Source organism: Schistocerca americana, chromosome 5 (assembly GCF_021461395.2).
Source record: "Schistocerca americana isolate TAMUIC-IGC-003095 chromosome 5, iqSchAmer2.1, whole genome shotgun sequence".
Lineage (NCBI taxonomy): Eukaryota > Metazoa > Arthropoda > Insecta > Orthoptera > Acrididae > Schistocerca > Schistocerca americana.
Window position 1 is genome coordinate 218,727,547 of NC_060123.1, and position 72,089 is coordinate 218,799,635.

The following is a 72,089-nucleotide window of genomic DNA, read 5'->3' on the forward strand; positions in this document are numbered from 1 at the left end:
CCTGCAGCAGAGTGAGATGGTAAATTCCAATGAATAACATGATGAGTAATATGTTTATACTACACAAATAGAAACTGAAATAACAGTGTTCAAAAATTAGGTAATTTGCCACTTTGCTCGAAATTTGAGAAATTGGTATTTTTTGATGCGCTGTAACGCCTTAGATACTGGGAGTAGAAAAAAATGGTAAGAATCAAATTTGTAGAGAATTTTGTGCTCTTTAAAAAATAAAATAGACGTTAAAGCGATAGGAGCAAATGAAACTGAGATATTTTGAAAAAACTGAAAAAAGTCCGTAATTTTCGAAGTTTTTTGACTGCAGAAAGTTTTCCCAAGAGAAATTTTGTTGGCAAAACTTGGTTTTCTAACCTTTCCAACAACATTAACGAGTTAAAAAAATAAAATCTTCTACCCCACCTTTTGCGAGGTACAGGCTTTTTTTCTGACAGTTTCACTGGACTACATGGGTTTCCTGTAAATAAGATGTGTTGAAGTTCAACTGTCATGGTCACAAAATGATATTCCAGTCTCACGTTAGACTCAGGACAATTCTCAATGAGTTTCGATGTAAAATGTTGTTGATTGGTACTAATTAGAGGAGACAAAATAACTATATCCTAGAGTGAACTTTTAGTTCTGCACTCGCATGTATCAAGTGTGTGCAGCTGTTCTAATTCACGCCTATGCATCTTTTCACGTAATTCGTCAAATGATGGACGTCATCATAACATCATAACGTTCTGGAACCCTGTCCTGTGCGGGATCGATTTATCGTTGTCGCTGATTCTTGAAAACTTTCCTGGGTCGTCATGCAAACGTGTCTGTAGTTCTTCATGACCTGTCCGGCGTCAGCAGCGCAATCAAATCGTAGAGGGAAACTAAGAGATGGATATAGTAAGCAGATTCAGAAGGTTGCAAGGTTGCAGTAGTTACTCGGAGACGAAGAGGCTTGCACAGGATAGAGTATCACGGATAGCGGCACGAAACCAGTCTTCAGACTGAAGAGCACGACAACAGCAACATATGGTATCAGTAACAGAAAAAATGAAAAGTACAGTGTGATATGTCTGTTTGATGGTAATTATTATTATCGTTAAATGACATACACATTTATATACGTCTGCACAGACAGAGGCTGGGAGGAGACCAGATAACGATGTATAGTTCAGCTGTAACACCCGTTTAAACCTACACCAGTGAGGGATCGTATCACTGTTATCTATAAATCTCTTAAGGAAAGAAATTAGACAAAAATGAAGTAATGTGTACGCGTGTATCATGTAATGTGTGTTCGTAGGAATGAAACAGCTAGCAAAACTTTTAGTTGTGGTAGTTTTGTGACTGGCGTTAAGTCTTGAAAATTTAAAAACTTTTTATGTAAGTTGGAAGCCAATTATCGTAAAAACTTTTTGTCTAAGTAAATACGTAGAGTGTGTGGGTTCAACAAAGGACACTGTAAAAACTTTGTTTCCGCCCACAATTGAACATTTGTATGAATCCAATAAGGTCTGAAGGTCCCGCCTCAATTTTTATTCTCGGCGTTTTTCTACTGGTTTCGCGCGGATGGGGGACGGTAACTAATTAAGTCTCCGAGTGAAATATGGTAGAATAAACATTGGTCATGAAGAAAATTTTGCGATCCATCTGCCATACCAAATATCTGTGATCCACAGATACTTTTATTTAGTAAAATGTTTCCACACTTGATTTAACCACGTAAATGTAAACATTCGCCTGCCTCAATCAAGGGAGCAGTTAAGAGACACAACAATTTTTATGCATCATTTTACGTGGGCATTTGTAATGGTTTACTCAAATATCTCATTTTATTTAGTGATAAGGGGGAGACTCACATATGAACTTGAAACACTGAGTACTCTGAGTTGAAAGCTGAGCAGAAATGGTTCAAATGGGTCTGAGCACTATGGGACTTAACTTCTGAGGTCATCACCCCCCAGAACTTAGAACTACTTAAACCTAACTAACCTAAGGACATCACACACATCGCCGGCCGAAGTGGCCGCACGGTTCTGGCGCTGCAGTCTGGAACCGCGAGACCGCTACGGTCGCAGGTTCGAATCCTGCCTCGGGCAGGTTAGTTAGGTTTAACTAGTTCTAAGTTCTAGGGGACTAATGACCTCAGCAGTTGAGTCCCATAGTGCTCAGAGCCATTTTGAACATCACACACATCCATGCCTGAGGCAGGATTCGAACCTGCGACTGTAGCGGTCGCTCGGTTCCAGACTGTAGTGCCTAGAACCGCTCGGCCACTGCGGCCGGCAAAGCTGAGCAGAGGAAATATCTCTGTGAAATACTTTTTTAAAAATATTTTCCTTCTTCCTTCTCTTGTTACATCGTTATCTGGTCTCCTCCCTGCCTCTGTCTGCACAGATTATGTACATATGTATGCCATTTAACGATAATTATAATTAACATCAAACAGACATATCACACTGTACTTTTCAGTTTTTCTGATACTAATACCATATGTTGTTGTTGTAGTGCTCTTCAGTCTGAAGACTAGCTTCGTGCCGCTATCTGTGATACTCTATCCTGTGCAAGCCTCTTCATCTCCGAGCAATTACTGCAACCTTGCCACCTACAACCTTCTGAATCTGCTTATTGTGGTTCCATTTTCAACAGGACAATGCTCGCCTATATAAGTCACGTGTCTCAAAGAATTGCTCGGTATTCAGGTACCTCGGTGGCTAGCAAGGTGCCCTGATCTGATCCGCCAGACCATAAGTGATACCAGCTCGGGTGTCAACTCCGTCCCAATGCAGGTACCCAGGATACCAACGACTAGTTACAAAAGTCGTGAGCTAGCTTATTTCAGAACATAATGCAATAGCTTTGGGAAACCCTTCCCAAGGGAAGCAATGCATACATCCAGGTAAGAGAGGGTGCAGCATTATAGTGATAAGTTGGCAAATGGCGAATTCTTTATATAGCTGACGCAATTTTGTGATAACTGAAATAACAACACATACTTTCTCAATCCATGAACTTTCATTTTATTTTGTCTTTACCTTCCTTTTTTTAGGAACTGTATTTTCACAAACAGTTATTCTAAACTAAGGAACAACCACTGGGAAAACAACAGGCCTAAGTTATTTGCATTTTTAAAATACTGCAATGATGTACCTTTTGTTTACCAGTTTTTTTCCATTGAATGTTTTGTTTCACTGTACTACTTGATATAAATGCTGTAATTCTGACATTAGATCTAGCTTCGGTTTCATCGAATATCAAACAGTGTTTGATGTTATTTTGCGAAGAGTGTATACAGTTTTTATTTCTTCTTGTTCCGCTACGGCGTAGTATGATATGTGTGTGATGGATAATATGTGACGGGATATCCGTTTGCCTAACAACTCCATAATGGAAACCGCACCCTGAGGTGCTAGCTCTGTAACTGCTGTCTCTGTGTGTGGCATTCAGGCTCTGACGTCATCAGAGGCAGTCCGAGGCCCAGGAGAAACAGAGACCACGGTACGTACGTCACAGCACTTGACACTGCACATTTTATGAGTGCCAGCAGCTGTCTCCGGCGGGGAGCCAGTAACTACAAAAATGGTTCAAATGGCTCTGAGCACTATGCGACTTAACATCTCAGGTCATCAGTCCCCTAGACCTTAGAACTACTTAAACCTAACTAACCTAAGGACATCACACACATCCATGCCCGAGGCAGGATTCGAACCTGCGACCGTAGCCGTCGCGCGGTTCCAGACTGAAGCGCCTAGAACCGCTCGGCCACAACGGCCGGCTCAGTAACTACACTACTGGCCATTAAAGTTGCTACACCACGAAGATGACGTGCTACAGACGCGAAATTTAACCGACAGGAAGAAGATGCTGTGATATACAAATGACAATCTTTTCAGAGCATTCACACTAGGTTGGCGCCGTTGGCGACACCTACAAAGTGCTGACATGAAGCAAGTTTCCAACCGATTTCTCATACACAAACAGTAGTTGACCGGCGTTGCCTGGTGAAACGTTGTTGTGATGCCTCGTGTAAGGAGGAGAAATGCGTACCATCACGTTTCCGACTTTGATAAAGATCGGATTGTAGCCTATCGCAATTGCGATTTATCGTATCGTGACATTGCTGCTCGCGTTGGTCGAGATCCAATGAGTGTTAGCAGAATATGGAATCGGTGGGTTCAGGAGGGTAATACGGAACGCCGTGGTGGATCCCAACGGCCTCGTGCCACTAGCAGTCGAGATGACAGGCATCTTATCCGCATGGCTGTAACCGATCGTACAGCCACGTCTCGATACCTGAGTCAACAGATGGGTACATTTGCAAGACAACAACCCTCTGCACGAACTGTTCGACGACGTTTGCAGCAGCATGGACTATCAGCTCGGAGACCATGGCTGCAGTTGCCCTTGACGCTGCATCACAGACATAAGCGCCTGCGATGGTATACTCAACGAGGAACCTTGGTGCACGAATGGCAAAACGTCATTTTTTCGGATGAATCCATGTTCTGTTTACAGCATCATGATGGTCGCATCCGTGTTTGGCGACATCGCGGTGAACGCACATTGGAAGCGTGTATTCGTCATCGCCATACTGGCGTATCACCCGGCGTGATGGTATGGGGTGCCATTGGTTACGCGCCTCGGTCTCCTCTTGTTCGCATTGACGGCACTTTGGACAGTGGACTTTACATTTCAGATGTGTTACGACCCGTAGCTCTACCTTCATTCGATCCCTGCGAAACACATTTCAGCAGGATAATGCACGACCGTATGTTGCAGGTCCTGTACGGGGCTTTCTGGATACAGAAAATGTTCGACTGCTGCTCTGGCCAGCACATTCTCCAGACCTGTCACCAACTGAAAACGTCTGGTCAATGGTGTCCGAGCATCTGGCTCGTCACAATACGCCAGTCACTACTCTTGATAAACTGTGGTATTGCGTTGAAGCTGCTTGGGCAGCTGTACCTGTACACGCCATCCAATCTCTGTTTGACTCAATGCCCAGGCGTATCAAGGCCGTTATTACGGGCAGAGGTGGTTGTTTGGGTACTGATTTCTCAGGATCTATGCACCCAAATTGCGTGAAAATGTAATCATATGTCAGTTCTAGTATAATATATTTGTCCAATGAATACCCGTTTATCATCTGCATTTCTTGTTGGTGTAGCAATTTTAATGGCCAGTAATGTACAATGAAGAAAAAAATCACAATACCAAGAACGTTACACAAAAGAAATTTGGCAGGCGTGCTTCTACATTTGAAATATGACGTCTACTCAAATTTCGCGCCGGTCGCATATGAGTGTAGATCGTAGCGCCACTATGAGGATCCAAATCAGGTTTGCCTTTAATACACGCTGTGATGGGCGTGAGAGTGGGCGTGATGTTAGACAAGAATGCCTTTAAAGCGACAAAGCCGCCATTATCAACATCTCACTCAGTTTTTTGAGCGAGCTCGAGTAACGTACACTCCTGGAAATGGAAAAAAGAACACATTGACACCGGTGTGTCAGACTCACCATACTTGCTCCGGACACTGCGAGAGGGCTGTACAAGCAATGATCACACGCACGGCACAGCGGACACACCAGGAACCGCGGTGTTGGCCGTCGAATGGCGCTAGCTCCGCAGCATTTGTGCACCGCCGCCGTCAGTGTCAGCCAGTTTGGCGTGGCATACGGAGCTCCATCGCAGTCTTTAACACTGGTAGCATGCCGCGACAGCGTGGACGTGAACCGTATGTGCAGTTGACGGACTTTGAGCGAGGGTGTATAGTGGACATGCGGGAGGCTGGGTGGACGTACCGCCGAATTGCTCAACACGTGGGGCGTGAGGTCTCCACATGTTGTCGCCAGTGGTCGGCGGAAGGTGCACGTGCCCGTCGACCTGGGACCGGACCGCAGCGACGCACGGATGCACGCCAAGACCGTAGGATCCTACGCAGTGCCGTAGGGGACCGCACCACCACTTCCCAGCAAATTAGGGACACTGTTGCTCCTAGGGTATCAGCGAGGACCATTCGCAACCGTCTCCATGAAGCTGGGCTGCGGTCCCGCACACCGTTAGGCCGTCTTCCGCTCACGCCCCAACATCGTGCAGCCCGCCTCGAGCGGTGTCGCGACAGGCGTGAATGGAGGGACGAATGGAGACGTGTCGTCTTCGGCGATGAGAGTCGCTTCTGCCTTGGTGCCAATGATGGTCGTATGCGTGTTTGGCGCCGTGCAGGTGAGCGCCACAATCAGGACTGCATACGACCGAGGCACACAGGGCCAACACCCGGCATCATGGTGTGGGGAGCGATCTCCTACACTGGCCGTACGCCACTGGTGATCGTCGAGGGGACACTGAATAGTGCACGGTACATCCAAACCGTCATCGAACCCATCGTTCTACCATTCCTAGACCGGCAAGGGAACTTGCTGTTCCAACAGGACAATGTACGTCCGCATGTATCCCGTGCCACCCAATGTGCTCTAGAAGGTGTAAGTCAACTACCCTGGCCAGCAAGATCTCCGGATCTGTCCCCCATTGAGCGTGTTTGGGACTGGATGAAGCGTCGTCTCACGCAGTCTGCACGTCCAGCACGAACGCTGGTCGAACTGAGGCGCCAGGTGGAAATGGCATGGCAAGCCGTTCCACAGGACTACATCCAGCATCTCTACGATCGTCTCCATGGGAGAATAGCAGCCTGCATTGCTGCGAAAGGTGGATATACACTGTACTAGTGCCGACATTGTGCATGCTCTGTTGCCAGTGTCTACGTGCCTGTGGTTCTGTCAGTGTGATCATGTGATGTATCTGACCCCAGGAATGTGTCAATAAAGTTTCCCCTTCCTGGGACAATGAATTCACGGTGTTCTTATTTCAATTTCCAGGAGTGTATATACGAAAAGCTGGATGTTCCTACTGTGACATTGCAGTAAGACTTGGCAGGAATGTAACCATTGTACATGACTTCTGGCAGCTGTGGTCACGAGAACGTACGGTCGCAAGAAGACCGGGCTCCGGACGGCCACGTGGCATTACCGATAGGGAAGACCATGGAGTTCGGCGTATGGTTCTGGCCTATCGAACTGCAGCTGCAGCAGCAATGTGAGCATCATTTGGCACCACGGTGTCACGACGAACGGTTACAGATCGGTTTCCGCAAGGACAGGCCCGAAACCACCGCCGCTACGGCGGGTAGGATGGAAGCCTATTGTGTTTTCTGATGAAAGATGGTTCTGTCTCGATGCCAGTGATGGTTGTGTACTGTTTAGAAGAAGGCCAGCTGAGGGCCTACAACCAACGTACACTCCTGGAAATTGAAATAAGAACACCGTGAATTCATTGTCCCAGGAAGGGGAAACTTTATTGACACATTCCTGGGGTCAGATACATCACATGATCACACTGACAGAACCACAGGCACATAGACACAGGCAACAGAGCATGCACAATGTCGGCACTAGTACAGTGTATATCCACCTTTCGCAGCAATGCAGGCTGCTATTCTCCCATGGAGACGAATGTAGAGATGCTGGATGTAGTCCTGTGGAACGGCTTGCCATGCCATTTCCACCTGGCGCCTCAGTTGGACCAGCGTTCGTGCTGGACGTGCAGACCGCGTGAGACGACGTTTCATCCAGTCCCAAACATGCTCAATGGGGGACAGATCCGGAGATCTTGCTGGCCAGGGTAGTTGACGTACACCTTCTAGAGCACGTTGGGTGGCACGGGATACATGCGGACGTGCATTGTCCTGTTGGAACAGCAAGTTCCCTTGCCGGTCTAGGAATGGTAGAACGATGGGTTCGATGACGGTTTGGATGTACTGTGCACTATTCAGTGTCCCCTCGACGATCACCAGTGGTGTACGGCCAGTGTAGGAGATCGCTCCCCACACCATGATGCCGGGTGTTGGCCCTGTGTGCCTCGGTCGTATGCAGTCCTGATTGTGGCGCTCACCTGCACGGCGGCAAACACGCATACGACCATCATTGGCACCAAGGCAGAAGCGACTCTCATCGCTGAAGACGACACGTCTCCATTCGTCCCTCCATTCACGCCTGTCGCGACACCACTGGAGGCGGGCTGCACGATGTTGGGGCGCGAGCGGAAGACGGCCTAACGGTGTGCGGGACCGTAGCCCAGCTTCATGGAGACGGTTGCGAATGGTCCTCGCCGATACCCCAGGAGCAACAGTGTTCCTAATTTGCTGGGAAGTGGCGGTGCGGTCCCCTACGGCACTGCGTAGGATCCTACGGTCTTGGCGTGCATCCGTGCGTCGCTGCGGTCCGGTCCCAGGTCGACGGGCACGTGCACCTTCCGCCGACCACTGGCGACAACATCGATGTACTGTGGAGACCTCACGCCCCACGTGTTGAGCAATTCGGCGGTACGTCCACCCGGCCTCCCGCATGCCCACTATACGCCCTCGCTCAAAGTCCGTCAACTGCACATACGGTTCACGTCCACGCTGTCGCGGCATGCTACCAGTGTTAAAGACTGCGATGGAGCTCCGTATGCCACGGCAAACTGGCTGACACTGACGGCGGCGGTGCACAAATGCTGCGCAGCTAGCGCCATTCGACGGCCAACACCGCGGTTCCTGGTGTGTCCGCTGTGCCGTGCGTGTGATCATTGCTTGTACAGCCGTCTCGCAATGTCCGGAGCAAGTATGGTGGGGGTAACACACCGGTGTCAATGTGTTCTTTTTTCCATTTCCAGGAGTGTATTTGTGTGCTGGACACACTGAATCTACACTTGGAGTTATCGTCTGGGGTGAAATTTCCTTAGACAGCAGTAGCGCTCTCGTGGTTATGCAACGTACCCTTGCTGCAAATTTGTACGCCTGGTGAGTCGGGCTGTTTTGGTGCCATGCATGAACAGCATTCCAGGGAGTGTTTTCCAACTGGATAACGCTCTGTCACAGCCCGCTGTTGTAACCCAAAGTACTCTGCAGAGTGTCGACATCTTGCCTTGGCCTGCTCAGTCACCAGATCTGCCACCAACCGAGCACGCATGGGACGTCATAGGACATCCACAGCGTCATCCACAAACAGCATTAACCGTCCCTGTATTGACCGACGAAGTGCAACAGGCCATCCCACATGTACAACACAATGCACCTTTGCATGCTTGCATTCAGCTGTCTGGTGGCTACACCGGTTATTAATGCACCAGCATTTCACATTTGCAGTCGGTTATCTCGCATTAACGTTAACCTGTCGTCTTGTAATGTTATCTAGACAAATGTATTCCTCAAATTTCATTACGCTACATTAATTAGTTTTTGGTGTTGCGATTTTTTTGGCAGAATATTTCAAATCAGTTTAATAATTGTGCAGGTTTAAACTCATGGAAGCTCTCAGTAGCGCATGACTTAGTAAATGCCTTTAGTAGGTACTTTAGATGATCAAAACGACTTGCAAAATGATTTAGAAAAGATATCTGTATGGTGCGAAAAGTGGCAATTGACCCTGAATAAGGAAAAGTGTGAAGTTATTCACATGAGTACTAAAAGAAATCAGCTAAATTTCGATTACGCGACAAGTCACACAAATCTGAAGGCTGTAAATTCAACTAAATACTTAGGGATTACAATTACAAATAACCTAAATTGGAACGATCACACAGATAATATTGTGCGTAGAGCAAACCAAAGACTGCGATTCATTGGCAGAACACTTAGAAGGTGCAACAGGTCTACTAAAGAGACTGCTTACACAACGCTTGTCCGCCCCATTCTGGAGTATTGCTGTGCGGTGTGGGATCCGCATTAGGTGGGACTGACGGATGACATCGAAAAAGTACATAGAAGGGCAGCTCGTTTTGTATTATCGCGAAATAGGGGAGATAGTGTCACAGACATGATACGTGAATTGGAGCGGCAATCTTTAAAACAAAGGCGTTTTTCGTTGCGACGGGGTCTTCTCGTGAAATTTCAATCACCAGTTTTCTCCTCCGATTACGAAAACATTCTGTTGGCACCCACCTACATAGGGAGAAATGATCATCACGATAAAATAAGAGAAATAAGGGCATGTACAGAAAAATTTAAGTGCTCGTTTTTCCCGCGTGCCGTTCGAGAGTGGAACTGTAGAGAGACAGCTTGAAGGTGGTTCATCGAACCCTCTACCAGGCACTTTATTATGAATAGCAGAGTAGTCACGTAGATGTAGATGCAGAGATATCGATTTCCCATGGGCTCTGCATGAAGCCGAGCGTTCACGAAGAATGGCAGATAAGGTGACTAATGTGACGTCACAAGTTCGTTGCAGGATCTATATTTCTCGTGGGCCTACAGGCTGTTGTAGGCCTATCGGATAGGCCTCCGCTGTACAGGCTGAAACCTGCACTGTCCAAAACTAACCAGGAAAGAGAATGTCTGCAATACTGCAAAGTGCTGGCCGTCACACCCAGTACAATGGATTGAGGAGTATGTCTGTTGAGGTAGTCATAAATAAATAGATCAGTTTTTTAATGCGACGAATAAAATAGATGTTTTATTTCAGGCTTTCATGTTGGTAACACTGTCGTCAGCAGTGCGCCTGCCGGCCGGATAAGGGTTTAGTCGAGTGATGTGTTCTTTGCGCTGCCGGGCTGCTTAGCCCAGGATGATCTTGGCGTGAGGCACAGCGGCGGCGACAGCCAGCGGTTGCGGGGCGGCGAGGACGCCACCGATGCCGACGACGCGGGGGGCGAGCACGGGGGCGGCGATGGCGGGGGCGGCGATGGCGGGGGCGATAGCGGGGGCGACGAGGCCGGCACCCAGGTAGCCAGGCTCAGGCAGCGGGGTCGCCGCCGCCGCGGCCAGCACCGCGCAGAGCACCACCTGTGGGCACGCCGCACTCTACATTCTGAGCTTCTTTCTTCCTTATTGTTTACAAGTTTTTTGCCCCCAACTTCGCCTGCGTGGGCATGTATCACATATATTTGACACTTACATACAGGATGAACCACAACTACGCTGAAAAACTTTCAGGGGTGCTTCAGTGGAAGAGATGTGCCTTACAGAATGCCGGCCGGAGTGGCCGTGCGGTTCTAGGCGCTACAGTCTGGAGCCGAGCGACCGCTCCGGTCGCAGGTTCGAATCCTGCCTCGGCCATGGATGTGTGTGATGTCCTTACGTTAGTTAGGTTTAATTAGTTCTAAGTTCTAGGCGACTGATGACCTCAGAAGTTAAGTCGCATAGTGCTCAGGGCCATTTGAGCCTTACAGAAGCGAAGACGAACTACACTCTGATCTCAAAAGTCAGGGGATAGGGATGTGCACATATACAGAGGGCGGTAGTGTCGCGTACACAAGGTATATTATTGTCGCGCGACGGGAATTAATAGGCTTTAAAAGCAGAACAGTAGTTGGACATTGAAGCATGCGACATTCTATTTAGGAATCGATTAGATGCTGACTATTACGAGATCCTCAGTGTCAGGAGTGTGCCGAGAACAACAAATGTCTGACATTAATTTTCGCGTTGGACAACGCAATGGCGGACGGCCTTCAATTAACGACCGAGAGCAGCGGCGTTTGCATTGATTTGTCAGTGCTAACAGACAAGTAACACTGCTTGAAATAACCGCAGAAATCAATGTGGCACGTACGACGAACGTATCCCTTAGGCCAGCGCTGCGAAATTTGGCGTTAATGGGCTATGACTGCAGACGACCGACGCGAGCTAACAGCACATTGTCTCCAGCACCTATCCAGGGCTCTTGACCATATCGGTTGGAACCTAGGGGACTGGATAACCGTGGCCTGGTTAGATGAGTCCCGATTTCAAATGGTAAGAGCTGATGGTAGGGCTCCAGTATGAATGATATGGCCACCCAAATCACCCGACATGAATCCCATCAAACATTTATGGGACATGATTGAGAGGTCATTTCGTGCGCAAAATCCTGCACCGGCAACACTTCCGCAACTATTGACGGCTATTGAGGCAGCATGGCTCAGTATTTATGCAGGGGACTTCCAACGACTTGTTGAGCCAGTGCGGCGCCAAGTTGCTACTCTTCGCCGGACAAGCGGAGGTCCGAAGCGATATTAGGAGGCATCCCATAACTTTTTGCACCTCAGTATGTGTACAAGATGAACCAGAACACTTCCGTACGTTGTTAAGTAGAAGAGATGTGCTCTACAATAGCGAAGATGAGCTACTGCTCATAGTCCTTAAAGTATGCATTTTAGAACTCATGTTTACTGGACTTTTTCTCTTATTCTGGTCCGAAATACCAGTTCTCAGAATATGGAAAGCGAAGAGATTTCAGCAGAAGATATATGCTTCGTGGTAGCGAAGATGAACTAGTGATAATAGCTCTTAAGGTACATATTTTAGAGCCCATGTTTAGCAGGCATTTATTTCATGCTTTGGATCATACTGCCACCTCTGAATGTTTCTCGGTGGATCTCTCTTTCACCCTTTACATTTCATACGTGTTTAATATATTTTGCATATATTTGTACAAATATTTCATCCAAATCCTCAGCGAATTTCGCCCTGAAGTTTCATCTTCATTCTGAGAGAACTTGTAACTTTGCCATTAACTGATGTTGGTGCCGAGAAAAAAGACTGACGCTGGTCGCTGTTTCCCCGCTGTTTTACACCAAGCCACTGTATCTACATCTACATACTGTATACACTCCGCAAACTACCGTGCGGTGCGTGGTGCAGGGTACCCTGTACCACTACTACTCATTTCCTCTCCTGTTCAACTCGCAAATAGAGCGAGGGAAAAAAGACCTTGTAGATACTTCCGTACGAGCCCTAATCTCTCTAATCTTATGTTCACAGTCATTACGCGAAATTTATGTTGGCGGCAGTAGAATCGTTCTACTGTCAGCCTCAGATGACGGCTTTCTTAATTTTCTCAACAGTGTTCCTCGAAAAGAACGTCGCCTTCCCTCCAGATATTCCCGTTTGAGTTCCCGAAGCGTCTCCGTAATACTTGCGTGTTGTCCGAACCTACAGGTAACAAAACTTCCAGCCCGCCTCTGAATCTCTACGATGTTTGCCTTTAATCGACCTAGAGCGAATCCCACACTCTCGAACAGTAGTCAACAATGGGTCGCACTTGAGTCCTATATGCGGTCTCCTTTACAGATGAACCAGACTTTCTCAAAATTCTCCCAATAAACCGAAGTCGACCATTCGCCTTCCCCAATACAGTCCCCTACATGCCCTTTTCATTTCATACTGCTTTGCAACGTTACGGCTGGATATTTAATCGACATGACTCTGTTAGGCAGCACACTATTAATGCTGTACTCGTAGATTATGGGTTTGTTTTTCCTACTCATCTGTATAACTTAGATTTCTCTACAGTTAGATTTATCTGCCATTCATCACACCAACTAAAAATTTGATCTACAACTGTAGAGAGGACTTTAAATTTATCTGTCGTATGATTCCTGTGGCATGATCCTAGTCCCGCTAGCAAAATTATTGGGTAGCTAAAGTGTTCGTTCTCAGGTTGTAGTTGATGCACTGAACAATGCAAATAAGAAACAGATGGAATTTAAAACCTTTAAAGTATTCAGGAAAGAAATACCAACAGGTCACTTACGGACATTTCTTCACGTCCCCCTTCTCATCTTCACCCCATCCCTAGCGATAGTAGGGTTACTTCACTCCCATAGTATTTTGATATAATTATTGAGTCATGTTTCTATGAAATTTTGTTGAAGTTTCTCCAGGTATTCCTGAGTTATTCTTTTACGTCACCCCTTTTCACCCAAAGCCACAGGAATGCTAGGGGTGAATTTCTGTCCTAGCATATTTCTCCACAAGCCAATTATGGCAGAATTTCCTTCAGGCGTTATAGAGCTATGTTGATACGTCACTGTAATTGCACCCCTCTCACGCACCACCAGCTCAAAGGGAAGAATGTCATCGTATCCATCACCAACATGTCTAGCCAACGTGACAACTATGGATTTACTTGGAAGGAGAGAGAGCATTGGTCGTATATTTTTGTTTATTATCGCAAAATCGATTTTCGGTCACTTAGTGACCATCTTCAGTGCTGTAATATATAACTTAAATTAGTAAGCACTGGTGTCAATAAGCTTACGGCGATCACTTAGAGTCTATGTGATCGCCGTAAGCTTATTGACACCAGTGCTTACTAATTTATGTTATATATTACAGCACTGAAGATGGTCACTAAGTGACCGAAAATCGATTTTGCGATAATAAACAAAAATATACGACCAATGCTGTCTCTCCTTCCAAGTATACCCATTATCTGGTCGTAGTGCACAGGACACTATGGAGTCGCCAATCAATAACTATGGATTTGATGCTAATAAACGCAAAATTTGAAACTACTGCAGACGTTTCGAAATTAAGCTTCTATGTCACCCTCTTTTCACCCCAGCCTATGGGTGTAAGTGGTTCTTACACCCACAGAAACCTTCTTGGGCGTGTCCCAACAACTCCCCAAAGTTCCATCGTATTCGGCTGAATGGTGCAGGAACGTATAGAAGAGGAACAAACGAACAAAAAATTCGTTTATATATCAGATAACATTATTCATTTGTCACGGTGGGCTGACAGCCTTCTCTGCACCCAGGCAGGTTTCTGATACAACAAATTCGAAAATAAAAGTGTAGGACGTCGATAAAAAGTGCTGACAAAAAGGGGTGGATATTGCTACTACCAGAATACTGATTTCTAACCAAACACCATTAAATACTTCACAGATAACAAACTTAAATTTGATAATTAGCTAAAATATAAGCTTATGCAAAACTCCTTCTAATCCACAGAACAAACTTCTAGAAACTTGTCGCTTACTAGGTACTTAATATGGTTCGATGGCTCAATGGGTAAATTTCCGAGTACAAGTCCAAATTCCTGGGTATCAGTTCTCAGTCCGTGAAGAATGCACTGTTGGATGTGCGTGACAGACTCACTTGAATTGTTTGAACCAATGTAATGTCCTCAACTTTTTCACCTCTCTGAACCAAAGTCTTCAATGAACTTTGATGCTCTATAATTTCCCAGGATCACATACAATATGAACAAGAAACGAGAGGGACTAATAAACCTGAAAGACCAAGAACAGAGAGCTCGTATTAAAAAGGGTGCAGTCTTTCGCCCCTGCTGTTCAGTCTGTACATCGAAGAAGAAATGACGGAAATAAAACAGAGGTTCGAAAATGTGATTAAAGTTCTGGGTGAAAGGCTATCGATGACAAGAATCGCTGATGACATTGCTATCCTCGGTAAAAGTGAAGAAGATGTACGGGATTTCTCCAATGGGATGAACAGTCTAATGAGTATAGAATACGGACTGAGAGTAAGCCAGAAAATAAAAAAAGGGAATGAGAAGTGACAATAGTAAGAAACTCAATTAAAATTGGTTCAAATGGCTCTGAGCACTATGGGACTTAACATCTATGGTCATCAGTCCCCTAGAACTTAGAACTACTTAAACCTAACTAACCTAATGACATCACACAACACCCAGCCATCACGAGGCAGAGAAAATCCCTGACCCCGCCGGGAATCGAACCCGGGAACCCGGGCGTGGGAAGTGAGAACGCTACCGCACGACCACGAGATGTGGGCTAAAATTGGTGATCACGGAATAGACGAAGCTAGGGAATTCTGCTACCTAGGGAGTAAAATAGCCCATGATGGATGGAGCAAGGAGGACATAAAAAGCAGACCAACACCGGCAAAAAGGGCATTCTTAGACAAGGCAACTCCACTAGTATCGGACATAGGCCATAATTTGAGGAATAAATTTCTGAGGATGCACTTTTGGAGCACGCCATTGTATGGTAGTGAAACATGGTCTGTGGGAAAATCAGAACAGAAGAGAATCGAAGATTCTGAGATGTGGTGTTACAGAAGAATGTTGGAACTTGGGTGGACTGATAATGTAAGGAATTATGAGGTTCTCTGCAGAATAGGCGAGGAAAGGAATATATGGAAAACAATGACAAGAAGAAGGGACAGGACGATAGGACATGTCTTAATACGTCAGAGAATATCTTTCATGTGCTAGAAGGAGCTGTAGGGTGTAAAAACTGTAGATGAATAGAGAGATTGGAATCCACTCAGTAAATAATTGACGACACAGGTTGCAATTGCTACTTTGAGATGGAAAGGTTGGTACTGGAGACGCATGGTGGGCCGCATCAAACCAGTCATAAGAGTGATGACTAAAAAAAAAAATCCTCATCCACCGCTCAGGGAATCGACAAGTTACCTATTCCTGAATGCCTCAGAGTAAATCCCATAGCTATCCATTCTTCAAGGAACGGTTAGCACAGCATTCTTTTCAAGCCCATTTTTTTCGTATAACTCTTCATTTTGTACTTTTAGTGTTCAATTAATAACTATCTGAAAACCCTATCTGGTTGACCAGCAATTCACAGTGGTAGAACCGAGAGTCTATCGTTATGTCCAAACAGGAAGCTAGATCACAAAGTGCAAGAGACTGACGTGGCCTGGACATGGGATACTCACCAGAAACTTCATGTTGGGCAGGTGAGGAGAGAGTCTGTGGTCGCTGTTGGGCGGAGGGTGCCAACTGATGACTCCCAGCAGCCGGCAGGCTCTTATATAGGGCGGCAGTCGGCGTAGCCTTCAGGGCGTGGCGTGTCCACACAGGACCTTGATCCGCGGACGGCGGCATTCCGCTACACGCTGCCACCAGAGGTCGCCGCTGCTCCCACGCATCGGGAAACGCCCTCTGTCCCAGCAGGTGCCCGCTACCGCCGCTGCACTTGCACCTGCTGTACTGCTCAGTCCTTATTGTTGTTGTAATCATCAGTTATCAAGCAGCTCTCCACCTTAAAATATCTTCTACACTTACATGAACGGATACTAAATCACACGGAAGGGGTCGCGAGGTGTATGCTCAGTAGCTAGCTAAGACGCTGACATTAAAAAGACCTACCTAGCGCTCAGAAGACCGCATTATCCATAATGTATTGTGATGGTACTGTTTTTACGAGCAAAAACATGATTGTTTATGGCAGTGAGAGTTTTTATTATATACTGGCGATTGAGTGCAGAGCTATGCCGCAATTATCTGTGCACTGAGGAATTTGTTAGAGTAAGCTTTTAAGTGGAAAAAAATAGTTCGCTGCGCGATAGCCAGTTGTACTAATCACAGCCCACAAATAAGTAAGTTAGGAATTAAGTTTCATACATTTTATAAAAACAATGAGACGAGACGAAAATGGATGAATGCCTGTAGAAGTATAGATCCGTTTTACTGGCGTGTATTCTAGTAACCGTGCCTACATCTAGACTCCGCAAGCCACCTATCCCGTTCCAGTACTGGAAGAACGATGTTGGAAAACCTCCATGTGAGGTCGAATCTAATTTTATCTTCTGTCTTCTCGCTAGATGTACTTTGGAGGAATGAATACGTTGGTCGACTCTTCTAGAAACATACGCTCTCGGAATTTTAACTGCAAAACAACGCACCATCTGCCACTAGTGTTGGCTGAGAATCCTCGTGAGACTTTCGCAAGCTTTCAGTGAAACGCGCTGCTCTTTTTTTTTGCATCTTCCCTGTTTTCTCTATCAATACTATCTCGTATGCGTCCCACATTGACGAACAGTACTAATGTAACGCTCGAACGGGGTTTTGTGTGATGCATTCTTCGTACTGAACGAATTCTTCGAATCTCAGTCTAACATCCGCTTTTCCTACGACTAATTTTACTTGGTCATTCCAGTTTAAATCATTCCGTAGGAATACCACCAGATATTTAAACGAAGTGACTGCTCCCACTGATAAGGAAGCCCAGGGCGAGGTCGCAAGTTCAATCTTTAGTTAGGCTCATTTGAAAGTGTTAACAGTTATGACAGAAAAAATATTAGCTGCTAATGACTCATCTTGTGAATCAGGACAGGCGACAGAAAATGTGTTCGGGAGGTGCAAAAACCAATCTTCTACGGGATGTATGTATGACACTTCACAAAATGGAAATCGTCGACATTCAAGAAATGTCCGACACAAACCATTGACTTGCACCGTGAATACCGAATGAAAAACTGGCGCGCCACAGTGTTACAAAGGCTCGCACCATCGAGATCGAAGGTGAGCTTCTTGGGAGTTACAGACTGCACGACATTCAGCTAGGTATCCACGCTTAAAAAATACGTATAGAATCATATTGGTCTAACGGTTTGATGAGAACCTGATTGAATGTGATGCCTGGCACTCAACTGAAAGCGAAACAGTCTGTCATGGAGCTTATCGGGAAATTGGCTATCCTTTAAGGTGTAGTTGCAGATAGTGCGATAATGTGTTTTATATGCATGAAGCATAGACCTTGCAGTTGGCGGGGTGGCTTGCATGCCTCAGCGATACGAATAGCCATATCGTAGGTGGACTATCTGTTGACAGGCCAGACAAACGTGTGGTTCCTGAAGAGGGGCAGCAGCCTTTTTTTTCAGTAGTTGCAAGGGCAACAATCTGAATGACTGACTGATCTGTTCTTGAAATACCGACTAAAACGGCCTTGCTGTGCTGGAATTGCGAACGGCTCAAAGATTAGGGGAACTACAGCGTTAACTTTTCCCTAGGTCATGCAGCTCTACTGTATGATTAAGTGATGACGGCGTCCTCCTGGGTAAAATATTCCGGAGATAAAATAGTTTCCCATTTGGATCTCCGGGCGGGATCTATTCAGGAGGATGTCGTCACCAAGAAAACAATACTGGCGTCCTACGTACTATAGAACTTCTACGAATAGAAGTTCGTTCTTGTACTGTGTACATTACTTAAAATTAAAATATGTGCCCTTTAAATTAATTATTATTAATAACATTGCACCTTCTACGAATAGAAGTTCGTTCTTGTACTGTGTACATTACTTAAAATTAAAATATGTGCCCTTTAAATTAATTATTATTAATAACATTGCACCTGTCACTACCACAGATCGACTATATTACTGTACTACTGTTTCAGAAGTACAGCTTATTACCTTGACAAATAATAGCATTATGGTACTTTCAGAGTAGCTGATATAACAGGCAAGGTTTGCCCGGAAAACGTCACGGAAAATTCACGTCCAAGATAATCAGACACAGATAAGAATTTAAAGTTTACCTAAATTTGGCTGAAACTATTACTTTAACCTAATTTAATATGTAATGCTCCCTTCAGCATAACTGGTATTACGGGACCAAGTTAGTTTAAATACATAGACTTACGTTCGCTCGTCACTGACCACCTTCTCTTTCATGGCCTTCGATCAACAATGGCGCACTCTCGGATATTGACTATTTTGAAAATTTTACTCGATTCGACGTCCGCTACCCTGCTCTAACGTCATTATCATATCGTTGTTCCCCATCTTGTGTAAGGATACGTTCCAAATAGTTTCATGAAAGACTTCAAAATTTTGTATTCGATTAATATATTTCTATATTCCGGAAACGAACTTCTTGCTATTTGCAGTCTGCATTTTATATTCCCCTTACTTGTGCCGTAGTCATTTGCTTTTCCCACCAAATATTTAATGAGGTCCGTGCTGTACTCACACTCGTTATAGCCCTATGCGTCTAGCGCCAATTATCGTTCCGCCTTCAGAGTCTGTTAATTCCCAACGTGCGCCCAGAATCACGTCGGAAACCTTTCCACATGAATCACTAAAGTACAAATGACAGCTCCACGAATCAAGTGGTCTTTCATACCTTGCGTATACGATACTAGCGCCAACTGCATGTGTGTATATCGTTATTCCGTAACTTGTCACTCAGTATATCTCTAGTTTGGCGTCTCCCGATGTATTACAATATAATCAACAGTTGTTAATATTGTTAGTAATATTTGTTTTCAAATTTTCTCAAATGTTTCAAATGGCTCTGAGCACTATGGGACTTAACTGCTAAGGTCATCAGTTCCCTAGAACTTAGAACTACTTAAACCTAACTAACCTAAGGACACCACACACATCCATGCCCGAGGCAGGATTCGAAAATGCGACCGTAGCGGTCGCGCGGTTCTAGACTGAAGCGCCTAGAGCCGCTCGCCCACTCCGGCCGGCCAAATTTTCTCCTCAGTTCTCTTTAGTATTTGCTCAATGCACATACTGAATTGCATGGGGAATAACGTGCAATGTCGGGTCTGGTGGTCCGATGGTACAACGCGTACCCGGAAAAAGAGTGATCGAAGAATTTAATACCGGTCGGCCCACGGAGATTTTCTGTCTGACTTTAAACTAGCGTTCACCTTTCAACGATGCGAGGAGTAGACAGTAACAACACACTGTACGGATTCCACGTCAAACTGTGCGTCCCCTTTCCCCAGCTGGATAACGGGGGTAGATTGAAAGTGTTGCATCTGGCCATTGAGCCAACGTTGTCAGATTTTTCCATTCCTCTGTAGCCAATTGTAAAGAAAAATTAGACAAAATATCGCCTTCCTTTTATCAATAAAAAAGTCAGAATATCGCCATTTCTGATCAGTTAACTTAGTTGGAACACATAAGGCAATACTGACCCTACGACTTATCTTAGAAGATAGATTAAGGAAAGGCAATTCTACGTTTCTAGCTTTTGATAATGCTGACTGGAATACTCTCTTTCTAATTCTGAAGGTGGCAGGGGTCAAATACAGGGAGCGAAAGGCTATTTACAACTTTTTTAGAAACCAGACGTCAGTTATAACAGTCGAGAGCGTGAAAGGGAAGCAGTCATTGGGAAGGGAGTAAGACAGGGTTGTAGCCTATCCCCGATGTTATTCAATCTGTATATTGAGCAAGCAATAAAGGAAACAAAAGAAAAAGTTGGAATGGGAATTAAAATCCATGGAGAAGAAATAAAAACTTCTTTGAGGTTTGCCGATGACATTGTAATTCTGTCAGAGACAGCAAAGGACCTGGAAGATCAGTTGAACGGAATGGACAGTGTCTTGAAAGGAGGACATAAGATGAACACCAACAAAAGCAAAACGAGGATAATGGAATGTAACCTAATTAAATCAGGTGATGCTGAGAGAATTAGATTAGGAAATTAGACGCTAAAAGTAGTAAATGAGTTTTGCTATTTCGGGAGCGAAATAACTGATCATGGTCGAATTAGAGAGGATATAAAATGTAGACTGGCAATGGCAAGGAAAGCGTTTCTGAAGAAGAGAAATTTGTTAGCAACGAGTATAGATTTAAGTGTCAGGAAGTCGTTTCTGAAACTATTTGTATGGAGTGTAGCCATGTATGGAAGTGAAACGTGGACGACAAATAGTTTAGACAAGAAGAGAATAGAAGCTTTTGAAATGTGGTGCTACAGAAAAATGCTGAAGATCAGATGGGTAGATCAAGTAACTAATGAGGAGGTACTGAATAGAATTGGGGAGTAGAGGAATTTGTGGCACAACTTGACTAGAAGAAGGGATAGGTTGGTAGGACATGTTCTGCTGAAGCATCAAGGGATCACAAAGTTAGTATTGGAGGGCAGCGTGGAGGGTAAAATTCGTAGAAAGAGACCAAGAGATGAATACACTAAGCAGATTCAGAAGGATGTAGGATGCAGTAGTTACTTGGAGATGAAGAAGCTTGCACAGGACAGAGTAGCATGGATTGAGGACCACAACAACAAAACAGATGTTCGAGATCAAATTCTCATATGGCTTGACAGTGACAATCGCGAAATAAATTCAGAGACCTGGCTGGTTATTCGATAACCAGTAACAGACACTGAAGCACGATCACGTTTCCACAAGCCAAACTGCATACCAAGTAACCTTTTTCTTGAAAGAGACATTTTACGGAACTCAGACGGAAACTGAAACCAGGCACGCTACCGACTGAGGTAGTAAGTCAGTCGAAATATAATCATATTGTAAATGCAATAGGGAGAAGCTAGAAGATAGAGTTGTAAATGCAATAGGGAGAAGCTAGAAGATAGAGTTGTAAATGCAATAGGGAGAAGCTAGAAGATAGAGTAGTTACTAAATTCAAATACAGTTACAGTTAATTATCATATTTATTAACTTGAGAGCCGGCCGATATGACCGAGTGGTTCTAGGCGCTTCAGATTGGAACCACGCGACCGCTACGGTCGCAGGTTCGAATCCTGCCTCGGGCACGGATGTGTGTGATGTCCTTAGGTTAGTTAGGTTTAAGTAATTCTAAGTTCTAGAGGGCTGATGACCTCAGATGTTAAGTCCTATAGTGCTCAGAGACATTTTTTTTTTTTTAATTTGAGAACTTATGAACCACTATACCAAATTTACACAAGGGACATATTCATGCATGGCTTTGATTACCAAACTTTACTTTCATCTTATTTAATATTGCTGTTTACAGCTGTTGAATAAGTTGAGTTACTGAATCATTCAAATATTTATTTAGTGGGCAGAAAATCATTTCAACACTGAGTTGAGATGTACTTTAATTTGTACAACGCACTAAGGATTTCCGTTTTCATTCTATTTCTAACTTTTCGGTTTGTTGCATTCGTAATGCCGAATACTCTTTCCACTAAAACATTAGAATAGATAGTGACATCAGCAATAATGCAACTACAGTTAATTCTTTCAAAATTAAAGATACTCCAGCACTTTTATGGTACAAAACTCCTGGCCAAAATGTGTAAGAACTTTTCAAAATATCGCGTCCATTAACTTGATCACTGGGATTATATTGATTCCCAGTAATATCCACATCATTTGTTGCGTAAATATCTATGAATACACAGTTTACATCAGCTTGCAACATCTCATTTAGTGCTTTTGACATAAAATTTTTTCCTTTGTCTACCACAGTATGAAAAGGCACTTTTAGTTCTTCATATAGTTCTAATATTTTGTTTACTACATTATACCTACATAGTCAAGCGATTGTGCCTAGCTGAACAAGATTTTGAAATGTTTTCTCGTTAATATCGGGATTTTAAAATGATCTTCGGTATTCTAGTTTCCGGAAAGGGCTGTAATCAAGTAAATTTTAAATTTCCCTTCACACGAAATCTAGGTTTGCACGAAACACTTCAGAAGCCTTTGATGCACAATTGTTGATAGAATGACAAATCCACCGAATTTATTGGATTTCGTCGTTATATGTTCTGAACAGTGCAAAAACTGAATCCCGTGATACAGATAAATCGCCATAAACGTCCGCTCCCATCCCCATCATTTTATTTACATCCAATGATAACCTTTGCAGATAAAAAACAAGTGCTTCATAAAAAAAAAATCACTGCCCTTGCTTTCTTCACCTCTAGTAACAGAAGAATGTGTGCAGCCGGCCGAAGTGGCCGTGCGGTTAAAGGTGCTGCAGTCTGGAACCGCGAGACCGCTACGGTCGCAGGTTCGAATCCTGCCTCAGGCATGGATATTTGTGATGTCCTTAGGTTGGTTAGGTTTAACTAGTTCTAAGTTCTAGGGGACTAATGACCTCAGCAGTTGAGTCCCATAGTGCTCAGAGCCATTTGAACCATTTTTTTTTTTTTTTGAATGTGTGCAGTCACGGATCCTTTTACTTTACTGTTATATCTCACACAAATACAAACTTTGTCTGCCCTACATCTGTGCCCTCATCAATAATTCATGAGAGGGGTTCGATATCAATGTCATGCAATAAAGCGTCATGTAAACATAGAGCACTAAAATGTTTGACCAGAGCAGAGCATTTAGTACTGTGCATTTTTACTGCGGTTTCTTTAGTCATATCATTACTCAGAGCCCCAGATGATCAATGGTTTTTATTGATGAGTTCATTGTTAGATGGACAGCTATTAATAGCCCTCTCTCGTTTCCAGTACAATCAACAATCTGCAGAAAATTATTGAATCTCCGCTGCACCTTCTGAGGTCAGCAACTTCTCATTTTTCGACATGGGATTTCCCGGTTGCGTGCTTCTGTAGATCCGTTTTGTGGGCGCGTAGAAGTCTGCAGCAGACTTCTTCGAAGTTATTGACATATTTTGAACTGTCAGTGAGCAGCCTACGATTCAGTAATCTGTATTATAGTCGAAATTAATGTTTCTTGCTATAATCATTTAGTTTAACTATAAATACGTAAACACGCATCGCAATTGTAGAATCAATAAAATATGTAGGTACTGGTTCATATTCTTGGCGATATTTCCTAAAGCTCATTGTTTCATGGATTCTAAAGTGCACTAATCATAAACGACACTCCACAATTGCTTCTCTACATAAGCAAGTACCGGTAACTGTTTCTGTACGATGAAAGAACGCAAGTAAGAAGGGTGCACCACTGTTTTGCTAGCAGAGTGCTTTTGTTGTGCCATGAAATAATGCAGCATCAGCCATGAGAAAGAGAATTGTCGTATGTTTAGCCGGTATCGTTAACAATGCTGTCCGAAGAAGGTATGTTTTACGTTTCTTTTATTTGCTTTCAGTTAAAAGAAAACAGCCATTTAGTCGCTAACCAATTCCTTTGCTAGCGAAATTTAATCGCCAGTCTCCAGAAAGTTACAGTGGCTATTAAGAAAAAAGTTAACAGTGCGAAAAACTGTCATAACTGGCAACCCTGCTCTGAGCCACACGGAACTGACATCTACAATAATGTTTCACTCACTATTCAAATGTTGCCTCTCTTTCATGTACTTCGATTCTTGTAACGTGGTACACTTGCAAAAGCTGGGAAAAAAATGGTAGGGTGGGCTCTTTCTTAAACGCCGTTAAGATAGTTATACAGGTATGGATCAAGTAAGAAAATAAGAGCCCACGGTTATGACACCAGTAGTTGAATGTTATCCGCCTTGAGACTGAGGCCGCTGACGTACGCACACGGAACTAAGCAGCTGGAGTGATTGTGGCACCTATCGGATTCGCGTCTGACATGTTGCCGGTTTATTTATTTAAGACTTCAGTCGTACGACTCGTTGGATGTTGTCCACCACAATTTCCTCTTCTGTGTGAATATCTTCGTTGTTAATATACCAATCCCTGTATTTCCGTACAATTTTTCCTCTATAGTAGCAAGGAAGGTATTCCCTGATGTCTTAACACATGTCCAATCACTTTATTTCTTCTTAGTCAGTGTATTTCACGTAATGCTTTGGTCTAAATTCTGCGGGGAACCTGGTTTCATTTTAGTGAATCTGTAATATTAAATTTTAAATGTTTAGAGTCTCTTCTTTTCCGGTTTTCACGCAGTCCGCTGTTTACTTCCATACAATGCTGTGCTCCCGATGCACATTCCCACAAATTTCTTTCTCTGATTACGGTCTATGTTTGTTAGTCGTAGACAGTGGCGGCTTGTAGCCCAAACTAGCGAGAGTGCTGCTCAAGAAAATTTTTTGCCTTTGTTTTGAAATTGTGTAATAGGAAAGAAACATATGCAAAAATAAAATTTACTCAGCAACTTGGTAAAATAAAAAAGGATAGTCAAATATTTTTTTATTTATTTTAACCCAAATTGTTACACTTCAGGCTTGATCTATTCATTTAAACAATAAATTCACTCTTTTTGTTTTAATCTGCACAAAAAGATCAATACTTTTCTCCGCACATCTTAGGAAATTTTTCTCCATTGAAAGCACTGCAAGTGCATTTAGTCATTCCGAATTCATAATGTTTTTTTTTAGAAAATTTTCTGTTCTTTTAAGTGTCCAAAAGCAGCGTTTTGCCTGTGGTGCAGTTACGAGAACTGCCAAGAGGAATATCATAAACTTCGTAATTTCCTAGGAACATTCTCTAGTTTTTCTCAAAATAAAGTTCAGCAGCTCTGTTGATTAGCAATATTCATGAATATCAGACTTACACAATACTTTTTGCTCAGTTTCAAGCTCTTATTTGTCAGTCATTTCATATGCTACTATCAGTTGTGTAGGACGTTCTTTCTCAGAATTAGCGAAGTATCTCTTGTTGAACAGTTTAGCAGATACTAACTGTTTAGTAGAAGAATAATTGTCCATTATATTAACACACAGGTCTATACAGTCATACGTGTCCTTAGCTTCTACCATGAGTGTCTTTGAAGGAATCTCAGGGTACTTTCACTTTCCTAATTCTAAAACAGCAGTCTTGAGTAATGTCTCATATTCATTAACTTTAAACACACTATTTTCTAGAGATTGCCCTAAGTTTCAAAATTGTTTAATCTTATGAAAAATTTCTGACCAAATTTTGAAAGTATCACTATTCAGGTATGGTAAATGGTAAATTCTTGTTGCTTCTCCAGTGGTTTGATCTGATTATGATGTTCACTGAATTTGAGCAAGCCTTTTCTTTCTTATTTTTTTTTAATGCTTACAAATGTTCGTGAACTCTGTTTATGGTATATACGTTGAAGTTCCATCTTATAGAAGATGGGCATGGAATGCTGACGTCACCATGCTTCTTGAGATCGGACACAACGGTGAGGTGATCTTGAGAAGCATATCCGAATAGCCAGAATGTTAGAGAAAAATATTCTTGCGTCTCGTGTAATACTTGCTGCATCTCTCATTATTAATGTAAGTTAACGTGCATAACATTGAATGAAATGTGCATTAACGTAAACTACTTTTACTTTTGTTTGAACTCCTACTTTTTTGCTTTTCATGACTATTGCACCATCAAATGTCTATGCTATCAGTTTTTGTCCATTTCCTTGAAGGATTGGATTCTATTATTCTAAAATACGTTTTGATATCGCATCTGCAGTTTGATTTTTCTGACTAAAGAATCCCAAAAATGCTCAAATCTTTCTATATTTCATACATAAGGTAGAACAAGAACCACTGGAGCGTTCCGAAATATCTGTTGTGTCATCAGCAAGGAGAGCTACAAACGAAGCTTTTCTAATTTCCGTCCTTATCTTCTTTGTGGCAAAGAGTCAAGTTTCTCATTCTGAACGGTCTAAGAAACGCCTGTGGAGGCTGCACCGGTTTCTGATTCTTAAAATCTGAATCTAATTTAGATGTTAAAAATTACTAATCCTCTAAATACTTCTCCTTTTTCATATTGTCCACGTTAGGAAGTTCCAAAATTTCCACAAAAAATGCACTACAGTATTTTGTATTAAACTTCAGGATTTTTTAACCTTTATATTATACTCATTGCTAGTCTCTATGCCTCGTCAGGTTTCTCCTTAATACTAACGGTTCCTAAAACTGACAATGAGACTGCATTATCAGCGTGCGTCTTTGACTTCTCTCTCTTTTACTTCTCACGCTTTTCAGTTTTTTTCTTACGATTTGCTCATATTTCTAAAACTACCTTTTGTCCACATTACACCTCCAAACAGCAAATACCGAAAGCAGGAAATTGCATTTCTTACTTCACAGCCTCAAAGCCAACTTTTCTGTTCGAACCGTTCAGAGCTAAGGTTACGAATATACCTGTCTGACCATATAGAATATCAGGTGTTTGGTTCTAATGGCTCTGAGCACTATGGGACTTAACTTCTGAGGTCATCAGTCCCCTAGAACTTAGAACTACTTAAACCTAACTAACCTAAGAACATGACACACATCCATGCCCGAAGCAGGATTCGAAACTGTCACCGTAGTGGTCGTTCGGTTCCAGACTGTAGCGCCTAGAACCGCTCGGCCACACCGGCCGGCAATATCAAGTGTTTAACGACCTCTTCTCTTGACTATAATTTCCTCATGGAAGACAGCTATTGAAGTTCAGTTATAGGCACGATTTTATTTGTTGGGAATGCAAGGCCAGAAGCCATGTTTTAAAATAAAAGTCCCTACAAAGATTTTAATACTTTTATCATGAACTGGAGGAAGGCTATTGGCATTATGCGTAAGGATTATACACTACCAGAAAAAAAAAATTGTACATCTGGACATCGATTTTGATTTGATAATGGCTAATGCCACCTAAGGGGGCGAGGGGGAAGTAGTAGTACTGATAATGGTTTCAACGTCGTCCTCCAACAGATGGCATAGTGGCGTATCTACCAGAGCATAATCTGTATCTATACTTTAATAGGGAAAGCTGACATCCAGAAGACTCAGTGTGATGAAAAAGTGTGAAGCAAGGACGCAACCATGCAACAGAGACATGCTCGTGTTTCCTACATCCAACTGAGCGAGTTTGGAAGGATTCAAACTGGCCTCCCGAGTGGCGGAATGGTCCTAGTGGAGAATTCCATACAAATTGGACGTGCTGCGTCAGTTTTGCAACGATGTTGGCATTAGTGGTGACGTGAACGTTCTCACGCCAGTAGACGAGGTTCTGGACATCCACGCAGCACAGACGCCCGCCAGGATCCTCGTATTTTAAGGGCAGGAGTGGCAGATCGTCGAGCTACCACAGCACATGTAAGCGGACTTGTGAGTCCAGACATGCCAACACGAACTGTTGTGATTCCGTTATTAGCAGTGGGACTACGGGCACGCACACCTCTAGCCCGACTTCCATTCACGCCACACCATCGACGTGCACGGCTCGACTGGTGCCATCAGAGGATCACTTGGAAGATGGAATGGCGCGCCGTGGTCTTCAGCGATGAAAGCAGATTCTGCCTGCTTGCTAGTGAAGGTCGTTTGCGTGCATGACGTAGACCTGTCTCGTAGAGTGCATCGTCCAAGACTCAATGGCTCTATCCCAGGCCCTATGATATGGGGTGCAATAAGCTGCAACTCTCCTTGATCTTTGGTATTTCTGGATGGGACACTAACCAGCGCTCGGTACGTGCAGAAGATTGTTAAACCCGTGCCTTCTCCGTTCTTGCAACAGGAACGTGATGTGTTGTTCCAACACAATAATGCTCCTCCATACACTGCCCAAGAAGCCAAACGTATTCCGCAAGACGTGCAGAAACTTCCCTGGCCAGCACGATCTCCAGACCTGTCTCCAAGCACGTGTTGGATATGATCGGACGAGAAGTTACTCGCCCGACTCATCAACCAGCAACTCTTACAGAACTACGCGAACAGTTAGTGTAGGCGTGGAATAACAAATACCAGAACAATATTCGCCATCTCTACGGGATATCACCTCGTAATAATATGGGTGTTTCAGCATGGGTCGGTGCCTGGTACCTCAGAACCGCTTGCGTTATTAATCTGTAAATGTAATCATTTCACGTGCTCGACATTCATTGTTGCGACAGTAAATTTAGAGTGAATTAGAAGCCTCTGAAGGGGTGTACCATATTTTTACCGGCAGTGTTTATTGTCCCAGTAGAAGCCTCTGAAGGGGTGTACCATATTTTTACCGGCAGTGTTTATTGTCCCAGTAGATATAGCGAGTGCCTACACGTTAGTCGCCCCTGGTCGTGAACTTCTTTTAACGAGGAATGATGTCTTTTCCTCTGCGAGTATGCAGTGGTGTTTTTTGAGGTGACAGAGCTTTGACTACCCATGGTGGACTACAGTAATCACAGAGCCATTTAAGCAGTCATTCTTCTTGCTCCCCACATGCATTTGGGTCGGGAGGAAATCCTAACATTGATTCAATGATAAGTGCCTTCGGCTATGTACTTCACGAGTTGCAAAGGATATATGTAGCCGCATACATCCATGCTTCGTCCGTCATCGAGGTAGCATGATTCCTTCACTTCATCTAGTACGTGGTCACAAATTTACATGTTCAGTCTGTTGTTAACCTGATTTCTCAATTTCATTTTTCAATTCCTCACTCGCAATTCATCCGCAGCTCCTGGTCTTGTGGTAGCGTTCTCGCTTCCCTCGCACGGGGTCCGGGTTCGATTCCCGGCGCGGTCAGGGATATTTCCTGCCTCGAGATGACTGGGCGTCGTTGTGTCACCTTCATCATCATCATTCACCCCCATTACGATCGGAAGAAGGCAATGGCAAACCACCTCCGCTAGGACCTTGCCTAGTACGGCGGTGCGAACTCCCGCATCGTCTCCTACACTCCTCAGAGTATGGGACCTCATCATCATCATCCCTCTCAATTCCTGGAATGTATTTTAATCTGCCAGTGCTAAGTTTCAGTATCTGTTCAGTAAGCGTGTTTCCACACAAAGATTGAACTGAAAGTGGAGATAATAGACTCAATTCTACTATTCACACCGTCGTCATTAATATACAACCCCATTGCTCCCACATAACTTCTAACATCATGTACTCATCTTCCATTAAATGCCTCAATAATTTAATATCTCCTGAAATCCAGTGTAAAAACTGTCCATTGTGTTGAGTGTTGGACATGCTTCTTCGTGAATGGTTCACAACAGTATTCTTAGGATTAACCCTTAGATTCTGTTTAATGCACCAGTCTTGCACAACGTCCAGCACACCTTGTGCCATATTCCTTACTGTGACAATAAATCTGCCAAGTATTATTATGAAGACGTCATCTGCGTATCCTGGGCAAAAGCATTGTCTGGAATTACGTTCCTCAATGAGTTCGTTCACCACTAGGTTCCACAATAGAGGGGACAGAACTCCTCCTTGTGGGCGGTCTCTAGTGGTGTTTATTACCACCTTTTCATTTATCATGGTGGCCTCTGCCTTCCTTCCACTAAGTATGGCCCTGGTCCACGTACGTATAGTGGTCCCTAGGTCATGCACCTCTGCTGCACTAATCATGGAATCGAAGGTTGTGTTACTAGAAGCCCCCTCAATGTCCAGGAAGATGCAGTGGGCTATTTCTTGAAAGCGAACTGCATTCTCCACCCTCCCATTGAGCTGGTGGAGAGCTGCCTCACATGATTCACCTGCTTGATATGCGTCCAGTTTTTCCAATATTTTAAGAATGAAGGACAGATTGACTGGTCATATCCTTGACCATGGTATGATCAATTCTCCCTAGCTTTGCAATAAAGACAACCTTCACTGCCTGCTGCTAGGCTAACCCTGAATAACCTATGTAGGACTCTTATAAGAGTTGCCTGTTGCAGGAGAGCTGGAAAGATTCCATCTGGACCAGGTGACTTGGACGGTTGGAATGTTCCCACCGCCCACTGGATTTTACTGAGGTCGACACACTCCTCTCGAGTTCCTGAGAACCATTGTCTCTCAGGGATCGCATTCTGGTCTATGTTATCCACCAGAGCATATTGAGGGAAGTGAGTTTTGAGGAGCAATTCCAGCATCTCATGTGCTGTCTTTGTATATTCCCCACCCTCCTTTCTCAACACACCTCCTGGGTCAGTTGGTACTCTAGTGAGAATTTTGTGAAGTCTGGCTTGACCAGCCATGCCCTCCACTTCCTCACTGAATGCCTTCCAGGATGCCTACTTTGCTTGTCTAATTGCAAGGTTGTAGTTGTCAAGGGCCTCGCGATATTTTGCCCATTTATGCCTTGAAAAGCTAAATCGTTCTCATACCTGTTTTCTTTGCATTTCCAAGTTATTGTTCCACCAACGCACATCCTATTTGTGCACTTCTTGGTGATTGAGCAGTTGTCCTGGTATGAGGTCATATGGCAGAGGATACAGCCTCTGCTACTTCCTCAAACTTTACTGGATTCCTTATCAAGGTTTTGATTTCTGATAAGCTTAAGTCAAGATCCTTCCTATACGTGTCCCAGCCTGTTTTCCTGGGATTCCTACAGGCTGTGGTCTGTCTGATTCCCATTTCAACCTTGAATTTAATATACATGTGATCTGATGAGGATGGTTCTAACGCCACATGCCAATGTTTGACACAGCTGCCCATCATCATGGAACCAAAATATTCCTGAATGTAAATTCGCGCCCCTATTCAGGACCTCTTAGTTGTTAGACAGGAGAAATTCAAGAAGGTACTCACACCTACTGCTGGTGTCCTTGTTGCCCCACACTGGCATCGCATCCAATCAACAGTTGGTCGCCTTGCCGATGGCAAGCTTCTGACTTCGTAAGGAAGGTGTTCTGAGGCCAAAACAATCTCTCTTGTGATACCTTCTTCACGTTGCTGCATCCTGATGGTCACTGGGTCTCTGGAACAGAAATCCATCATTGGCATAAAGGAAATTTCATTTCTCACATAGATGCATGTTCTGGAATTTCTTAGATTTCTAGCGTAAATCAGATAACCTCCAGTGCCACCGAGGCCTGATACACCCCATTTATATAAGTAGGGTTCTTGTATCAGTGCCATGACCAATTACTGTCTCCCCAAGCGGTGCTCAGGGCAGCAGTGGCTCCTTTACTGTGCTGCATATTAATTTGCAGCACCTCAAGTTTCCATCTGGCTGCCATCATTGCCTTTGTGGTCTTTGATTACCCTGGCAGCGACCTGCAAGAACCCTAACAAAATTTCAGGTCTAGCTCTCTCATCGCCTTCAGGGACTTGTCTCTGACCTACACCACTGGGGTTCGTCTTTCTGATACAGCCTTCTGGTTGATTACTCTCCAATCCTCTGTCGAGACTTTTGGGTTCTGGACCCCAATTTTCTCGAACAGAGTCTTTGGAGAGACATACTTAAGGATCTTTGGTATCCTTTGCGGTCTTAAGAAGCTCAAGTGCCATCTTTACATACAGCTTCGCATTCTCCCATCAGGATATCACGGGCACCTTGTCCTTGAGACATTCCACCATATGCATCCCCCCACAAACAAAAATGAGGGAACCGCGATCTAGATAGACCCTCCTGAGACTAGGTCCTGGACCAACGTCCCCCCTACCCCAAAACTTTTCAAAGAGGGCCATCTGTACGAGCTCCTCCACCTGTGAGGTGATGCCTACCAGTAGATAGCTTTCTTGGGTAACTGTCATCTTAAAAACCGAGACTGCAGTACTATTGGCCTGTTTCCCTGTTTCTTGCCTCAGCTTTTTCTGGGCTCGCTTATCCCGAGAGAAGGGAGTCTTACATTCCTCCCTTATCCTTTTGTTACCTGTATTTGACGTTGTGGGGGTCTGCGTATCCCCTTCAACCTCAGACATTTTTTTCTTGGGCGTCTTCGACTCAACACTTTTAATTCCGCCCACTTTTGTTTGGATGTCATTCTTTTCCTTTCTTTTGTTTCTATTCCCTGAGAAGTTTCCTCCTCTGAGTTCCAGACAAGGCTTTAATCTCAATCTGGTCCAACTTCTCAGTTACAGTTCCCATTTCTTGTTCATGTCTAGACCCTGATTCAGTAGTGAGAGTGCATTACATTGGTCCTGACCCCGATGTTTGGGTGCCTGAAGTCTCAGTTTGCCCCTCAGTTTGTTTCAATTTATTTTCGTCAGTGATGTCCGTCTTGGTTCCACGAGATTTGGGGATCTACACGGTCCACACCATGGAAACCCTGCACAGTGTAAGGCTACTTACTCGTGGAGGTCGCCCGATATCTCTGAGGCTCCATTTGCGACACATTTTCCCATGTGCCACGCTCCCCTCGGCACAGATCGCAACACACCTTGGGTTCTGGAAAAGAATTTGGTAAGGATTAAGAGTGGATAAAGAAGACACGATGTTGTGGGACACTCTTAGACTGATCCATCAGCTAAGACCTTTCCAGCAGTAGGTTCTCTACCTTCGGCGTAGACCTCAGCTTTACGCAGATGCGCAAGCCTCTCTGCCGACATGGACAGACAGTGCTTCGCCCTGGTGTGTGTGTGGGGGGGGGGAGGGGGGGGGGGGGCGCTGCTGCAGACACTGTTGTGCTGTTCCATGTTCCAAAGGCACTCGCGTTGGGGTCGTCTGTTCGTCTGTTGCCACGGCCATAAATGCCAATTTCTCCGCACTACGTTAACGGATACGTTCGTCGTACGTCCCACATTGATTCCTGCGGTTAGGTTGTATCACTCGGTGTTGCTTATCTGTTAGACTGACAACTCTATGCAAACGCCGCTGCTCTCAGACCCTGGCCGTAACCACGTCTGAAACTTTTTCTCATGAATCACCCGGGGAGAAATGACAGCTCCGCCAATAAATTGTTGTTTTGTACCTTGTGTATGAAATATTACCTTCTGTATATGTGCATATCGCCATCCCCTGACTTTTGTCACCTCAGCGTAATCAGTAAGTCTCTCTAAACAACGGTTGGAACGTTATAGAAATCGTTCAACTCCTCGACGATTGAGGTCCGCTCCTCGGTGACGGAACCATTCATCACTCGCCGCGCGAACGTCCTCGTCACCGGAAAATCTACCGACACGATTTACTTCGATTGCCTGGACATTTTCATCTGGTCGAAGTCGATAGTATCCTTGCTAATCAGCATCAGCCGCGTCTTTGCGGCTTTGGTCAATTCGCGGACACCGCTTAACTACGTTTGGACACGAAATTGCATTTGGTGCCTATACCGGCACAGTATCGCTGTCAATCTGTGAGCAGTTCAGACTTCTGCCCACAAGAATCCTATTGTCCCGCGTGCTTAAGCGTTGGAATCCGTTTACAGTCGCCACGCCCTTTTATTCCATTCATGTTATTTCTACAGCAACAGAACTGTCTCTGCAGGAAGTCCAGACCATAATTATAATCTATTGTGACAATGTGCCACAGTTGTGGGATGGCATGAGTAACTTACCTTTTTATGTCTCATCGTACATGCAAAAGTAAATACACTTCAATGTTTAAAGTAGAAGAACTATAATATATGAAAAAGAAACACAGGGATGATGAGAAGGGAGGAGGTAACTGTCCAAAGTGACTCCAGCAGTTTTTTCACTACTCGGATAGTCCATTGGCTTGCAATGGGCATAGAAAGGAATGCAGCATGGGTAGTCCCGCAGTAGAACCATCGTACAGATCTGATGACCGTTGTAAAGACAGGACCGGTAATTTTTGCAAGTGAAATAAAATGTGACCAAGGCTGTGAATTCCACTATTTATTTAGATGTTGTGGTCATTGGTTTCTTTTAGAAGTGAAAATGACCTCAATTCATAGCAATGCATTCAATTTATTATTGCTTTTTAAATTATTCTCTGTCTCCATAACAACATATGAGGACCTAAATACATAAAATTTGTTAACTGTGCATTATTGTGTTACATATCCTTATTTTAATCCTTGAAAATAATAGATTGGTGCATCAGTCTGTGGTGTTTTTGTTTTGCATGTTGGTATCCCGGTGGCTATGGTCGTTTTTTCCGATTGTCATTTTTTTATTTGTGATCCACTGCTGTTACTTGAGTTTACATATCGACATTTTGTCATTCGGAGATAATGAATGGTGCTGTGGCTGCTAGAAAATGGAATCCCAAGTGGAGATACCGGGACATTCCTGACATTCTTCTGTTTAACTTCAGTAGAGGAGGTACAGCAGTGGAAGCAGCCAGAAACACTTGCTTCGCGCTTGGGGATAATGCCACTGGACAGAGTACGGCAAGGAAATGGTTTTCTCTTTTTAAGGAGAATCGTTTTGACATTATTCAGTCTGCACGTTCAGGAAGACCTTCAGTATTTGATGAATATCTTTAAACCAATTAGTCCACAATGATCCATGTTGGTGGACTCGAGAACTGGCAAATGTGATGAACTGTGATCATTCCACCATCATACAGCATTTACATGCAGTGGGGAAGGTTCAGTCTGCACGTTCAGGAAGACCTTCAGTATTTGATGAATATCTTTAAACCAATTAGTCCACAATGATCCATGTTGGTGGACTCGAGAACTGGCAAATGTGATGAACTGTGATCATTCCACCATCATACAGCATTTACATGCAGTGGGGAAGGTTCAAAACTCGGATGTATTGGTACCATATTCTCTATGCCAAAATCACAAAAAATCAGCGGGTGATCATATGTGCATCTCTGCTTGCTCGTCATTGACCACTCCTATCCTGTATCGTTATTGAAGAGGAGAAATGGTGTCTTAATGCTAGCATAAGGAAAAGAAAGGAACTGTTGAGCCCGGACAAAGCTCCCCCTACAAACACATGTGCCCATCCACAAAACATAATGTTATACATCTGGTGCAACAGCGGCGGTGTAGTGTACTAGGAATTGTTTTCCCGAGGTGTAGCTATCACTGCTAACATTTTTGGTCAACAACTGAGACGTCTTCCAGACGCAGTCCAAGAACAACGACCAGGAATACCGCGTGTAATGATACTATTCCATGATAACGCCTGCCTGCTTTCTGCTAGACTGACAAAGAAACATTGTACGGGACGGGGGTTGCGAAGTCTTCGGCACCCATCTTATTCACCTGGTCTTGCGCCCTCAGATTTTCACTTCTTCCGCTCTCTATGGAACAATCTCCAAGGAACTTCCTTTCCGGATGAAAATGCGCAACCGGACGTAACTGGACGATTTCTTCGCCTCATAACCACGTGATTTATACAGTGGCAGAATCGAAAAGTTACCTCAGCGTTGGCAGACTGTTGTAAATAGAGTAGGAGAATATATGGGGTGTTCAAAAATTGTTCAAATGGCTCTAAGCACTATGGGGCTTAACATCTGAGGCCATCAGTCCCCTAGACTTAGAAATACTTAAACCTAACTGACCTAACGACATCACACACATCCATGCCCGAGGCAGGATTCGAACCTGCGACCACAGCTACAGCGCGGTTCCGGACTGAAGCGTCTAGAACCGCTCGGTCACAGCGGCCGGCTATACGGGGTGTTCAAAAAGTCTCTTCGCAGTGCCATATGATTGTTCGCCTGCCAGGGCTGCTTCCCTTCAAGTGGACTCTCCCAACATTCCACTGTTTCGTTTATCTCAGCCAGCGTCAGTAATATCGTTGGTGTGTGTCGTTACGTGTTGACGTGAACGTTTAAGTTTAGTTCCTTTGTTCGTTTCTTTCGTTTTTGTCACTTTTAAAATGCCAACCTTTGAAGAACGTGTGTTTTCAGTGGAACAAGTGATCAAAGCTGGCGGTAAATACACAGTTTCAGTTCGTCAAACATTTAATTCGGTTTTCCCGGAGACAACACTCCCACATCGCGATACTGTGCGAATAAATTTCGAACTACGGGTTCAGTGACAGATGCACCGAGAAGTAGTCGTCCTAGCGTTTTGTCTGAGCATAAACTACTCGATATTTCCGATAAAATGTCCTTGAGTCCGAACAAGTCAGTAAGAAAACTCGCCCAGGAAATCGATGTTAGTGTCGGAACGGCCCACACAGCTGCAAGGAAAAAAATAGAACTTTTCCCATACAAAGTGACAGTCGTGCAAGAACTGAAAAATACTTATCATGGCGAGAGACTGCATTATTGTCAATGGTAAATAATTTCGTTCAATGAAATGGAAGGGATATTCTTAATGAAACGTTTTTCACTGATGAGGCGTGGTTTCATATATCCGGGTACATGAATTCGCAAAATTCTCGTGTGTGCAGTACTGCAAATCCATTGTGTATTCATGAGGAACCACTTCATTCTGTGAAAAGAGGAGTTTGGATTGTACTTTCTAGACGTCTGATTGTAGGTCCCATATTTTTCAACGAAACAATAAACGCACAACGATACCGCAGTGATATTCTGTAGCCATTCTTAGGAGAACTTGTGTTAAGTGAAATACTGAACGTTTATTTTCAACAAGATGGTGCAAACGCGCATACAGCTCGCGTTTCAATGTCACTGCTTGCTGATGTTTTTGGTGATCGCATAATTTTACAGGGACTTTGGCCTCCACGATCCCCTGACCAAACACCACCTGACTTTTTCTTCTGGGGTGCGGCGAAAGCAACTGTCTATAAAAACCGTCCAAAATCCATCGATGAATTGAAACTGCAACATCGAATTTCCCTTCTTCTGGTACAGAATAAGTATTACAGCTTGTGTTTGGAAACGTGATTAGACGAATTGAATTGTGTATTCAAAAACAGGGGGGGGGGGGGGGGGGGGGGGGCACTATCCACATTTAATGTGAAAATTTGTAAGTAAAAATGAATATTCAATAAATTAATAACTTGTATTTCACTGAGTTTCATTTCGGTATATTCACTGCGGCATACGGCACGCGCGGCTAACAATCATATAGCACTGCGGAGAGACTTTTCGAACACCCTGTAGTACTGATGACTAAACTCTGTGTTATGTGTATCTTTTGAGTTTATAAAATTACGGAAAAACGCTACGAATTCATGCACTAACCCGATATTTTACCATTACAGTAATTAACTTTAATTTACATTGTAAATTCGTGACATACATTCCAAGGATGCTCTGAAGTTTGCATATGTATTGCTGTAAATCGTATTCACACACAGTCATTGTACTTTGTTAGTATACAGGTAATACGAGGCTGTATGTCAGTTTTTACGCCATGTAGATTTACCACGTGTATTTTTGGATTGTTTGATTCATTTAAATAATGAACAATAGCAATCTTTGCAGTACTTTCTGATTACTTGCTAGAGTTTCTGTTCAAGAGTTTCTGTATGTTTTGTGGTCTAATGTGATGTTGTTGATGTTGTGGTCTTCAGTCCAGAGACTGGTTTAATGCAGCTCTCCATGCTACTCTATCCTGTGCAAGCTTCTTCATCTACCAGTACCTAATGTAACCTACATCCTTCCGAATCTGCTTCGTGTATTCATCTCTTGGTCTCCCTCTACGATTTTTACCCTCCACGCTGCCCTCCAATACTAAATTGGTGATACCTTGATGCAAATTTCTCTTCTCTCCAATTCTATTCAATACCACCTCATTAGTTACGTGATCTACCCATCTAACCTTCAGAATTCTTCTGTAGCACCACATTTCGAAAGCTTCTATTCTCTTCTTGTCTAAACTATTGATCGTCCACGTTTCACTTCCATGCAAGGCTACACTCCATACAAATACTTTCAGAAACGACTTCCTGACACTTAAATCTATACTCGATGTTAACAAATTTCTCTTCTTCAGAAACGCTTTCCTTCCCATTGCCAGTTTACATTTTATATCGTCTCTACTTCGGCAGTCATCAGTTATTTTGCTCCCCAAATAGCAAAACTCATCTACTACTTTAAGTGTCTCATTTCCTAATCTTGTTAATGTTATGCGCAGAATCGGTTGAATACTTTTATATGTAGCATGCTTCTAATGCGTATCACACTGGAGGAGAAATCAGATCGCCTTAATTACCACAACCGTCACTATTGAAGTAATTAGAAGATGAAGTTTAGAAATGTGCTTCGTTTCCAAACTGATCCAATGCTGCATTCGGTTCCTTCCACTGGTTTTCAGTGAGCTACGTTTCTCAGGTTAGCTTCACCTAATATTTTTGTCTACTGTTGTCCATTAGCCTCTGTTTCCACTGTACGTTGTAACGTGGTCAGCTTGGTCTCCAGACTGTCTGTAAGGTGCCTCGTCCTTTCGTGGTGATGGAGGCCTTGGATAACGCTACCTTCTCTTTTAGTGGTACATTTTGGTTTACTTTTTGAAGCACCTCGTAGACCTTGATTCGAGTATAATGGAGCTCTTTCGGAACTTAGCGACTGGAGTTATTGCAACGCATTGCCTCGTTACAATATGAGGACAGAGAGAGACCATTTTGGTACAGTTCCGAGTATTGATTTTTGTGCATATAATTCCTTATTGTCTTGTTGGCGTCATGTTTTGTACATTTCTTGCTGTACTGGTAGATGGAACAATTTGAGCATTTAAAGTTATTTTTTATGGCAGACACTGCGGCTTTCTTTGAAACACCGTCGCAATGTACTGACTACAACATCAAACGCTGAAATTCGTAAACTGCCTTACCATTTGCTTATTTCACTAGCCATTATACATCTGAAAGGAACGAGACAAGGTAAGCGATAACATTTAATTGTCGACGAGGTGGTTAGAGGCGAGCACGAGCTGAAATAAGCCAATGATGAGGAAGGGCGGTGACCTTGACACGCGTGTGTTATGATAAAAACCAAATATTACTCCTATAAGAAGTGATGATAAAGCCCTGAAACCATAAAGCGATGCAAAAAGGGTAATTTTCATGCCCCAGAAAAACAATTTGGAAACGCTGTCTGACTCGTAAAGCGTAATAGAAAGTCACACACGCACACACACATGTACTTTCGTAATTCATAGCACCTGAAAAGAACTGGGTTTGCATAACAAAAACCTGAATATTTCACGGTGAGTACCGATTCGCAAAGACAGTGAACCAAATAGCTTTCAGCTTACAGCATCCAGCTGTGCTACGAGCATGATTCCTCAGTTTCCTAGACACTAACCTTGAATATAATAATCTGTAAATCATCTGAAAGAACATATACATCCTGAATACTGTCTTTACATAACAACATAGTAGTGTGTAAAATCAGTTCGCATGATATATACGAGGACGTGCTGAAAAGCAACGTGTCTGAAATTTTGAAACGGTACAGTCGTTTCCGCTCCATAAGCAGCAGGTTTTGCTGCTCGCTCGCAACGGGAAATACAGAGACGGCTCCGCGGCCAATTTTATTGCACGACGCGGCCGGCCGCGGGTGCAACAAAACCCACGTGGACGGGTCGAAAGAAATGTGTCAGGCTTCATAATACGTATTTATATGGTCGTGTATTATGGATTTCTTGTACGTGAATGTGAATCTGCACTTGAACTTTCCTAATCCTCCTCACACCTTTCCATAAAGCATGGCCAAATCTTAGTTGGGAAGTACTTCTGTAGTATAGTAGTGCCAACCTTACTCCTGGGTGGGGGATCAGAGAGACAGCACAGGCAGGTAAAAGTCAAAGACGTTCCAGTGTCACAAGATTTGGGATGGAGAGGTTGGTCACAGCCAAGTGATTCGACCATCCCCTCCACTGGGGCCCAGGAAGAATTCTGGGTGCCCGCCATATTCTGGGAGTGTTACAAAAGACGGGTAAGTGAGCAGACATGCCTTCAGTGCGTCTGTCTCGATGTTCACGCGTGAAAGAGAGGTATTTGAATATTTGCACTAATTCTTTTATTTCCAGCTTCGGATTGTGTAAGGAAATGAATGTTCTCGTTTAATTTCGGAAATTTGACCCCCCGTGTTAATGTATCTGGTCCCCAGTGCCATGGCGGGAAGAGAGGGGGGGGGGGGAAGAGAGGGAAGGGAAGAGGCTTAAACAAGGGTGTCGAGGCAGGTGAAGGTGAAGTGGGCTTGGTTGTGGGAGTAAGTAGCAAAGGTGTTCAGGTGGAAAACGGAGCGAGCGGCAAGGGAGATTTGTTGGAAGGTGTGGGGGCGCTGAAAAGGGTGAATGTTTTGGAGTACGACGGTAAGGAACCGGATGATGTCCTCGGCCGTGGGGGCTGGGTGGAGGGAATTGTTGGGATGGACAGGGAGATCAACGGGATGAACAGGGACTGTAAGCTCAGGGGTGGCTGGAGGGGGTTTGGCTTTACACTTGTGGGAGTAGGTGGGATGGGGGCCATTGCAGGTGTTACAGGAAGGAGGAGCAGCGAGGTTGGGGCAGTTCTTAAGAAAGTGGGAGGCCTTGCAATGGGGACAGGTGGGGGGGTCTCTGCAGTTGGGAGTCAGGTGGTCATTGTACATCAGGCACCGCTGGCAGCAGTAGGATTGGGGAGGGGATTTGGAGGATTCAACAGGGTGGTGACGGTGGTATACCAGGGCACCCTGGGTGAGGAGATGGTCAATGGAGGGGGCGGACTCAGAGAAGACCCGCATGAGGTAGGTCAGACCAGAGGCATTGTGGTTACGGCAGGCAGAACGGATTTCCAGGTTCGGGTGGGAGTTTAGTTCCGCCAACACTTCATCCTCTGTGATCACCGGGCTGAGCTCGGTGATCACAGCGGTGTAAGTGGGGGGGGGGGGGGGGGGGACGGGCAGGCTGGGGCTGACGAGGAGTGGAAGAGGAAAGGAAGGGTGTCAGAGATGCACGGGGGCCAAACATAACGCATGGGAGTTTACGGAGGAGGTCCGTGTGAAAGGAAGGGGACGAGTACTCGATAAGGACTGAGTCCCTGCGAGGAATGAGTTGGGAGATGTGAGCACCAGGTAAATATATTTGTATCTCCACGGTGAGGGTACGAGCATCGAGGAACTTAGGATTGGGAGGATTGGGAGTTGACAGGACAAAGGTGAGGAGGGTGGGGGCCGCGGTATGGGTGGCTGGAGGAGGGGTGGTGTCCGTGGAGACGACAGGAGGAGCGGGAGTTGGTGTTGACTTTTTCTGGGAAGTGGCGGGAGCAGAGTCGGTAATGACGCGCTTTTGGGTTTTTTTTTGGAGACTGGAGGCTGGGAGGAGGAGAGAGGGATGGGGAGGAGAGGGAGGTGGTGGGTGGCAGATCCCTGTGGCGTAGTGGAGGTGCCAGGAGAAGCAGCCGGTTCAGTGGTGGCGACAGTGGCTCGGCACGACGTGATGCGTGCGGGAGATACAGGTGACGAAGTGATGGGGTGGGTGAGAGAGGGAAAGCCGACCACCTGAGGGGTGGCAGCAGAGGTGGCAACAGAGGCGTATGTGAGGGCAGGGGTAGTAGTGGGAGCTGTTGAGGGTGTGGAGGCTGGAGGAAGGGTATAGAGGTGGGGGTATACAGCAGGGGAGGAGATAGGGGAATGGGTAAGTGGGTTCAAAAATGGCTCTGAGCACTATGGGACTTAACATCTGTGGTCATCAGTCCCCTAGAACTTAGAACTACTTAAACCTAACTAACCTAAGGACATCACACACATCCATGCCCGAGGTAGGATTCGAACCTACGACCGTAGCAGTCGCGCGGTTCCAGACTGAGCGCCTGAACCGCTAGACCACTGCGGCCGGCGGGTAAGTGGGGGAAGGGGAGGTGAGGTGTAAGGAGGCCAGGGGCGGCATTCCAGGAAGTGGCCGTGGAAGAGGGGGAGGGGGAGGTGTACATGACAGTGGAGGCAGGAGTACTCATGGTGGACGAACGGCGACTGACGGACGAACAGCTACAGCAGCGAGCGGCGGGCAGATGGGTTGGCAGACAGACAGACAGACAGACAGCAACAGCAACAATCTTTGAAGACGGAGATTCCACCCTGAGAGTAGCCCAGGTTCTGCAATCTAACGTTTTGAAGGAGGGGATCCAACCCTCTAGATGCCTTGTATACCGTGCTTCAGTTGACCTATATAGTTCAACTGAACAACACGATATTAATGCTAACGAAAACGAAGAAATCGACTTACGCTAAACTTGTATCCCGTACTGTAGTTAACCAATACAGTTCGAATGAGGTTCGAGATACAACCCATATACAGGGTGGTCCATTGATCGTGACCGGGCCAAATATCTCACGAAATAAGCGTCAAACGAAAAAACTACAAAGAACGAAACTTGTCTAGCTTGTAGGGGGAAACCAGATGGCGCTATGGGTGGCCCAATAGATGGCGCTGCCATAGGTCAAACGGATATCAACTACGCTTTTTAAAATAGGAACCCCCATTTTTATTACATATTGATGTAGTACGTAGAGAAATATGAATGTTTTAGTTGGACCACTTTTTTCGCTTTGTGATAGAAGGTAGAAGTACTTGGTATCACGTAATATTCTGCCAGTGCGGACGGTATTTGCTTCGTGATACATTACCCGTGTTAAAATGGACCGTTTACCAGTTGCGGAAAAGGTCGATATCGTGTTGATGTATGGCTATTGTGATCAAAATGCCCAACGGGCGTGTGCTATGTATCTGCTTGTTATCCTGGACGACGTCATCCAAGTGTCCGGACCGTTCGTCGGGTAGTTACGTTATTTAAGGAAACAGGAAGTGTTCAGCCACATTGAAACGTCAACCACGACCTACAACAAATGATGATGCTCAAGTAGGTGTTTTAGCTACTGTCGCGGTTAATCCGCACATCAGTAGCAGACAAATTGCGCGAGAATCGGGAATCTCAAAATCGTCGGTGTTGAAAATGCTACATCCACATCGATTGCACACGTACCATATTTCTATGCACCAGGAATTGCGTGGCGACGACTTTGAACGTCGTTTGCAGTTCTGGCACTGGGCACAAGAGAAATTACGGGACAATGACAGATTTTTTCCACGCGTTCTATTTAGCGACGAAGCGTCATTCACCGACAGTGGTAACGTAAACCGGTATAATATCCACTATTGGGCAACGGAAAATCCACGATGTTGTGTGGAACATCAGCGACCTTGGCGGGTTAATGTATGATGCGGCATTATGGGAGGAAGGATAATTGGCCCCCATTTTATCGATGGCAATCTAAATGGTGCAACGTATGCTGATTTCCTACGTAATGTTCTACCGATGTTACTTCAAGATGTTTCACTGCATGACAGAATGGCGATGTACTTCCAACATGATGGATGTCCGGCACATAGCTCGCGTGCGTTTGAGGCGGTATTGAATAGCATATTTCATGACAGGTGGATTGGTCGTCGAAGCACCATACCATGGCCCTAACGTTCGCCGGGTCTGACGTCCCCGGATTTCTTTCTGTGGGGAAAGTTGAAGGATATTTACTATCGTGATCCACCGACAACGCCTGACAACATGCGTCAACGCATTGTCAATGCATGTGCGAACATTACGGAAGGCGAACTACTCGGTGTTGAGAGGAATGTCGTTACATGTATTGCCAAATGCATTGAGGTTGACGGCCATCATTTTGAGCATTTATTGCATTAATGTGGTATTTACAGGTAATCACGCTGTAACAGAATGTGTTCTCAGAAGTGATAAGTTCATAAAGGTAGATGTATCACATTGGAACAACCGAAATAAAATGTTCAAACGAACCTACGTTCTGTATTTTAATTTAAAAAACCTATCTGTTACCAACTGTTCGTCTAAAATTGTGAGCCATATGTTTGTGACTATTACAGCGCCATCTACCACAAAGCGAAAATGTGGTTCAACTATAACATTCATATTTCATTACGTACTACACGAATATGTAATAAAAAATGGGGGTTCCTATTTTAAAAAAGGGAGTTGATACCCGTTTGACCTATGGCAGCGCCATCTAGCGGGCCAACCATAGCACCATCTGGTTTCCCCCTTCAAGCTAGACAAGTTTCGTTCTTTGTAGTTTTTTCGTTTGACGTTTATTTCGTGAGATATTTGGCCCGGTCACGGTCAATGGACCACCCTGTATATGTGACGTTAGGTGTTCTACGCTACCAATATTTCCATCCATTTTTTCCCCTTCATATTCCACAGAAATAATACGATACAAACATGCGATATCCTTAACGTGAAAATACTACTTGCCTTGATATATGTCAACTATATTTTTCGTCTCTCCTCCCCTTGCTCCTAGCTTCCAGTACTTGGGCCACACACCGCCATCTGAACTTAACACTCCCATCACTACACAGGACATTAGCCTCACACTCCACACTAAACGCAACACTGCTCCCGGCTACGACCGCGTTACCTACCACCACCTCAAACACTGCCCTCCCCCCTTCCTTGCAATCCTTGCCTCCCTCTACGTCATAGTCGCCACTGGCTTCTACCCTGACCTGTGAAAAACCTCCTCTATCCTGATGTTCCCCAAACCCAACAAGCCTCCATCTAATGCCTCTTCCTATTGTTCTATATGTCTCACCAAAGTGTTCAGCAAGTTCTTGGAATCCATTCTTGTCCGACGCATCCATCACCACCTCCGCCAAAACCACCTCCTCCCCAACAACACCCAATGTGGCTTTCGACCTTCCTTCTCTGCCGATGACCAACTCCTACGCCTCACTCGTCTCCTCTCCCTTCAGCTTAACTCCCGTTGCTCCGCCATTTTTGTCTCCCTCGACCTCGAAAAGGCCTACGACCGTGTCTGGAATCCCGGTCTCCTGTTTAAAGTCCAAACCTACGCCCTTCCTGTCAACTACATCCTTCTGATGGCCTCCTTCCTCTCCCGCCGCCCCTCCTCCGTTACCATCCATAATGCCGATTACCACACCTTCTACCTCATTGCAGGTGTGCCCCAGGGCTCTGCCCTCTACCCTCTCCTCTACCTCCTGTACACATCAGATAAGCCCCAACCCTCCTCCAGTACACCTCCTGCAGTATGCCGATGATACCACATTCCTTGCCCTCTCTCCTACCCTCTAACGGTCCCAAATCCTTCTCCAGAATCACCTTGACCTTTTTGTCGCAAGGTGTAACCAGTGGCTCCTGAAAAGCAATCCTTCCAAGACCCAGGCAATTATCTTGAAACATATTTAAAAACAGCCGAATCACACTTATTCATGAAGAAGTACTTTCGAATGTGTCTATATTTGCTGCTTACTCCTCTGAAAGCAAATGAATATAAAAACTATTGCTTGCATGAGAAGCATAAATTTCTACTGTGGTCTGTTGTTATTATCATAGGCACTTTCATTGATATTTAAAAAAAATTATGGAGTCTAATGATTTGCCGATTCTTACACTTCACTCGACTTTCTAATGCTCGAATGTTGTTCTAAATGTAATTACTTTTGCTTCAAAAGCGAATTTGTTGAAGATTCTTGCCGTTGTGTTTCAGATTTAGCAATAATTGCGGAATTGACTTCTTCTACATTAGGAAACAGTTTTATTACTTTGGCGAATTTTTATTACTGCTGTGTGGCTTTCTCTTAAGCTGCAGGTGTGATGGCGCATTTGGTACGTTAAATCATGTAGGTATTATATTCCCTCTAGGTCTCTGAAGTTCCACATTCGCTGATTTGGCTGAAAGTGTAGTGAACAAAACTTGGCTTTGCTTGGTCGATATACGACGTCTTTCTGGAAAAGGTCAGGTCTTCTGGCATTTATTAGCAGTTTTTTGTAATTAAGGGCAAATGACGTTATTCAGTAATTACCTCTACTTTACAAGAGAATCCTAAATAAATCGTCCAGTAATCTACCATTTCGTACCTCTAAGAGTTCTTTAGGAAGCTAAAGAATGACAAATGTGGTGTTATTTTTCTGTTATTGTCGACTTTTACAGCACTACACACACTTACAGTTGAAAAACAGTGTTACAAGTCATTATAAATGTTAGTATTCGCACACATCCGATGTCGTAGCCAGAAGGGTCGCTTGCTGGCCGCTTGGGGCGCTGTTGTCGCTGCGGGTAGCAAAAACAAGACGAAGTGTCACGACTGTTATTTTAGTCTGTGACACAGTTGCTACTAGCACAGCCTGACTCTACTCTGACAAAGTGAAGCTGACCCCTCTGGCCAACATCTCTACGGTGTCGAACAGAGTTCCAAAGTGCACAATTATGGTTGTATGTTCGCCGGCCGAAGTGGCCGTGCGGTTAAAGGCGCTGCAGTCTGGAACCGCAAGACCGCTACGGTCGCAGGTTCGAATCCTGCCTCGGGCATGGATGTCTGTGATGTCCTTAGGTTAGTTAGGTTTAACTAGTTCTAAGTTCTAGGGGACTAATGACCTCAGCAGTTGAGTCCCATAGTGCTCAGAGCCATTTGAACCATTGTTGTATGTTCGTTTTGTTTTTTGACTTTGAGTATACAGCATTCGGTCAATGCTGCGTAGCAATAATATCTTCATTCACTCTATACCCAATTCCTTTCGTGTAGCTTCGCTTTCCCTGTTGCTTATAGTTTACCAGTAAACTTTATATGTTTATGTGTCCATTACATATAAATTCGACTATATTCTTGTTTGTTTTAATGTTGGGTTCAGATAGCAAGGACTTGACTGACATTGGATGCAGGTTTTTATTTTTGATAACAAATGCTAGAAACTTGTTCCTCGCCTCACTGTATTTTCTGGGTAATAATACACTATTGGCCATTAAAATTGCTACACCACGAAGATGACGTGCTACAGACGCGAAATTTTATCCGACAGGAAGAAGATGCTGTGATATGCAAATGATTAGCTTTCCAGAGCATTCACACAAGGTTGGCGCCGTTGGCGACACCAACAAAGTGCTGACATGAGGGAAGTTTCCAACCGATTTCTCATACACAAACAGCAGTTAACCGGCATTGCCTGGTGAAACGTTGTTGTGATGCCTCGTGTAAGGAGGAGAAATGCGTACCATCAAGTTTCCGACTTTGATAAAGGTCAGATTGTAGCCTACCACGATTGCGGTTTATCGTATCGCAACATTGCTGCTCGCGTTGGTCGAGATCCAATGACTGTTAGCAGAATATAGAATCGGTGGGTTCAGGAGGGTAATACGGAACGCCGTGCTGGATCCCAACGGCCTCGTACCACTAGCAGTCGAGATGACAGGCATATTATCCGCATGGCTGTAACGGATCGTACGGCCACGTCTCGATCCCTGAGTCAACAGATGGGGACGTTTGCAAGACAACAACCATCTGTACGAACTGTTCGACGACGTTTGCAGCAGCATGGACTATCAGCTCGGAGACCACGGCTACCGTTACCCTTGACGCTGCATCACAGACAGAAGCGCCTGCGATGGTGTATTCAACGACGTACCTGGGTGCACGAATGGCAAAACGTCAATTTTTCGGATGAATCCAGGTTCTGTTTACAGCATCATGATTGTCGCATCCGTGTTTGGCGACATCGCGGTGAACGCACATTGGAAGCGTGTATTCGTCATCGCCATACTAGCGTATCTCCCAGCGTGATGGTATGGGGAGCCATTGGTTACACGTCACGGTCTCCTCTTGTTCGCATTGACGGCACTTTGAACAGTGGACGTTACATTTCGGATGTGTTACGACCCGTGGCTCTACCCTTCATTCGATCCCTGCGAAACCCTACATTTCAGCAGGATAATGCGGGACCGCATGTTGCAGGTCCTGTACGGGCCTTTCTGGATACAGAAAATGTTCGACTGCTGCCCTGGCCAGCACATTCTCCAGATCTCTCACCAACTGAAAACGCTTGGTCAATGGTCGACGAGCAACTGGCTCGTCACAATTCGCCAGTCACTACTCTTGATGAACTGTGGTATCGTGTTGAAGCTGCATGGACAGCTGTAACTGTAAACGCCATCCAAGCTCTGTTTGACTCAATGCGCAGGCATATCAAGGCCGTTATTACGGCCAGAGGTGGTTGTTCTGGGTACTGATTACTCAGGATCTATGCAACCAAATTGCGTGAAAATGTAATAACATGTCACTCCTAGTATAATATATTTGTCCAATAAATACCCGCTTATCACCTGCAATTCTTCTTGGTGTCGCAATTTTAATGGCCAGTAGTGTATAAGGTTCGTATACCCCTCAGTACTACCATCACAATCACAGGCTGGTGTTTGGTTCATATGCAGTAGGTACAAATGCTCCGTAAATCTTCCATGAGGAGCCTTATTCTACTTAATGTGGATGTTGCTTGTCAGGATCCATAAATGTACTCAAATCAAGGTCTTTTCGGAATTCGTGGTTGTGTTTGCTCACAGTTACCTCGTTTGTGCCGTGAGCTCTGCGTCCATTCTTCCTGCGAGGATTCGAATACCCTTTTCGGAATAAGATTTTCTTATTCCGTATAGGGAAGCTTCATGTCTGGTGGTGTCCTGCTGCTCGGAGCCTGCTGTGCCAGTTGATATGCTTTTTCATTGCCTGGGATTCCACAATGGGCTTTCACCCACATGAACGATATGTATAATTACAAAGGCAATGTTAAAGTGATATTATAAAGTTCGAGAACATTTATGAAATTTACAAATTAACTCATATTTGTGGCCCACGACATTCTCAGAAGTATCATATTGAAAGTCGCTAGCTCTTTCGTCTTATCTCGTGTTTTCTACTCAAAATCTCGTGCTTGTACTCTTATTAACTTTACTATTACAGCTTTACTGTATGATTACATGATGATGGCGTCCTCTTGGGTAAAATATTCCGGAGGTAAAATAGTCCCCCATTCGGATCTCCGGGCGGGGACTACTCAAGAGGATGTCGTTATCAGGAGAAAGAAAACTGGCGTTCTACGGATCGGAGCGTGGAATGTCAGATCCCGTAATCGGGCAGGTAGGTTAGAAAATTTAAAAAGGGAAATGGATAGGTTAAAGTTAGATATAGGGGGAATTAGTGAAGTTCGGTGGCAGGAGGAACAAGACCTCTGGTCAGGTGACTACAGGGTTATAAACACAAAATCAAATAGGGGGAATGCAGGAGTAGGTTTAATAATGAATAGGAAAATAGGAATGCGGGTAAGCTACTACAAACAGCATAGTGAACGCATTATTGTGGCCAAGATAGATACGAAGCCCACACCTATTACAGTAGTACAAGTTTATATGCCAACTAGCTCTGCAGATGACGAAGAAATTGAAGAAATGTATGACGAAATAAAAGAAATTATTCAGATTGTGAAGGGAGACGAAAATTTAATAGTCATGGGTGACTGGAATTCGAGTGTAGGAAAAGGGAGAGGAGGAAACATAGTAGGTGAATATGGATTGGGGGACAGATATGAAAGTGGAAGCCGCCTGGTAGAATTTTGCACAGAGTACAACATAATCATAACTAACACTTGGTTTAAGAATCATGAAAGAAGGTTGTATACATGGAAGAACCCTGGAGATACTAAAAGGTATCAGATAGATTATATAATGGTAAGACAGAGATTTAGGAACCAGGTTTTAAATTGTAAGACATTTCCAGGGGCAGATGTGGATTCTGACCACAATCTATTGGTTATGACCTGTAGATTAAAACTGAAGAAACTGCAAAAAGATGGGAATTTAAGGAGATGGGACCTGGATAAACTAAAAGAACCAGAGGTTGTACAGAGATTCAGGGAGAGCATAAGGGAGCAATTGACAGGAATGGGGGAAATAAATACAGTAGAAGAAGAATGGGTAGCTTTGAGGGATGAAGTAGTGAAGGCAGCAGAGGATCAAATTGATAAAAAGACGAGGGCTAGTACAAATCCTTGGGTAACAAAAGAAATATTGAATTTCATTGATGAAAGGAGAAAATATGAAAATGCAGTAAGTGAAACAGGCAAAACGGAATACAAACGTCTCAAATATGAGATCGACAGGAAGTGCAAAATGGCTAAGCAGGGATGGCTAGAGGACAAATGTAAAATGTAGAGGCCTATCTCACTAGGGGTAAGATAGATACCGCCTACAGGAAAATTAAAGAGACCTTTGGAGATAAGAGAACGACTTGTATGAATATCAAGAGCTCAGATGGAAACCCAGTTCTAAGCAAAGAAGGGAAAGCAGAAAGGTGGAAGGAGTATATAGAGGGTCTATACAAGGGCGATGTACTTGAGGACAATATTATGGAAATGGAAGAGGATGTAGATGAAGATGAAATGGGAGATACGATACTGCGTGAAGAGTTTGACAGAGCACTGAAAGACCTGAGTCGAAACAAGGCCCCCGGAGTAGACAATATTCCATTGGAACTACTGACGGCCGTGGGAGAGCCAGTCCTGACAAAACTCTACCATCTGGTGAGCAAGATGTATGAAACAGGCGAAATACCCTCAGACTTCAAGAAGAATATAATAATTCCAATCACAAAGAAAGCAGGTGTTGACAGATGTAAAAATTACCGAACTATCAGCTTAATAAGGCACAGCTGCAAAATACTAACACGAATTCTTTACAGACGAATGGAAAAACTAGTAGAAGCCAACCTCGGGGAAGATCAGTTTGGATTCCGTAGAAACACTGGAACACGTGAGGCAATACTGACCTTACGACCTATCTTAGAAGAAAGATTAAGGAAAGGCAAACCTACGTTTCTAGCGTTTGTAGACTTAGAGAAAGCTTTTGACAATGTTGACGGGAATACTCTCTTTCAAATTCTAAAGGTGGCAGGGGTAAAATACAGGGAACGAAAGGCTATTTACAATTTGTACAGAAACGAGATGGCAGTTATAAGAGTCGAGGGACATGAAAGGGAAGCAGTGGTTGGGAAGGGAGTAAGACAGGGTTGTAGCCTCTCCCCGATGTTGTTCAATCTGTATATTGAGCAAGCAGTAAAGGAAACAAAAGTAAAATTCGGAGTAGGTATTAAAATTCATGGAGAAGAAATAAAAACTTTGAGGTTCGCCGATGACATTGTAATTCTGTCAGAGACAGCAAAGGACTTGGAAGAGCAGTTGAATGGAACGGACAGTGTCTTGAAAGGAGGATATAAGATGAACATCAACAAAAGCAAAACAAGGATAATGGAATGTAGTCTAATTAAGTCGGGTGATGCTGAGGGAATTAGATTAGGAAATGAGGCACTTAAAGTAGTAAAGGAGTTTTGCTATTTGGGGAGCAAAATAACTGATGATGGTCGAAGTAGAGAGGATATAAAATGTAGGCTGGCAATGGCAAGGAAAGCGTTTCTGAAGAAGAGAAATTTGTTAACATCCAGTATTGATTTAAGTGTCAGGAAGTCATTTCTGAAAGTATTCGTATGGAGTGTAGCCATGTATGGAAGTGAAACATGGACGATAAATAGTTTGGACAAGAAGAGAATAGAAGGTTTCGAAATGTGGTGCTACAGAAGAATGCTGAAGATTAGATGGGTAGATCACATAACTAATGAGGAAGTATTGAATAGGATTGGGGAGAAGAGAAGTTTGTGGCACAACTTGACCAGAAGAAGGGATCGGTTGGTAGGACATGTTCTGAGGCATCAAGGGATCACCAATTTAGTATTGGAGGGCAGCGCGGAGGGTAAAAATCGTAGAGGGAGACCAAGAGATGAATACACTAAGCAGATTCAGAAGGATGTAGGTTGCAGTAGGTACTGGGAGTTGAAAAAGCTTGCACAGGATAGAGTAGCATGGAGAGCTGCATCAAACCAGTCTCAGGACTGAAGACCACAACAACAACAATTACAGAGATCGCTTAAACTTTTTTTTTTTAAATTGGTCCTGTGCGCAACAAATAACTTACTCGGTCTTTCTGCTGCCACTGCTTGATCTGCTGCATTCCATTATTTAACAAAAACATAAAAAACCCTATTATTCATGTTGAGTGCAATGCATGTTCTGTATGGCGGCTCCTGCTGTTGCTGCGGCTGCTGCTGCTTACTACAACTACATATAATTCAAGAGAAAGGGTTTGGTCATTTCTAAACTCGATAAATGATAACCCAAACACGTCATTCCTTTTTTTTAAAAAAAAAACTATATTCTGAAAGCGATTCTTTCTCATTCAATTAACAAAACGCTAGAAGCTCTTTGAACAATCGCTTCGTATGTAAATCTGCTTCCAGTGGCATTAAAGCAATGTTACAAATTAATCAAATTCTTGAGACAGACTGAAATACTTCTCAGTCCAATGCATAGTGAAACAATTGCCTGACAGTTACAAAAGAAATCAATGACAAAAATCAATACTTAATCTATTCGCCTAACAATGGTTTCCCTTAAGAATTCTACTCCTTTCATTATCAAAATTACCGTCTGCTGCTACGTACATACACAAACCCTTTTCTTTCAATTAATAAACGCGCTGCAAATCATAAAAAATATCAACTCACTACCAAATCCTGTGTCGCTGCTGGCGGACACAGCAGTACGGCAGCTCGGCGACGACCCCTCGCCCAACACACGTGCGCACCACAGCAGGCGGACTCCTACACTGACTCCAAAACTGCCACTAGTTAATCCGTGCGCTGCGAAGCGCGACAACAATATCTTAGATTCCAGAGCTTGTGTACGCTCGCTGTAGCCAACCTTTACGTCCTAAGAGAGTATTGCCAAGTCTCAATGGCAAATAGGACAGCCACCTTCCAAGTTGTGACGGCAAAACCCTCGCTGCTGCGTATCAAAACAAACCACTAACCCTTTTTATGCTTTGTTATCACGTCAGACCAAAGTCTTGCCTTAAACTTTTAGGTTGGCAATTTCTCTTCGCTTTTGGGAACTCCCTAACGATGACTGGCCTCCGGTTTGGCCGGCTGAAGTGGCCGTGCGGCTCTAGTCGCTACAGTCAGGAACCGCGCGACCGCTACGGTCGCAGGTTCGAATCCTGCCGCCGGCATGGATGTGTGTGGTGTCCTTAGGTTAATTAGGTTTACGTAGTTCTAAGTTCTAGGGGACTGAAGACCTCAGAAGTTAAGTTCCATAGTGCTCAGAGCCATTTGAACCATTTGAACCTCCGGTTTGTGACCAGATCGGTGCCATTTACAGCTAGGCGGCGGTGAACAGACGCCTGACGCAATACGCGTCTGCTATTACGAGCGACGGCAGCGAGGGATGTAGGCGCGTCTTGTTAGCATCGCTCAGGGACAGGCGGCGCCGGCTGGACGCGGATGTGGATTCCGCCTGCTCAGACGGCGGGACGCTGCCGGCGCGGGAAACCATTTCAGGCGAGTGACGGACGCCTGTGATACGGAGCCTGCCTGTCTGTGGCTGTTACTTCATACAGGCGTATACGGACTATTCTCACAAATATTCATACATAACAGAGCTAGTGAACAATACGAGCTACCCAAGTGTTCTTGAAATAGTCGAAACGAGTCCATTTCATCTGCTTTCGTCTACATCTGTTATGTCTCCTTATCACAAACGTAAATCGTAGGTTATAGCTTTCCTTTCTCTCCGAGTTTGGGCACACTAACGCTGCTATACATAGTACGTCCGTAATTGAAGTTCCAGTTTCAAAATGCTGTAGAAAGAGAACCACTGCTCAGAATGACGTCAAATTTCAACAGCATGTTATTGACGCAGGGAAAAACGTCATGGAACAGAGAGTTAACGAAAATTTTACCAATAGATGGCGCTGTAAGCGTCTTACTGTAAATGGGTTCAGCTACAAATGACAGATGAACTGCAAACGACGGCAGTGATTTGAATTGCACAGTACACTAACCGTGCAGTCCAATGTGCATGAGTGCACAAGTTCTGCAGTCAAGGGTTGTGGCACTATCAGTGAGGCGCACTGTTAGTACGACAAGCCTATTCACCACGGCAAGTTGTACCACATCGGATGGGAAAAATTAGTTTTAACTGTCCTGAGGCTAAAAATAGCAAAACAGCCAAATGACATAGGTTTCTAATTCCCGTGAGACTGGCGTAAGACAAGTTCAACATGCTGTGAACAGTTTTCTGGCACAAATGGCTCTGAGCACTATGGGACTTAACATCTGTCCCCTAGAACTTAGAACTACTTCAACCTAACTAACCTAAGGACAAGGCCCGCCCGGTTGGACGTGCGGTCTAACGAACGGCTTTCCGGACGGGAAAGAGCGCCTGGTCCCGGCACGAATCCGCTCGGCGGATTTGTGTCGAGGTCCGGTGAACCGGCTAGTCTGTGGATGGTTTTTAGGCGGTTTTCCATCTGCCTCGGCGAATGCGGACTGCTTCCCCTTATTCCGCCTCAGCTACACTAAGTCGGCGATTGCTGCGCCAACAAGTTCTCCACGTGCGCGTACACCACCATTACTCTACCACGCAAACATAGGGATTACACTCGTCTGGTGTGAGACGTTCCCTGGGGGGGTCCACCGGGGGCCGCACCGCACAATAACCCTGGGTTCGGTGTGGTGTGGCGGAGGAGTGAAGTGGACTGCGGTAGTCGTCGTGGGGTTGTGGCGGCGACGAAGTCTCTCCGTCGGTTCTAGGTCCCCGGTTAACATACAATATAATACAATACAACCTAAGGAGATCACACACATCCATGCCCGAGGCATGGTCGCGCGGTCGCGCGGTTCCAGACTCAAGCGCCTAGAACCGCTCGGCCACACCGACGGCATTTCTGGCACAAGTTGAAATTGAGAAACAGCTTGTTCCAAGGAAGAAAGGGAAGGAAGATTGAGTTTAACGTCCCGCCGACCTCGATGTCGTTAGAGACGGAGCACGAGTTCGATAGTATCAAGGTTGGGGAAGAAAATCGGGGGTGCCCTTCCAAAGGAACTATCCCGGCATTTGGCTGGAGCAATTAGGGAAATCACGGAAACCTAAACCTGAATGGCCGGACACGGGTTTGAACCGTCGTCCTCCCGAATCCGAGTCCAGTGTGCTTTTACCACTGCACCATTTCACTCGATAACAGCATGTTCCATAACAGATCGGAGTGTCTCGGGGGTCACGTTCAGAATCCATTACGCAGTACGTGCCTTCGATTCAGCTACGTTCGTAAATGAAGCAATAAACACATCTTTCAGATAACCCCACAGCCAGAAGTCACACGGATTAAGGTCAGGTGATCTGGATGGATGGGCTGTAGGGAAATGACGGCTGATAATTGTAGCATTTCCGAAGTGCCTCTGCAGAGGCCACTTCACTGGATGTGCAATGTGCGGAGCAGGACCATGTTCCATAAAAATGATCCCTGAAGGCTCGGAAAGACCTGGCCGCGCAAAACACTCTCACAGCATTTACTAGTGACGGTACAGGTAACAGCACCCACAGGACTCATGTCCTCGAAAAAATACTGTCTTACGATAAACGATGCGTCAACCCGCTAAACACAGACATCTTTCCAGAATCCAGTGGTACCGGTTGATCTATGTGCGGATTTTCCGTTGCGCCGCGCGGCCCCCCGCCTCCCGTCAGAGGTTCGAGTCCTCCCTCGGGAATGGGTGTGTGTGTTGTCCTTAGCGTAAGTTAGGTTAAGTTAGATTAAGTAGTGTGTAAGCCTAGGGACCGATGACCTCTGCAGTTTGGCCCCATGGCACTTACCACAAATTTCCAAATTTCCGTTGCGCTTATCCTGTAATTCTGCTTATTGACATGTCCATGGAGATGGAAATGAGTTCCATCTATCCACAGAAACCTACGTTTCTAGCATTTGTAGACTTAGAGAAAGCTTTTGACAATGTTGACTGGAATACTCTCTTTCAAATTCTGAAGGTGGCAGGGGTAAAAAACAGAGAGCGAAAGGCTATTTACAATTTGTACAGAAACCAGATGGCAGTTATAGGAGTCAAGGGGCATGAAAGGGAAGCAGTGGTTGGGAAGGGAGTTAGACAGGGTAGTAGCCTCTCCCCGATGTTATTCAATCTGTATATTGAGCAAGCAGTGAAGGAAACAAAAGAAATATTCGGAGTAGGTATTAAAATCCACGGAGAAGAAATAAAAACTTTGAGGTTCGCCGATGACATTTTAATTCTATCAGAGACAGCAAAGGACTTGGAAGAGTAGTTGAACGGAATGGATAGTGTCTTGAAAGGAGGATATAAAATGAACATCAACAAAAGCAAAACGAAGATAATGGAATGTAGTCGAATTAAGTCGGGTGATGCTGAGGGAATTAGATTAGGAAATGAGACACTTAATGTAGTAAAGGAGTTTTGCTATTTGGGGAGAAAAATAACTGATGATGTTCGAAGTAGAGAGCATATAAAATGTAGACTGGCAATGGCAAGGAAAGCGTTTCTGAAAAAGAGAAATTTGTTAAGATCCAGTATAGATTTAAGTGCCAGGAAGTCGTTTCTGAAAGTATTTGTATGGAGTGTAGCCATGTATGGAAGTGAAACATGGACGATAAATAGTTTGGACAAGAAGAGAAAAGAAGCTTTCGAAATGTGGTGCTACAGAAGAATGCTGAAGATTAGATGGGTAGATCACATAACTAATGAGGAAGTATTGAACAGGATTGGGGAGAAGAGAAGTTTGTGGCACAACTTGACTAGAAGAAGGGATCGGTTGGTAGGGCATGTTCTGAGACATCAAGGGATCACCAGTTTAGTATTGGAGGGCAGCGTTTAGGGTAAAAATCATAGAGGGAGTCCGAGAGATGAATGCACTAAGCAGATTCAGAAGGATGTGGGTTGCAGTGGGTACTGGGAGATGAAGAAACTTGCACAGGATAGAGTAGCATGGAGAGCTGCATCAAACCAGTCTCAGGACTGAAGACCACAACAGCAACAACTATCCACAGAATGTTCCATGGCCGTTGATTGTCAATTTCCACGAGAGCTCGGCATTCCAGAGTGAATGTTTGTCTTTCTGGCAGGTTAGCGGGAAGCAACTCCTGAACACGGGTGACTGTGTGTGGATAGCAGTGCAGGATATTTCGTAGGATTTTTTGCACCGTATTCGCAGGCATGTTCAACGACTGCGCAATTTCCAGTACACTGCTTGTTTCTGCAGCACCGCTCGACCACTCTACCAATGCTGTGGCCACATCCTCGACAGTCGTCGGATCAGCTGCTATCCTCACTCTGCCACATTGCACTTCAAATTTTAGAACATGTTTCTTGCTCGCGTATCATGTCATTTCTGGAAACCCAGAATCTACTCTGTAGGAATCAACATGGATTCCGGAAACAGCGATCGTGTGAGACCCAACTCGCTTTATTTGTTCATGAGACCCAGAAAATATTAGATACAGGCTCCCAGGTAGATGTCATTTTCCTTGACTTCTGGAAGGCGTTCGATAGAGTTCCGCACTGTCGCCTGATAAACAAAGCAAGAGCCTACGGAATATCAGACCAGCTGTGCGGCTGGATCGAAGAGTTTTTAGCAAAAAGAACACAGCATGTTGTTCTCAATGGAGGGGTGTCTACGGACGTTAGAGTAACCTCTGGCGTGCCGCAGGGGAGTGTTATGGAACCATTGCTTTTCACAATATATATAAATGACCTAGTGGGTAGGGTCGGAAGTTCCATGCGGCTTTTCGCGGATGATGCTGTAGTATACAGAGAAGTTGCAGACCATTTCCGGTCTATGATAGGTTAAGATGGAGCAGAGGAGCCAGTCCATTCCACGTAAAATTTCGGCGGAACGCAGGAAGATCTGCAGCGGATAGGCACTTGGTGCAGGGAATGGCAACTGACCCTTAACATAGACAAATGTAATGTATTGCGAATACATAGAAATAAGGATCCTTTATTGTATGATTATATGATAGCGGAAAAAACACTGGTAGCAGTTACTTCTGTAAATACTGGGAGTATGCGTACGGAACGATTTGAAGTGGACTTGTTGGTAAGGCGGGTGCCAGGTTGAGATTCATTGGAGAGTCCTTAGAAAATGTAGTCCGTCAACAAAGGAGGTGGCTTACAAAACACTTGTTCGTCCAATATTTGAGTATTGCTCATCAGTGTGGGATCCGTACCAGGTCGGGTTGACAGAGGAGATAGAGAAGATCCAAAGAAGAGCGACGCGTTTCGTCACAGCGTTATTTGATAAGCATGATAGCGTTACGGAGATGTTTAGCAAGCTCAAGTGGCAGACTCTGCAAGAGAGGCGCTCTACATCGCGGTGTAGCTTGCTGTCCAGGTTTCGAGACGGTGCGTTTCTGGATGAGGTATCGAATATATTGCTTCCCCCTACTTGTTCCTCCCGAGGAGATCACGAATGTAAAATTAGAGAGATTCGCTCACGCACGGAGGCTTTCCGGCAGTCGTTCCTCCCGCGAACCATACGCGACTGGAACAGATAAGGGAGGTAATGACAGTGGCACGTTAAGTGCCCTCCGCCACACACCATTGGGTGGCTTGCGGAGTATAAATGTAGATGTAGATGTAGATGAAGATGCAAAAGAATCTGTCTTCTCGAATTTTGTAATCACTTTGTCCCGACCCTTAACATACATTGGACCTTTGCCTTTTTTCGCACCCTTGAGTGGCCGGAACTTCTGCAGGACCTCTAGTGCATAGTCACTGTTCTTGTAAAAGAGCTTTACCAGCAGCGCGCAATTCTTCGCCGAGACAGGCATGATGGGCGTCTCGGTCGGAAAATAAGGAAGAGTCGTCTGCCGCGCGTCTGTTGGTATACATATTCTTACAGTGCCACCCATTACTCAGTCTCATTTTATTTCTTTTCCATGACGTTTCCACTTGCGTTAGTAATGTGCTGTTCAAATGTGGTATCGTTCTGAGTGTTAATTCTTTCTCTACAACATTTTGAAGCTGGAACTTTAATTATGGGCACACTGTGCTTAGCTCTCATTAGAGACGGAACATAAGCTCGAGTTAAGGACGGATGAAGAAGGAAATTGGTCGTCCCGTTTCAGAGGAAACATTCCGGCATTCACCTTAAGCGGTCTTGGGAAATCACGAAAATACGAATCAGAATTAAATGTGTGAATAAAAACCTAAGGTCAAGAACACAGAAATTCCTTTATTGTTAAGTAGCTTCAGCTCACTGACGAAGCATCTGCATATCAATAAAATGACTCCTTAATTCAGTGTGTATTAACGAATAGGCACCACAAAACGTCATAATCTATTGAGCTCAACAAGATGGCCGGACGTGGATTTGAATCACCGACCTCCCGAATGCGAGTCCACTGTGCTAATCACTGCAGTATCTCGCTCGGTAGGACTGATCATGGAAAAGAAAGTGTCACCTCTTCATCTTTGACCAATGCGGCAAGTATCGCACAGAAAACTAATTCACCCTGTTCATTTATCTGTTTTCTGCACGTATTGTCCTCTTTGAAATTTCATTGGCTTGAACATTCAAACTTTACGTCATTGAAGGACCCACTACAATTTCAGTACCACAAAGGCGTAATGTGTGCTATACACTGAGGTGACAAAAGTCAAGCCGGCCGCGGTGGCCGACCGGCTCTAGGCGTTATTGTCTGGAACCGCGCGACCGCTACGGTCGCAGGTTCGAATTCTGCCTCGGGCATGGATGTGTGTGATGTCCTTAGGTTACTTAGGTTTAAGTACTTGTAAGTTATAGGGGACTGATGACCTGAGAAGTTAAGTCCCATAGTGGTCAGAGCCATTTGAACCATTTGAACAAAAGTCACGGGATACCTCTTAATACCGTGTCAGACCTCTTTTTGTCTGGCATGGAATCAACAAGTCGTTGGAAGTCGCCAGCAGAAATATTGAGGCATGCTGCCTCTTAGCCGTCAATAATTGCGAAACTGTTGCCGGTGCAGGATTTTATGTACGAACTGACCTCTCGATTATGTTCCGAGTCGGCTGACCTGAGTGGCCAAATAATTCGCTCGTACTGTCAGAATGTTCTTTAAACCAATCACGAACAACTATGGCCCGGTGGCATGGCACATTGTCATCCATACAAATGATGTCCATGAATGGCTGCAGATGATCTCCAAGTGGCCGAACATAACCATTTCCGGTCTATGATAGGTTAAGACGGAGCAGAGGAGCCAGTCCATTCCATGTAAACACAGCCCACAGCATTATGGAGCCACAGCTTCCACAGTGCCTTGTTGACAACATGTTTCCGTGGGGTCTGCACCACACTCGAACACTACTATAAGTTCTCACCAATTCAAATCGGGACCCATCTGACCAGGCCACTGTTCTCCACTCGTCTAGGGCCCAAACGATAGGGCCACGAGCCAAGGAAAGGCGCTGCAAGCGACGTGGTGCTGCTAGCAAAGCCATTCACTTCGGTCGTCTGCTGCCATAGCTCATTACTGCAAATTTCGCCGCACTGTCCTAATGGATACGTTCGTCGTACGTCCCACGTTGATTTCTGTGGCTGTTCCAGGCAGCGCTGGTTGTCTGTTAGCCCAGACAACTCTACGCAAACTTCACTGCTCTCAGTCGTTAAACGTAGGCCTGTCGTGAGAGCTAATACGTGAAATCTGGTATTCTCGGCACACTCTTGACACTGTGGTTCTTGGAATATTGAACTCCCTAACGATTCACGAAATGGAATGTCCAATGCGTCCAGCTGCAACCACCATTCCCCGTTCAAAGTCTGTTACTTCCCGTCGTGCGGCCGCAGTCACGTCGGAAACCTATTCACGTCAATCACCTGCGTACAAAAGACAGCTCCACCGATGCGCTGCCCCTTTACACCTTGTGTAAGAGATACTACCGCCATCTGTGTATGTGTATACGGGCCTGTCACGGCACTGTTCTGTCACTTGAGTTACTTTTAGTCACTGATTGTGTGTTTATCGTAGCGTTGTGTCTCCTGTTAGTGCTATTTGACATCAGTATGGATGCTTCGTTTCGGATGGTGTCCTGCCATAAGATGAAGCAGACAAGTGATGAACGAACTTCCAGATCAGATTCTGTAAGAAGTGAGATTGTTAGTAAGTCAATATCGAGCCAAAGTTATAGCGAAACAGCAAAGAAGGATAAAGCATATTTTCGTAAATATAACCAAGATTTTTTAAAACTCGAGTTTGTGTACTCCGATGCCGAGGAAGACCCTCAGTGTGTGATTTACTTCGAAATTCTATCAAGCAAATGTATGAAACTATCAAAATTTGAGAGGCAGCTATCAACTAAACATTTTGAATGTGCAGGGAAGTCTCCCGATCGCTTTCAAATCAAGAAATGAAATTTTTTTGTCACTAAGTCCACTGTGGATTGATCTTAAAAATAGAAAGTAGTGAGTACCAGAGATTCTTATGAGCTATGTTGTTAATTCCGCAGAAAGGGTCAGCTTACAACGGGGTAGAAGAACTTATACCCACAGCAGAAATAGTAAGTAATGATATGTTTAATGGAAATACATAAAAATATAAATGAAATTCCATTCTCTAATACAACCCCGAAGAGAAGAATTGACGAAACGTCAGAAAATGTGAAAGAAGCTGCTATTACCGGCTTGAAACGAAGTGAATATATTTCGCTGCAGCTCGGTAAGAGTACAGATGTTGCTGCCAGGTTAACTTTATTAGCTTTTGGTCTTTCTGAGTTGAATGGCAATACTGAAGAAGAAATGCGGTCCTGAAAGTGTTTGCCGCCAAAAACAACTGGCGAACAGATTTTCAGATCCATTGACAAATGAAAGAAGATCACGTAGATGCGCAAATTGTATAGGATTGACATCTGATGTTGCAAAGGGTATTCATACTGGCTTCGTCGCGAAAGTTAGGTCAGTTGCTCCCTTGATTCAGTGGACACATTGCAGCATTACGTAGAGAGGCTCTAGCACTTAAACGTTTGGACGAGTGTCTCAAGAAAGCTTTTTACGATACAGTTCAACTTTACTAAAACAAGGTCTAAAAACTGGACTGTTCGATGTTGATGAAATGAGCAGTGAAGACACACACACAGCTTCCACTTCACTGCGAATTTCGGTGGCAGACGAGAGGTACTTGTCAAATTTTTCAGCTTCACGACGAACTCATGATTTTTCTTACGGATGAGATTGTGACAGAAAACTCGCAAATTTCTGCTTAAACTGTGTCACTGATGAAAACTAGTTGACACGGTTGGCGTATTTGGCGGTGAGTTTGTGTGTGTGTGTGTGTGTGTGTGTGTGTGTGTGTGTGTGTGTGTGTGTGTGTGTGGTGTGTGTGTGTGTGTGTGTGTGTGTGTGCGTGTCTGTTTGTGAGTGTTTATAGTTTTTAATTGGATACTTGGTTATTTAGTTACTGGGCCTGTAAGCTTAATAATTATTCTCTGACACGGAACGTTTATGCTCAAGGCAGAGCAGAGTGTATAGATGAACTTCATAAAAGTAAAAGTTAAAATACTCTTATTTGGTTTTCCTTCTCATTTGGGATCTTTTAGCATTTGTTAGGACTAATTCCATAATTTTAGACATCAGTCTACAGCAGGCGTCGTACACTTAAACGATACATTATAGCATCCTACATGCCTACCCCACCCATTCCCAGCTCAACAATACATCACCGACAGGGAGTCCCCCTCCCCTTTTCCCCTCACATACTCATCCATAATTCATAGGATTACCCCAGTCGCTTCCCTCCCACTGTAATCAAGAAGTGAAACAGTCCGAAAAATATATAAACAAACAGTATATTTTATTTTAAATACTTTGGTGAAGCGAAATATAATCTTAACAATTATTCATAGATTTATTCCTACATGAGACAGCTATTCCTCCTTGCATCATTGTACATAAATACTATACGCTCCATAATTAATTAAGTGCAAAACCATGCTGTTTGCCTGCAGAATCTTTATTTAACTATTAAGATAATCTTTTTACGTTCAGAGTAAAAACATAAAAGCCGCACACTGAATTCTATTTCCCTGGAGCGTAGCACAAATGAATGCTTCTGAGCGTCTGTGCGAACTGTTATTTCCACAATTTTATTTGCGCCACCTCTAGAGGACAGACACGTAAGGAACTGAAGAAAATTCGTGGCTGAGAGAAGAGTCTTGGATTTTTCGAAGCACGATCTTGAGAGATGTGAGGAATCTTGCCTAAATAGTATTTTCAAACCAGATAACAATTATTGATTCATTGCACGGTTTAAATACTTTAAAAAATATATACTTAGCTTGGTAAAAGAACACTCAGAGCCATGAATTCTGTTACATACGTCAGGATAGCATTAAAGAAAGTTCTATCAATTGAGCTATCCAGGAACACGAAGAGCAATGTTACGAGAAAATTTAACTGACATCTTCGTCACACATGACAGACGTGGAAAAAGGTTTATTCTTACGTATGCGTACGTAACAAACGTAATTCCTTAAAACCAAACATTCCGTTGTCAGTCACTGACAGAAAAGTGCTACTTTAAGCCCAGTTACGGGCTCTGTCAGCTTGTCATCCTCGCAAAGCTCGTCGAAGTTATTCTCTACCGCACTAATTTGTTGATGAGGCAATTCACAGTAAACGGCCCATCTTTCGCATCCCTGTAAAGTTGTAAGTAGGCTGTTTAGGTTTTTTTATTGGTAACGCCACCTCTGTATAAAAATCACTGGCTGTGCTGGGTGCAGTCTGTGTCTAGTTTGCATTGCAGTCTGCCATTGTAGTGTTGGGCAGCGGCAGCTGGATGTGAACAGCGCGTAGCGTTGCGCAGTTGGAGGTGAGCCGCCAGCAGTGGTGAATGTGGGGAGAGAGATGGCGGAGTTTTGTAATTTGTCATGCTATATATATTATGACTATTAAGGTAAATACATTGTTTGTTCTCTATTAATATCTTTCATTTGCCAACTATGCCTATCAGTAGTTAGTGCCTTCCGTAATTTGAATCTTTTATTTAGCTGGCAGTAGTGGCGCTCGCTGTATTGCAGTAGTTCGAGTAACCAAGATTTTTGTGAGGTAAGCGATTTGTGAAATGCATAGGTTAATGTTAGTCAGGGCCATTCTTTTGTAGGGATTTCTGAAAGTCAGATTGCGTTGCGCTAAAAATATTGTGTGTCAGGTTAAGCACAGTCCTGTACAATTGTTCAAAAAGGGGACGTTTCAAAGTAAGTTTCATCAAGTAATTTGTCGTATAGTCTTTTGATGGGAGGTATTTCTGACAGCAGCCACACGATACTTCGCAGTGATAAGGCTCTGGACCAACATTCACCCACCGTTCACCCACCCAGATTGAGGATTTCCGTGATTTCCGACAACATCGCTTCATGCAAATGGTCGGGTGGTTCATTTGAAAACGATACGACCGATTTCCACTCTGTCTCTAATGACCTCGTTGACGAGGTGACGTTAAATCCTAACATTCCATCTTCATTCCTCACGGCGCCATGCAACTGCAACGTCTGTGCTCCCAGACTGCAGAGGCTGCTGTATTAATCGTTTTTACTAGTTTATGCTGAAACTGAAGACAGTAAGCTTATGTTTTTAAGGCCTACACTGAGGTGACTGAAGTCTTGGGGTAGCGGCATGCACATATTGTATTGCATTGTATGTTAACCGGGAGCCTAGAAAAGACGGAGAGGCTCCGTCCCCGCCGCAGCCGCAGTGGTCCACAACCCTACGACGACTACCGCAGTCCACTTCACCCCTCCGCCGCCCCACACCGAACCACTCTTCCAGGGTTATTGTGCGGTTCGGCCCCCGGTGGAACCCCCCAGGGAACGTCTCACACCAGACGAGTGTAAACCCTATGTTTGCGTGGTAGAGTAATGGTGGTGTACGCGTACGTGGAGAACTTGTTTGCGCAGCAATCGCCGACAGAGTGTAGCTGAGGCGGAATAAGGGGAACCAGTCCGCATTCGCCGAGGCAGATGGAAAATTGCCTAAAAACCATCCACAGACTGGCCAACTCACCGGACCTCGACATAAGTCCGCCGGGCGGTTTCGTGCTGGGGACCAGGCGCTCCTTCCCAGTCCGGAAAGCCGTGCGTTTTTTTTAAATTTTTTAATTTTTTACTTTTATGCATTCAGAAAACCTCTGAGGCAAGTAGAATACCTGTCATAGGTTGTAGAACATCCCTTTCATTCAGTGTACTGCCATGTGTTATGCTCGGTTTACACTAGCAAGTTATTGCAGCAATTTACTTGCGCGGAGGAACTTGCCGCGAATTTTGAGACTGTAAACATATCGCCAAGTCGACTTGTGACCGTAGCAATTTATTGCGGAAGTGACTTGCTGCACGTTTTACGCTTCCAGTGTGAACACCACGCAAGAAGTATCTGCAAGTAACTTGCAGCTTTTAGGATTTATTTCTATTTCCTGCAAGTAGGAAGCGCAAGTTGTAGTAAGTATGTCGTTTGCATAACACTCATATTTAACATTTTACTTAATGTGGTGACTTAATTTTATGCAACCATCTTACGTATTATATGCAAACAAATTTCAGAAATGGAGGAGAAACGGGAATGGATGAAGCAGTATACAGAGCATTTTATTGAAGCCGTGGAGAGCTACCCCGAAATATGGAACGTGCATAACCGAGACTTTAACGATAGAGTGAAGAAGATGAGCGCATTAAATGAAATCTCGTCGATATTCGACACATCTGTGAAAGAAGCACAGAGTAAGTAGCATAATTTGAAGACACAACCCCTTTGCCACCTGCATCCACTCGCTTGTTGTTTTAGGAGTCTAGAAAAAGACGATGTGTAATTATTACATGTTCTATTTAACTAGCTTGTCACTTACCATTTTTTGAGCAATAGAAAAAAAACATTTTTATAAGCATAGCATTTTGTAAAATGCAGTTTATTTCAATAAAAATTTAATTTCATTGTTGTGTTTTCACACACCTTCATATAATTTTCCATTTTCAAGACGTTAAAAACGGCTCTACATACATCGGGTACGATCAGAGAAATCGTGCTGACGGCAATATGAAACAAGTACATTATGGACTTGTATGAGTCTCCTACAAAGAAAAGATTTCAAAATTCAAACTTCTTTTGGTTGTATGTTTCACATAAATAAATGAAATGCCTATTTTATTCGTAGCTTACCGGTAGCTATAAATCGTAGAATGACTAGCAAACGTTCCTTTGCTGAAATAGCAGTACGGAAGTTTGTGTCTCGTTTTGATATGACGGCCGCTATTAATATCAACAAATACTCCAGATCATTTGAGGACATTCTGCAAAAGTTTTAAAAACTACCCATGCTCTCGATACTAAGTTCTTGCAATAGGTTATTATAGGCATCATTTTGCGATCTTTTCATTATCTACTCTCTAACCCATATACTTCTCTTTTTCTTTTTCACGTTTTGCATTACAATTACAAGAGCTGCAGCATACCTCACCCACCTACTTGTCATTTTACACTTCGGCTGACACTCGTAGTGGTACTGAAAGTATATTTAAATAGTATCAGCAAGCTGTTGATGCAAGTTTCTTGCCAAAGAACTTGCGGAAGAATCTTGCTTAATTCTTGCGCTGCTGTGTAAACACAGCTGCAAGCGGCTAGCAATAACTTGCTAGTGTAAACCCAGCTTTAGATGCTGCTCGAGATAGCTCTGCTCCTTGCAGGAAAGTTAAAAAAAATGAATGCCTTATGTGAGGGTCGAACTCACGACCCCTGGTATACGAGACCAGTGCTCTACGACTTTTTTTACTTTTTTCTTTTTTTTTTTTTTGTTAATAAGGAAACGAAAATAAACATTTGCTCCAATTTGTAATGAGATTAGAATGAACAAAGTATATATCATTTCCAGGCTGCCGTTTCGCAATATAAGAAATTAAATGTCTTCTTGAGCTTTTTTTTTTTTTGCCAAGTAGTAAACAGAAAATTTTATGGTGTACAAAGGACTATCACTTCATTGTTGAAGGAAAGTTGCTCCGCTGCTCTGCGAGGAAGGAAAATGTTAAAACGAAAATGGGAAAGAAGAAATACCTTCTGCATTGGTGAGCGTCTGGATACTATCTTAAAATTCCGACTAAAGTCCCAGGAAGCAATTAGGATTCATACATACAGATCACTGGCAACCTCTGCTATCCTAAATATTGTATTTGAAGTATTTAAGCGTTAATTATGATTTTCAGCATATTTCCAAATATCCTCCAGCAGTCACAATGTTCGCTCATTTTAAACTGTTCAATTTCTGTGTAAAAATAATAGTCTAGGAAAGTAGCATGCCTATTCTGCATAATAAACGATGCTGTGTGGCCCATGATCCACGCTGCAGCGTTGTTTTTGCTCGTGTATATCTCAATTTTTGTGGCTGAATGACCTCTAAAAGGTCTACACCACTGGGCGTCGTACGGTCTATCACCGACAATCGTTGACGAAGAAATGTTGTAATTTCTTCTGCATGTCCGCACGTGAGCCTATGCATAAGCGTATCGACTTTTCCGCATGCGTCACAGGCCTATCTTATGTAGCTTTACATTCGTTGCTACTTTATCGTTGACTGCTAGATACCAGTCGACTATGACGCTTGGTGGTAACATGTCGCTGTGCACATTCCGCCATACTATACTCCAATGTGTATGCGGATGTTTTTCTTCGAGGCGATTCCTGTGGTTTGTTGTCATGAGAAGTCATAAAGTTTCCTGTTCGTCAGGCTTCCGTTATCGACGATGTTGTGTCGAATGTAGCTCATTTCCATGTAGTACAGTCGCACATGTCGGTAAGAAAGTGGAATGCCGGTGATATTAACGGGTGGGTCAAGGCTATGAGGCTTCCACGGCGGAATGAGGTTTGTAATGATACTGGTCCTCCGGGTACGAAACTCCTTCCTGATGCGATTTAGGAGCAGGGTGACACATTTTTTGCGTACCTTAATGAGGTTAAGGCCACCTTTGGACGAAGGTAAGGTTAAGGTATCGAAATGAACTTTGAAAATGTGCCCCCTAAAAAGAAACCAACATAACGCTTGTTGTATACTCTTGGCTAGATGGTCGGAATTGGAAGAATTTGGGCCAAATAATTCATCTTGCTCGTAATGGCGATCTCGATGGTCTTAACTTTCTGTAGTATGTTCAAGTCACGGTAGGAGTGAAGTATCAAAGCAGCACGTAATTTATTAAGCATGTGTGACCAGTTCTTCGTCAGTTATTTGTCTGGTTTGGCCTCAAAGGTAACACCGAGGGTTGTGTGATAATCCTTGACCTTGCACCAGGTAACATGGGATATGTCTCCGATACCGCCTCCGATCTGCAAAGTTCTATTTAGTATTGCTCCTGAAAGAAACGTGAATGTTTGTAAAAGAGTTTGCGCTGACAGAAGTTGTTGCGATGATGACACAGTTACGCATATATTGTCAGCATACGCAATGCATGGGATAGTGACGGACTCGACGCTAAGCCCGATCCCGCTCTGCGCCAAGTTGTTCAGTAGCGGCTCTACCGCAATGACGTACAAAATCATTGACAGAGGACATCCTTGGCGGATGGATTGCTCAATGGAAACTTCTTTTGTAAAATGGTCATTAATGAGAATCCGTGAAGAGGCGTTTGTAGTAAGTCTGCGAATTAATTCTATGAGATGAAGTCCAAATCCTACTTTCTTCATGCTTTTAAAAGAGGAAGTCATTATGTACACAGTCATAAGCCTTCTCAAAATCTAGAAAGATCAGAGTGCTCTGTCCTTTGGTTTCAGCTTATGAACTGATGATGTCCCTCATATCGCAGGCAGCTGAGATTAGACTTCGGCCTTGCACTGCACTGTGCTGGTAACTGCCTAAAACCTTGTACGTAACGGTTTGCATCAGTAGCTTAATCGATCTGGTGATGATTTTGAAATCAGCATTCAGGAGTGTGATGGGTCGCATGTTTTCGACCTTCCTTCTGTTACATTTTTTCGGTAAGGGCAAGATGATACCTTCTGTAAATGCCTTTGGTATTACTTCCAGATGTCAGAGTTCATTCGCTATTTCGAGGAGTGTCGGACCGAGAGGGTTCCAGTATCGCCGTTAAAACTCAGCGCTGAGACCGTCGGGTCCTGGTGATTTTCCTTTCTTTGCACTGTGGACCGCCAGTCGGATTTCGTCCTCTGTGAAAACAGATTCCAGATTTGCATTATCCTGTTGTGACAAGCGACAGCTCAAGGTCCTAAGAAAATCGTCGTACGAGTGTTCATCAACGGATTGCTTCTTGTAAAGTTGACTACAATAGTTGTAGACGTGCGAGATGATGTCACGCTGATGGCATTCTCAGCGTCATCAACGACGGCTTCAAACAGCATGGCTTTACACCGTTTCGTCGTTCTCAGGATGTGGTACAGAGAGGCCCGTTCTTCGGCGGCAACGTCTTTGGGGTGGGCTCGCACGACGATGCCTTGCATTCGCTGGCGTTGTATCGCTGTGATTTTCGCTTTATATCGTTTGATCTTTACATCGATATTGCGAAAAGGATTGGTGGGGCGACTGTACAGTTCTCTCAAACAGCGATAATAAAATTCAATAGTCTGTTTCTGCCAACAGCATTCTTGCCGGGCGTAGCTCATGAAGGTGAGGCGTAATTTAGGCTTAGCACACTGAATCCACCACTGTAGGACGTAGGTGCCGCTGGAGCTGTTGCCATGTTATGTTCACCTCCCCTTCAAGTTGGGCATCCTGCAGAAGGCTGACATTCAGTATCCAGTAGCCTTTCCCGCGGTAAATTTGCTGGCGTTGTAAGTTAAGGTAACACTGATGTGCACAATGGTCGGAGATGTTGACAGGAGCTATGTTACAGTTCACAGTGTGTCGCTGGAGGGCATCGGACACACAGATCCTATCCAGCTGGCTGGCAGAATGGCTGGTTACGAAGGTGTACGCTACTCGTTCACCGTGCAGTTGTTCCCATGTACCGTGAAGACGCATGCCATGAATTAAATGTTCAAGTTCGATACATCTGTTCATGTTAGGAGTTTGGTCTCTGTCATTAAGCACACAATCGAAGTCACCACCAAGGATGAGAAGTGCACGATAAGCGCTAAGAAGAGTGGGAACCTCGTTTTTATAAAAATTTGAACGATCTCTCTTATGAGTGCTACCTGAGGGGGTGTACACGTTAACAATCTGCGCACCATTCACTCGAAGAGAAATGCCACGACCACTAGGCAGCCGCTGCACGTCCATAAAGGGTGAGAGGTGCCATGAACCCCATCTCATATTTCTATCTTACGATTTTCGTCTCTAATTGCATGTGGTGAAAAGTTGCTATTCCTTCACACACGGACTTCCCACGCAGCGTCTCTCGTCACCCGGGTGGTCTGGTGACAGGCGGGCTCTCCTGATCTGGAAAGGGTTAAGCCGACGGGTGTGAGGAAGTCGAGTGAATGCTTTGCAGACGCCGACATTGTCAAAAGACACGCCCGGAGGGGTCTGAAGTAGCGGCTGGGCTAGAGGTTCCGTTACTTCGCAGAATCTTAGCAAAAACACTTTCTGGCGGGCTACCAGCGAGGTGTGGGAATGACTTGTGTACCCAGGCAGTTGTGGCGGGAAAATTCCCGCGCTTTCTGAAAAATAGTAACTGTGATTGGCTGGCTCAGGGCATAGCTCCGTGACGTAGCAAAACCAGCGATGAAATTGGGGCCAAGAATCTCCATTGGTGGAATGGCAGTGTTCCGGCATTGGAGTGGAATTTTCCGCCGGTTTTCGAGGTGCTGATTGGAACGTTTAACCACGGCCACTGTCGTGGGGGCGGGAATGTTGTGTGTTCGGCCTGTACGTGTGCTCTGAAGTAGTCGGCTCTCGCCTTTCAGTCGAGGACGTCGAAGCAACCAGCCCTCGCCTCCGGTACGCCAGATCGTGTTCTGGCAGTTAAGAAGACAGTTTGGTAATGTGTGTCCGCAGCACCGGCAGATAGGGATTTTCCTAGGTGATAATCAGAGCCCAGCAGAGTGCGCCTGTTCGTCTTTTTCTAACTTTGTTCTGTCTTGAGTAGCAGCAATTAATGTTGGGTTAGCTGTGTGTCTCTCTTAAGATTTGAGTGGCAAGGAATTGGCTCCACATACCACTTCGTCATAAACCTCACAATCTAGTTTAGGGACAACTTCACCTTCACAGCGTTTGTTTGTGTATCCAATTTGAGCCAATTTGATGTATTATAAATGTTTCATGTGTTTTTGTTTATTATTTTGTGTTTAGTCTTAATAAATCATATTGTTATTTTGGACAGAACTTTCATTCTGTTAATCGGTAGAGCAACCCATCATTTCTCACTACGTTAATGAAACCTTCCTTTATTTAACTTATTTATCAAATTAAATTATTGCAGGTGCCAAACTCTTTTCTACTCCACTTGCAGGGTTGATTACAGTCAGTTCGCGTATATTTTTTAATCCTTGTGCAACAGCAAAAGTCGGAGTTAGAATAGGGAGGGGCTTAGAGCATCATTTACATGTGTGGATTCTAGAATTTAGTGTTAAATACACTGCTAGCCCCGGCACCTCGCATAAAATGGCGACCCTTAGCCTCGGATCTTTCCTGTGAATCGCTGATAAGCAAGTATTATTAGTAGTAGGGACACTCAGAATTTTTTTTGCTTAATTTTTTTGTTGATTAATACCCAAGTTTTTTTCTGGTAGTTCCGCGTTTAGTTTTAAGTAGCGGCGCATGATTACAGTTTTTGTTTTCAGTGTATATATTATTTTGTTCATTGTTTTTGTGTTCCTTTGATGGTGTGTCCGTATCACATCACACTTTGTCGGGTTTGTGTGCGGTTTCTGTAC

General features: G+C 44.3%; 1 protein-coding gene across 1 annotated transcript; it reads right to left on the minus strand.

Annotated features, from left to right (window-relative positions):
* Positions 1-10,451: 10,451 nt before the first annotated feature.
* On the minus strand, positions 10,452-16,591 carry LOC124615437 (neuropeptide-like 3). Its single transcript, XM_047143323.1, has 2 exons — positions 16,456-16,591; positions 10,452-10,810 (listed from the first exon to the last, which is right to left on the minus strand). Exons 1-2 carry the CDS (start codon positions 16,465-16,467, stop codon positions 10,583-10,585), a joined length of 240 nt encoding a protein of 79 aa, XP_046999279.1. The 5' UTR covers positions 16,468-16,591; the 3' UTR covers positions 10,452-10,582.
* Positions 16,592-72,089: the final 55,498 nt, after the last annotated feature.